The following is a 72,089-nucleotide window of genomic DNA, read 5'->3' on the forward strand; positions in this document are numbered from 1 at the left end:
CCGAATCGTAAGTACACCTGGGGAGTGTCCAAGACACCTAATTTCTGTACTTACTTAGAATTGGAGTCTCCTATTCACCCCATAAACTGTCTTATTTAGCCATGCCATCTGAAAGACTGGGAAATGCAGGTGCATTTTAAAATCCATGGCCAAGGCAAGAAGAACCTGAATGGAGATGGGATGGCTATTTGGTACACCAAAGAACGGATGCAGAAAGGTAGACCTTTGTGTTGTTTGAGCTGCTGCTGTGACTTATACAATACCAAATGTATTGCAAAGAAAATACATACTGCTCCTTCTCTAGGTCCTGTCTTTGGAAATAAAGATAACTTCACTGGCCTGGGTGTGTTTGTGGATACTTATCCAAACGAAGAGAAGCAGCTGGAGGTACGTAGCAATAGGATGATGAACATTGGATTTATAAAACAGCCTGGTGAGATATTACTTACGGCTACTTAAGAATGGGGTTTCATCTCTTTCTATTTGCATGGAGTTTGGGTCAGAGTGGACTCAATTAGATAATATACCATTTCTGTGCGTTAAATTAACATTCTTATTAACGTTCTGCTCTTTTCTTGATGCTGGATTTTTAAATAAACATCTGCCTAATTCAGATATTTGATCCCAGTGAGATATTGTGAAAAGGCATCAATGTTCTCTCAGTGAGATGTAAAGGGTCCTCTCTTTGTGATTTCCTTTGTGCCCCTCACCTCCATGGAGACAGGCACAGAAGAAGAGATACAGTCCTCGCACACAGGTGATTTATTTTCCAATATAACATGTTCACTGTATTCATATCAAAGCCCGATATATATATATATATATATATATATATATATTCTTTATTCTTTATTTCAAGGATAGCCCCTTGAGATGTATATATATGTGTATATATATATACACATATATATATATGTATATATATATGTATATATATATGTATATATAACCCTCCAAACTTCTTTCGAATGTATGACCCTTGAACTCTGACCCCAAGAGGATCTTTCCCTTCGTGCTGGCCATGGTCGGGAATGGCAGTGTGGGCTACGACCATGAGAGGGACGGTCGGCCCACTGAGCTGGGGGGCTGCAACGCCATGGTGCGGAACCTCAAACATGACACCTTCCTTTTCATCCGCTACATCCGCCGCAGACTCACGGTAAGAGATCGCAGTAAGAGATCGCAGTAAGAGGTCACAGTAAGATATCACGGTAAGAGATCACGGTAAGAGGTCACAGTTAAAGGTCACGCTAAGAGATCACGCTAAGAGATCACGCTAAGAGATCACGCTAAGAGATCACGCTTAGAGGTCACACTTAGAGGTCACGCTAAGAGGTCACGTGTCAGAGGTCACGTGTCAGAGGCCAGTTGTAAAATGTGATCACAAACGTGATCACTCAAGCTCGTTGAGTAGCATTTCATAATGTGTTGTTCCTGTTGTGACATCCCAGGTGTGAGTGTCCATTGACTGGAAGGAGGTATAGTAGGGGGACTGGAGCTGAGCTCCCACATGTGAAGTCACAAAGGTCTTTGAGACACCCTGGGGTTAAAATAGGGTCCTTTTTTAAATGTAACACCTTCATAAGAAGTTTGAAATTGTAACTGATGACTTTTATTGTTTGATTTGGTTTTATTTGATAAAACTAACCGAAATATCAGAGATGTTAGCAATTGAAACTCACAGCTCACAACCATAACCAAAATTAAACTCAACCAACAACAGAAATAAGAACTAGGAAGTTCTCAAACTGGACAATTGAACAACATAAAGAACCTGTTGTACTTAATACTCAACAGAACAGCTGGAGTACTCGTGGTGGAGCTGGTTGAAACGATCCATAGAGGTGTGTAACGCTCCTCTGATCCCCAGGTCATGATAGACATCGATGGGCAGCATGAGTGGAGGGACTGCCTGGACGTCCCGGGGGTCAAACTTCCTAAAGGCTACTACTTCGGAGCCTCATCTATCACCGGAGACCTCTCAGGTAAAAATAGAGCCTCAAATGATAGGGGAAGGAACCCGGCCTGAAACTCATTTTTGTTTTCTTCAAATGTCCATAGGCAGGTTTTTTAACATGTAGAGGGGAAACCCTCATCAAAATATAACACCTTACACCTTTTCTCGAAGCCCGGTCCCGGAAGCCCTTCTGCTTGTGCAGGAATATTCATGTGATTCATACAAAGCATATAGGGTTGCTGATTTTGAAGCTCGAATGCTCGAATGTTCCAATAACATCTCTAATGAACAGTCCATAGCCGGGTGTCTGAAGTTTCTAGTGAACAGTCCATAGTCGGATGGCTGAACTCACTAATGAACAGTCCATAGCCGGGTGGCCGGAATCTCTAGTAAACAGTCCATTGCCGGGTGGCTGACGTCTCTAGTGAACAGTCCATAGCCACGTGGCTGAAGTCTCTAGTGAACAGCCCGTAGCCGGGTGGCTGAAGTCTTTAGTGAACAGTACATAGCCGGGTGGCTGAAGTCTCTAGTGAACAGCCCGTAGCCGGGTGGCTGAAGTCTTTAGTGAACAGTCCATAGCCACGTGGCTGAAGTCTCTAGTGAACAGCCCGTAGCCGGGTGGCTGAAGTCTTTAGTGAACAGTCCATAGCCGGGTGGCTGAAGTCTCTAGTGAACAGTCAATAGCCGGGTGGCTGAAGTCTCTAGTAAATTGTCCATAGCTGGTTGACTGAAGTCTCTAGTGAACAGTCCATAGGGGTGGCTGAAGTCTCTAGTGAACAGTCCATTTGGGGATGGCCAAAGTCTTTAATGATTTCCAATGCTTGGCTTGCACATCATTTCAAGTCACCCATTTGTTTTGATGCATCCTGTTTCGGCAGACCTGTGGTGTCAACATGGGGACTTTGTCATCATGCTATTGATCACCTATCAAATGTTATGACTGACTGACTGACTGACTGACTGACTGACTGACTGACTGACTGACTGACTGACTGACAGTGTTACTTGGCTTCACACAACATATTAAACAACAGGCACTAAACACAACGGCATGTACTAAAACCAGTAGAATTAACAGTTGCTGCATTAATAAAACCATTACTAGTTCAAGGCCCTTATGACACCCAGTGTATCAATGTGGTGTCTCGTCAGACAATCACGACGTGTTGTCACTGAAACTCTACCAACTGACGGTGTTGCGGAGTAAAAAGGAGGAGGAGGAAGAGGCGGAGGAGATCACCATACCCAGTGTGGACAACCTGGAGCAGATCCTGAGTAAGCAAACCCGACTTAAGAACTACTTGGAGAAATCAACGAAATGCAAACAGCAATTTGCAGCATTGGCCTCCTTATAATAATGTCACCTTCGCATCCGTCGTTGAGTCACTCTGGTGCTTCTGACGTCTGCTGTCTTCTTTGCTCTTTACGCTTCTCTCTTCTTTTTGCTCTTTACGCTTCTCTACTCTTCTCTTTACTGTTTTGTGCATTGATGCATTGATCCAAAGCGAAGATCTGGGATATTTAGATTTGATTTTAAATACCTCATAAATCAGCAGGTAGAAGGTGTTAGGACATCTTTCTCAAGGAGGCCTCCAGGTCAATTTTAGGCATTGGTGGTTCAAACCCCAAACTTTTGGGCTTGTTTTCATCAGACTGCCCTACACCCATGTCCCCTAACGCTCTGGCCTTTCCTTCCTTCTCCGTCTCCCTCTGTCCCCTGGTCTCCCTCCTGTCCTCAGGGGGGGAGATGGAGGAAGGGATGAGCGGGGTGGCCATCTTCTTCACGGTGCTGTTCTGTATGCTGGGCTTCTTCATGCTGGTCGTGGTGGGCCTGGTGGTCTACAGCCACTGGAACGAGAACCGGCGCAAGCGCTTCTACTGAGATGAGGGTCAGACGACAAGCGCTTCTACTGAGAGGAGGGTCAGACGACAGGCGCTTCTACTGAGAGGAGGCTCCACATGACGACAGGCGCTTCTGTTTGCTACTGTTCACCCAAGCGATAACCTGGACATTGCAAACTTGATGACACTAAGACGTTTCTTTTTTGCCCCGTTTGAAATATTTTAATATGTTTGCTATCCCAAGGAAACACTCTGGTTGACAGATGAGATGAAACGGTTGCAGCACAACGTTCAATAATCCCCCTTCAGGCATCATGTTAGTTACATAATTGTGTAAGAGGCCTGAATACCCTCTGTTGTTTCATGTATGCACCATTTAGGCCTTACAATTTCTAATACTGGCCATACAATTTATAGAATATTTATTTATGCAAGTTTATAAGAACCTGTATTTATTTCCATATGTGAACAGCTGTTTTTTTTTTATTTTGCTGATATTTGTTTGAGCAAATGCATAGAGAGAGGAATAATGGAACAAGGGAGTATTGAGTTCAAAATTCTTGAACATATGTACTTAGAGATGTTTCATGTATTGAGTATGATCAGTGGTCGCCTTGTTGCAGAGCACATGGAAACGGAATTGTGTTTTATGTTAAGTTGCTGGAGTTTTTATTTAATTTATTGTGTTATTTATTTATTCAACCACAAATGATCACAAGCACTGAAGGAAAATTTCAAATTACCAGAACCACTATAACTTCTGATGAGCCCCCAAGCCCTGAGAGGTAACTTGTTCATTTTGAGGATGTCTTAAGATTCGGTTATTGGTCTGGTTCGGACTGAAGCCCAATGCAGGGTAGCGTCCTTATCTTGTTAACACATTCAATACCCAAACGAACTTCATGACAATTACTTTATTACACAGTTTAGTCTTTTCTTTATTTTTCACATGCATCTTATCTACTGTGGTTGAGTACACTGGATTCTGCCTTCGATGCATTATGTGATTCAATGGATTCCGGGTTATTTATGCTATTATGCAATAAATACAGAAAGGCTTGGGTTCATGGAATTTAATATTTTGCGAATGGACTTGTCAAAACTAGGCGTGAGCTGTCAGTCAAAGGTTTGGGCTGAACAACGGGCAGCCAATTGTTGACCCAATATAACGGTCCACAACACAGTGTTCTACGAGTGGTTGCCCCAGTTATGTTTGGTTTCCTCTCGTGCGAGAAGAGTGTTGCTCTGAGTTTGTGGTTTTCTTGCAGACAATTCTTCCATCCTGAAGCTGCGTTTCGTCTGTTGCCTTTTCTCTTTTCGTTCTTTTATTCTGAATCATTGGAATGGAATCCGTTTGCCTTGGGTGTCTTTTATTTTTTCAGTTTAACACAACTATGTTGTTCTATAACATTGCCGGTTAATTTCCATGTGTGATGGAAATGTTCAAAATCCATTCAAAAGTCAAAGTCAAAGTCAGCTTTATTGTCAACACTTCACATGTACAAGACATGTGAGGGAATCGAGAAAACGTTTCCCCCTATCCCGCGGTGAACATATAAAAAGTGCACAGGCACAAACACAAATATACGAGACAACACTAAAAAATAGACAAGATAGACAATGACATATAAAATATAGTTCTGTATGAATAAAATAAGTAAAAATAATTGTGCAAAGAGGCAGTCAATACTGGCAGCAAAAAGTCATGTAGTAGTGCATTTTTTAAATAGATAAATAAATAATAGCAGCAATTTCAGTCTGTATGGTGTGTATTTAAACTAGTAATAGTAATAGTGCAAAGACAGTTAGTCCACAGTGTAGCAAGGCAGAAAGCAGTGGGGGGGGGGGGTATTTCAGCTTACTGACAGCCCTGTTGATGTGGCTGAGGGGAGAGAATTTAGTTTCTTTACAGCCTGGTGGATGAAGCTGTTTTTGAGTCTGGTGGTGCGGGCATGCAGGCTCCGATACCTTCTTCCAGAGGGCAGGAGGGTGAACAGACTGTGAGCGGGATGGCTGGCCTCGCTCACAATCCTGGTCGCTTTGCGGGTGAGGCGAGTGCTGTATGTGTGTTGCATGGAGGGGAGTGGGGCACCGATGATCTTTGCAGCCGTGTTAACCACGCGCTGCAGGGCTTTCCTGCTGTATTCAGCGCAGCTCCCGCCCCACACGGTGATGCAGCTGAACAGGATGCTCTCAATGGTGCCTCGGTAGAATGTGCACATGATTGATGGGGGGGCTCGTGCTTGCTTCAATTTTCGGAGGAAGTAGAGGCGCTGATGGGCTTTCTTCGCCAGTGATGCAGTGTTGGTGGTCCAGGAGAGGTCGTCGCTGATGTACACCCCCAGGAATTTTGTGCCACTCACTCGCTCCACTGCCGCACCATCGATGGTCAGTGGTGGGTGCTCAGTGTGGCGTCTCCTGAAGTCAACAACAATCTCCTTAGTTTTGCTGACATTCAGCAGGAGGTTGTTGTTGCTGCACCACATGGTCAGAAGGTTGACCTCCTTCTTATAGCTGGTCTCATCGTTCTTAGTGATGAGACCCACCAGAGCGGTATCATCCGCAAACTTCACCATGTGATTGGTGCTGTAGGTTGGTGTGCAGTCGTGAGTCAGCAGGGTGAAGAGCAGGGGCGAGAGCACACAGCCTTGGGGGGCCCCAGTGCTGAGTGTGATGCTGCTCGAGGTGTTATTGCCGACCCATACTGTCTGTGGCCTCTCGCTGAGGAAGTCCAGCACCCAGTTGCAAAGCGAGGTGCTGAGCCCCAGCTGGACCAGTTGTGTCCAGGTGGGTGAGGGCAGGGTGGAGAGCAGAGCAGATCGCATCCTCGGTGGACCGTTTGGCTCGATAAGCAAACTGGTAGGGGTCTAGGGTGGCTGGGAGGGAGGACTTGATGTGTGACATAACTAGCCGTTCAAAACACTTCATCAAGATGGGGGTCAGTGCAACGGGTCGGTAGTCATTGAAGCAGGATGGAGCAGGTTTCTTTGGCACAGGTATGATGATAGTGGCCTTGAAATGTGACGGAACTACAGCTTGCCTCAAAGAAATGTTAAAGACGTCAGTGAAGACATTCTTTAACTCCTCAGCGCAGTCCTTCAACACCCGGCCTGGAATGTTGTCTGGGCCTGTTGCTTTCCGTGGATTGATAGTGGCGAATATCCTCTTCACACTGGCAGCGGACAGGCACAGAGCCTGATCGTGGGGAGGGGGTGGAGTTTTCTTTGGGCTTGTGTTGTTAGTTGCTTCGAACCGTGCAAAGAAGCTGTTGAGGTTGTTGAGCAGAGAGATGTTGTCATCGCAGATCTGTGGCGCGGGCTTGTAGTCCGTGATGGTCCGAATGCCCTTCCACAGGTTCCGCGTGTCTCTGCTGTCTTTAAAGTGGCAGGTTAACTTTTTTGTATAGTCCTGTTTTGCTTTCCTGATGCCACGGGACAGGTTGGCTCTTGCTGTTCTCAGGCCAGTTTCCTCCCCAGCTTTTAAGGCGTTGTCTCTGGCCCTCATCAGCCATGGCTTCTGGTTAGCCCGAGTGACGATGGTCTTTGTGTGGGTCACATCATCAATGCACTTACTGATGTAAGCGGTAACAGTGTCTGTGTATTCATTAATGTCAGTGTGGCTGTTGTATGTGGCTGCTTGTTTAAACATTTCCCAGTCTGTTGTTGCAAAACAGTCCTGAAGAGCAGAGGTGGCCCCCTCTGGCCACACACGTACCTGTTTCCGGACCGGTTTAGTGATTTTTACTCTCGGTCTGTATGCTGGGATTAGCATCACAGTGATGTGATCAGAGAGTCCGATGTGGGGGAGAGGGGAGGCCTTGTATGCTCCCTTGTGTGAAGTGAAAACTTGGTCCAAAGAGTTTTCTCCTCTTGTAGGGAAATTGACATGCTGGTAGAGTTTTGGAAGGACAGTTTTTGGATTTGCATGGTTAAAATCTCCAGCGAGAATGGTGAATCCATCTGGGTGTGCTGTCTGTTGTTCACTGATGGCTTGATATAATTCACAAAGTGCCGCGTACCTGTCACTGGTGTTGGAGGTTGGGGGGATGTATACCGCAACCAGCAGAATCGCAGTAAACTCCCTCGGTAGGTAATAAGGACTGCACTTAATTATCATAACCTCCGCCAGTGGTGAACAGTGTTTACATACCACTACAGCATCACGGCACCACGCATCACGGATGTAAACACAGACCCCGCCCCCGCGGGTCTTGCCTCCGTGTACGAGGGCTCTGTCAGCTCTATAGCATGTCAGCTGTTCCAGTTGTACAGCGGAGTCGGGGATGTTGTCATTGATCCATGTTTCAGTGAAAACAAGCATACAGCAGTTACTCACTGTCCGATTCGTTGACCGCAGCAGTCTGATATGATCCATTTTATTGTCCAAGGAGCGTACGTTTGCTAGGATGATGGATGGTATGGCTTGGCGAGTTGGGCTAGCCGCTAGCCTAGCCCGGATACCTCCGCGCTTGCCCCTCTTCTGCTTCCTCGCACACCGCTTCCGAGGCTTCCTTTCCGGGGGAGGGGTAGCAGTCGAGTCCGGTGTAGTCTCAGTCCGGCGGAGTATTCCGAACTCCCTAATTAGTGCCAATGCAGTAATGTCCACAACTTTGTGGATCTTGCTCTTGCAGATGTCTAGCAGAGCCTGTCGACTGTATTTGTTATTCTCCAATATAGACATACGAGACGAACACGGAAAACTTTCGGACAAACACTTATTTAACGAACAAAACACCGCATGGTTGGGACAGAGAGAGGTCGCTGCATCTATGTGCGCCGCCATCCCCATGGGAACCATGGGGATGACATTGGGGATGGGGATGACATAATGACATTCCATTCCAGAACAACAATACAGTGAATCCATAGTCATTTAAATCCTTGGTGTCAGCTAAAGGGTAAAGGTTTAGAGGACACTTTGCAGGAAATACTCCATCTCCGGTAGTCGCTTTTTAGGGAAGGCCAATGCTACCTTTCACTCAAATGAATACAGAAGAAAAAACAACCCTTGGGGCCCTTGGCCCCTAAATCCATATCATTCCTCATTAATACAGGGTTAGGGTTACTTAAATAACCTTAACCCTAACCCTCTCATATTTCTACAGGGTTTAGTTGGCTAATAAAACTAACCCTGTCTAATTATTAATTTACACAGGGTTAAAGGGGGTTAATAACACTTACCCTGTCTCAGTTATAATTTTTGACAGGGTTAGATAAGATAGTCCTTTATTAATCCCCCTTGGGAGAAATTCACAGGTGGCCAGCAGTACAGTGGGAAAAGAGAAGTGCGAAAACAGTATATACAATAAATTGAATAATTTAAAAGTAAATTCTAGTACAAAACTATTTGAATAAGATAAAATAAACATACTATGTAATTGTCTGTTTGTAGGTGACCTGTGTGTTAAGTAAATAAATGAATAAATATGATGAAATGTGATGTATAATATAAATATAAGTATAAATATAAATGTGCCAAATGTGCAGGGTTCCTGAGGTAATGGAAAAAAATATTAAATAAATGACAAATTACAAGGTTAACAACAGTCAGTCCTGAGGTGTTGGTTTTAGTCCTTAATCAGGTCGGGAAAAAAGATTAAGTTGGTTAATAACACTAACCATTTCTAATTAATAATTTACAGGGTGGTTAATAACACTAGTCCTGTCTCAGTTATCATTTCTACACTGGGAAATATACCATTCACATCTATGTCAAATTGAAACTATCGAAACGCTATCGAAACCTAATAATCATTTGTTAAAATGTCACTCTGATGACCAAATGATACACACTTGTATCATATGAATACACTTTCAGATCAATAGCAATGGACTAGTCTACTTTATACAAAACACTGCAGTCTTTCATATTCACTGTTTTCACAACAACCAAAAAGTCAAATACTCAATGCTGTACATTGCGGTATGGTAGCCTACTTTACAGTTCAGCAAATTCAGTTTAAGCAAAAATAAAACAAAAATACACTACTGTACTGTAAACACAGGAAAACAAGGCAATTGTGCATGGGTGGGCTTAGGGATCCTCAAATTGTGTGCCGAATCCATCCATGGATTGACCCTACCTCAATGTCTCCGCAGGCCCGTTCCATTACCTGCAGAAGACAAGAGGCATGCGGGCATGTGGTTGGCGGTCATATACGCGCCATCTCCAAGACGATAAAGATTATTCTATAGGTTTTAGAAATGGCGAGTAAGGGCTTCAAATTGTTTATGGTTGGTGAACCAGTTCCGGACCAGAACAACCCAATGGAAACTAACCTGGGCTCATGAAGTGCATCTAGAAATGTGATGATATGTTGGGTATTGTAGGGAACTATTTTTGCATGATGGTGCAGTTACTCTCGAAGGCTTATGGTGGCACACATGATATATTTCCCCCGCGCTGAAATTATGGCACAATTGCGCTTTGGCCTTGTTTTCAGGTGTGTATCGAAGTATTTTCAATTACCCAATCTGTTTTGTATTGTGAATAGATGCGTTTTCCCAATGGTACGCTGAGATGAACTAAGTGTTTTATGTATGAAATTGTGTGTAGTGTCAACCCAGTCGCCAAGAAAAAACGTTGACGGTGTACGTTTCCATGAACACTGGATACGTAGCATTTCAACGTAAAAAAATAGCGTGTTATACCTACAGTATCCACGCGTGCCGCTGTGGAGGCGGGTTTCGGGGTTTGGGTTTCACGGCTTTCGCAGCAAATTGTGGACACGATTGTTTAGGGGGGGGGGGGGGAGGTAGACTGTTGTTGACCGGGGAGGGGGGGGGGGAGACACGTTTGTTGAGGGGGGGGGGGGGGGGGGAGACATGATTGTAGGGGGGGGGGGGGGAACACGTTAGTTGAAGGGGGGGGGGGACACGTTTGTTGAGGGGGGAGGGAGACATCCCGAACCCATTAACCCCACTTAATCCTAACAACAAAACAAGTTAACAAAAGCCCAATATTTTAGGACCGATTAACCGTTAAACGTGTTTCTAATAACATTTCTGTCATGATATGTATAAATGCAGATCATGTGTAAGCCACTGGTGGCGCTAGAGTTGAATAAACTACCACAAGATGGTTGCAACAGCTGGCTGAGTGGTGTGTCTGTTTACTTTAGATCAACAACATAACATGGTGTCAGAAGTAAAAGGAAAAACACTAACGAGGATTTGCAAGGTATTGCAAACATGGAAGGACTTAAGCCGCCCGCTGGACTTGATCTACTGCACGGTAACCTGTCAGAAAACTGGAGGAGATTTCGGCAGAGTTTTGAGCTGTATTTAACAGCTGCTGGGGGCGCGAGCAAGTCAGCTAAGGTACAGTCCTCACTATTTCTTCATATAGCCGGCGAAGAGGCGGTGGAAGTGTACAATACCTTCACATTTGACGAGGAGGATGATAGGCTTAAACTGGCGATAATTCTGGAAAAATTTGAAGAATACTGCAACCCCAGAAAGAATATAACCTATGAAAGGTACACATTTTTCACGTGTGTGCAAGGGGACATGTCATTTAACCAATACCTTACGGAGTTAAAACTAAAGGCAAAGTCATGTGAATTCGCACAGTTAAGAGAGTCCCTTATCAGAGATCGAGTTGTCTGTGGAATCACGTCTGATACGTTGAGAGAGCGATTGTTACGTGAAGTTGACATTTCTCTTGAAAAGGCAGCACAGCTGTGCCTCGCGGCAGAAACAACAAAAGTACAAATAAAACAAATGCATGAAGAGGATCACAATGCGCAATCCTTTGCAAGTGAAAGCAAGGACATAGATGCAGTGAGGCACAAGCAGACACGCGATAAAGAATACCGAAATAAAACCCAAGTAAGCATGCAAGACAAGGGTCGCACGTTTTATTGCACAAGATGTGGAACTGAGCATGTATCACGAAAATGCCCGGCTTTTGGCAAACAATGTAAGAACTGTGAGAAAATGAACCACTTTGCCAAGGTGTGTAGGTCGATGAAGACAGTGTACTCAGTAGATGATGACGACACAGATCAACAAGCAAGTCTGTTCCTTGGTGTTGTGAATGCAAAGACACAGAGACAGACAGATGAATGGACTGTTGAATTAAAATTGGATCACAAACAAGTCAAATTCAAACTTGATACTGGTGCACAGGCCAATGTAATTCCTTTCAGTCTCTTGCAAAGAATAGGGAAAAAGAACATACTACGACCAACAAATGTGAAACTTTCAACGTACACTGGAGACAAAATACCAGTGAAGGGAAAGTGCAAATGGAGCGTGAAATACAAAAAGAAAGCATTTAATCTGGAATTCATTGTTGTAAAATCAGATGCCAAACCAATACTTGGGATTCAGGCATGTGAAGAAATGGGGCTCATCAAGAGAGTTATGGCACTAATTAAAAGTGACAAAATGGATATCTTCAAGGAGTATGCTGATGTGTTTGAGGGACTAGGCTGCCTAGAGGGAGAACACACTATTCAAATTGATGAAGGCGTGACACCAAAAGTGCACCCACCTAGGAAAATTCCTGTCACTTTGAGAGAAAAACTAAAAACAGAATTGAACAGAATGGAAAAAATGAAAGTGATTGTAAAAATCGAAGAGCCAACTCAGTGGGTCAACCCTATTGTTATCGTTGAAAAGCCTAATGGAAAACTAAGAATTTGCTTAGATCCACGTGATCTTAACACAGCAGTAATGAGGGAACACTACCAGCTACCAACAGTTGAGGAAATAACCTGCAGACTCTCAGAAGCCAAATACTTCACAGTGCTGGATGCAAGCTCAGGGTTTTGGCAACTCAAACTAGACGAAGCCAGCACTCGCCTCTGTACATTCAACACTCCCTTTGGTCGTTATAGATTCCTCAGACTTCCATTTGGAATTAATTCGGCTCCTGAGGTGTTCCACAGGACAGTGAGACAGCTGTTTGAAGGAATTGAAGGTGTTGAAACATACATAGATGACTTCTTGGTTTGGGGTGAGACAAAAGAGCTGCATGACTGCAGATTGAGACAAGTGCTGGAGATAGCAAGAGCCAAGAATTTCAAGCTGAATAAAGAAAAATGCAAGGTGGGCCTAGAGGAAATCAAATACCTGGGTCATATCTTCACAAAAGACGGTTTGAAACCTGATCAGACCAAGATTGAGGCTATTCTGAAAATGCCAACTCCAGAATGCAAGAAAGATGTGGAACGATTTCTGGGCGTAGTCACATATCTCGCAAAGTTCATTCCAAACATGTCCAAGCATACTGAGCCATTGCGGGGATTGACCAGAGACGATGTTGAATGGCAGTGGAAAGCTGAACAGCAGCAGGCATTCAGCACAATGAAAACGATGCTCACTGAAGCTCCTGTGCTCAGATACTATGATGTCAAGCTCCCCGTAACGCTGTCAGTGGATGCATCAAAAAGTGGACTTGGAGCCGTTCTACTTCAAGAGCTCAAGCCAGTAGCTTATGCATCGCGCGCACTGACAGAGACTGAGCAGCGCTACGCGCAAATAGAAAAGGAGATGTTAGCAATTGTGTTCGGAGCAGAGCGTTTTCATCAGTACATTTACGGAAGAGAAGTGGATGTGCAGTCGGATCACAAACCACTTGAAGTGATGATGAAAAAACCACTGAGCAGTGCTCCAGCTAGAATACAGAGACTTTTAATGAGACTGCAGAAATACCAGGTGAATGTACAGTACAAGCCAGGAAAGGAGATGTACATTGCAGATGCATTATCCAGAGCTTACTTACCAGTGACCAGCTCTCCAGATAAAGACATTGAAGCGCAGGTGCACATGGTGATCTCCAATTTACCCGTGTCAAAAGAGAAATTGGAGGAATTCAGAAAGGAAACAACAAATGATGTGACACTGACTAAACTCGTTGAAACTGTTCTTAATGGATGGCCAGAAACCAGGAGCCAAGCTGCCCAAGAAATACGAGCGTATTGGAACTTCAGAGAAGAGATCTCAGTTGTGAATGGAGTTCTGTACAAGGGAGAACGACTCATCGTTCCGGCAGCAATGAGAGGAGAAATGTTAAAGCGCATCCATGAAAGTCACTTGGGCATTGAAAGCTGCAGGCGGAGAGCAAGAAAAGTCCTTTTTTGGCCTGGAATGTCGGAAAAAATCGCAGAGATGGTGAACAGGTGTGACGTGTGCAGGACATATCAGAAATGTCAAACTAAAGAGCCACTACAACCACACAGTGTTCCAGAAAGACCCTGGCAGAAGATAGGTGTTGACCTATTCACCTTTAGCCAGCAGGAGTATTTACTACTGGTGGATTACTATTCTAAGTTCATAGAGGTGGAGTGGTTGAAGTCAGACACAAGAAGTGCAACAATCATCACACATCTGAAGTCACAGTTCGCCAGACATGGCATTCCTGAAATAGTGATCTCAGATAACGGACCACAGTTCAGCTCTCGTGAGTTCCAAGCCTTTGCTAAAGAGTGGGAGTTCAGTCACCAAACTTCAAGCCCCTACCATGCGCAGTCTAATGGAATGGCAGAAAGAGGAATACAGACTATCAAACTCATGCTTAAAAAATCGAAAGCTGATGGAAAAGATCCATATCTGTCGTTGCTGAGTCTGAGGAGTACACCTCTAGAGGATGTCGGAGTGTCACCAGCCCAGCTGTTGATGGGTCGACGTTTGAGAACAAGACTTCCGACGACATCCCAGATGCTGAAACCTCAAATGGTCACAAGTACAGTACAACAGGTGTTTGAAACAAGACAACAGAAACAGAAAGAATATTTCGATCAAGGAGCCAGAACACTCCAGAAACTTGAGGTTGGCGACAATGTCAGAATCTGGCAGGAAGGATTATGGAATCCAGCCCAGGTAACGGGACTTTCTGACCAGCCAAGATCATATGTAGTCCAGACACCTGGGGGACAAGTATACAGAAGAAACAGAAAGTATCTGATGCAGTCCAAGGAACTGAGTAACACACTAAAGGACACCAACAAACAAGATGTGACTCAACAGGATGTGCATGACAGTACAGAGAAAAAGCATGAAATGGACATTCAAAAGAAAACATCAGGAAGTAATTCTAGTCCTACAAAGCTTTCAAGTCTACCTGTAACAACAGCAAGTGGACAAATTGTCTCAAAGCCAAGAAGATTCATCGAGGAGTACTAGGATTATTATTATTATTATTTTTTTTTTTTTCATGTTTGAGCAGTTGTTTAGCCTAATAATAATAATAAAAAAAAAAAAAAAAAAGGAAAATAAAGAGGATGTCATGATATGTATAAATGCAGATCATGTGTAAGCCACTGGTGGCGCTAGAGTTGAATAAACTACCACAAGATGGTTGCAACAGCTGGCTGAGTGGTGTGTCTGTTTACTTTAGATCAACAACATAACAATTTCTAGCGAGAAATATACTTTTTACTTGCATAATCTTCAGTCAGTGATTGTGTCTGATCTTTAGTTTTATCGTTATTAGGATTTGATCGGCTCGCTCGCATGTTTCAACGACGTCAGGTTGTTAGGGACGCTGCTTTCGCTAAACTAGCAGCTCACGTGCTTCCTGCGTTTGTGTTATTAAACTGTTACTTTATTTAACTTTTAATGATATCATCTTGTTAGAAACACGTATATCTGAGAGCCAACCCAGTCGCCAAAAGCATACGTTGACAGTGTACGTTTCGTGAACACTGGATTACGTCGCATTTCAACATAAAATAGCGTGTTATACACACACACACACGCACGCACACGCACGCACACACAAAGGTCAAAAGGAGCCGGCACCACGCCGCTTATGAGAGAACAAAAAGTTAATCTGTATTTCTCTCATAACATTTTGTCATTATTGAAGAGAGGCCTGATTCTCAGATATGCATGTTGGACTGTTAGGGTATAGGTCTGGGAAGAACTTCAGGCCAAAATCTTGCAAGCGAGCCGCTGGGTGCAGGTGCAACGAGATGGAGCACTTGCTGAGTCATTTCCTGTAGGGCTGGAGCCACAGGTTGAAGCGTATGCGTCCTTTGAAACCCCCTTTGATATATAAGAGACCCCAAGGTACAGTTTACTTAAATGTTCTCGCCTCAGTCACCTATTGCATCACTTCCTTTAGGGCTTCGGCCTCCTAATTGATCATTGTAGCATAATTGAATGCCCTCTTTCATATTATATGATACTTCCACCACTGGGACGTGGCAACAACTCTCCAAATCCATATGGGGAGGGGGGGGGGGATGCTTTTGGACAGTAGGGGTGTACACTAGACATAAATAGGAAGCAAACTCAGGAGAAGGAATGACCTCTCACAAATATTTATTGAATAAATTGTTTCAAATAACCCTGCCTCGTTAAATCAATGAACTTGGTGTTTTGCTTTCAAAAATAGGTTATAGAAGAAGTCTAAACTGCAGAAAATAAAAACATCCAAGCTGCCTTTTAAGGATACCTCGGAATATCTGTCTATTTTTTAACCGTCGGACCCCAGTTTACGACAAAAACAACACAATTTACGGCAGCTCCTTTGCCGCGTGGTTTTTAGAGCCATGTAAGGATTAGAGGGGGCGGTCGATAGCAACCACCATAGCAACCATGACGGTCAAGTGACTGGATGCAGCCCCGTTGAAAAAAATAGAATACCACCCAACACACTCAGGAGATTAATGATATTTAAATTATTATGACCATGAAGTCTTTATTTGCATGGGTTTACATTTCGTTCTGTGTAGCATGGAAAAATCGGAGAAACACTCCCATTCAGAATGCATTGGTTTACATTTCGTTCTTTGGAAAACGGTTCTTTTTATTGATTTATTTATTTTCAGTTTTTGAGGAGGTGCTTCAAAGATGCTAATTTTTCTGCAATAATCCAAAATCCAATGGAAAAACCCGTTGGCTTTTTGTCAAGGGAACCCAGGGCGACGCTAACTTCCGGGTTGGCCAACATACGTCATCCCTCCACCAATCTACTGTAAAAACAAATGTTCAAGTTTATTGATAATGCATGAATTTATTCTTTATTCTGCCATAGTATTTATTTAGGGGGGGGGGGGGGTGGTGGATCCAGATCTCGGGCAACAGCGCAGGGTTGCCAGGTCCTGCAAAAAACGTGCTGCCCACATACCGTTCAAAATCCACCCAAAATGTCCTAGAAGCATCCCAAATAAAAAATGATATTATTGGCCATTTTGGCCAACGTTTTGAAAGTAATAATATTTGAGGGAATATTTTTTTGTTGTTGTTTTAGCAGCGAAATGCACCATGTGCATGTGTGTGTGTGTGTGTGTGTGTGTCTGTGTGCGTCTGTGCGTGCGTGTGTGTGTGTGCGTGTGTCTGTGCGTGCGTGTGAGTGTGTGTGTGTCTGTGCGTGCGTGTGCGTGTTGTGGCAACCCGCTCCTTAAATGAGCCGGGTTACCAGTACAAACGACGCGTTTGTGAAGGTTAAAGCCATTGCGGGCATTTATTAACAGTCAACTTTAGTCAACCAAGGCACTCGCGGTCTCTAGGGCCTCCGTGGGCCTCTAGCTGCACGTGGACCCGAGCGCTTCCTTCTTCCTCCCGTGCTGAGGCGTGCTGTCCAAGTGTCAGCCCTTTTATATCTCCTCTGCCACCGGCCAGGTGTCCACCAATCACCCTGATTGGGGAGGCGAAAGGGCTGCTCTCGGTCGCCGTCTGGTGGGTGACGGCGGTACACGCCGTCCAAGACCAACCCTCGGGCTGGTCCGGGCCGAGGCTTACGGGGCGGGATGCCACACTCCTCCACCCTTTGTCCAAGCCCCGGGTAGCCAGGGCCTTGGTCTGCGTCGGCTGCGTCGTCTCCGGCTGCGTCGTCTCCGGCTGCGTCGTCTCCGGCTGCGTCGTCTCCGGCTGCGTCGTCTCCGGCAGCTTCGTCTCCGGCAGCTTCGTCTCCCGCCGCCTCGTCTCCCGCTGCGCCGGCGGCGGCTGCCTCTCCTGCCGCGGTGGCGACCACACCTCTCCTGCCCCGGGACTCCAGCGTCGAGTCCCAAAGCCGACGGACAATCGGGCAGTCCCTCCCAATTAGGAGCGGAACCGGGAGGTGGGGCACAATCCCCGCCCGTGCCGTAAACACCCCTTGTGGTGTCCGTACGACCACATGGCAGGTCTTATAGGACCGTATGTCCCCGTGCACGCAGGCCACCTCGATGGGTTTCCCCTCCCTCCAAGTCGGGGCGGAGGAGGGTGACCACGCTGCCGGTGTCCACCATGGCCTGCGTGTCCTGGTTCATAACCCTCGCCGGGATGGTCGGACTACCAGATGTCCCCTGCGCCCAGCAGGTCGCCAGCATACAGGGCCGACCCGTCCGCACGTCCGCGCCGGCCGGCGGCGCAGCCCCGTCCCGGCCTCGCGCTGCGGCCTTCTCTCCCGCGGCGTCCCTGGCGGCGGCGTCGGCGTCCCTGGCGGCGGCGTCCCTGGCGGCGGCGCCGGCGTCCCTCGCGGCGGCGGCGGCGTCCCTGGCGGCGGCGGCGACGTCTCTCGCGGCGCCGGCGGCAAGGCACTCGCGGTCTCTAGGGCCTCCGTGGGCCTCTAGCTGCACGTGGACCCGAGCGCTTCCTTCTTCCTCCCGTGCTGAGTCGTGCTGTCCAAGTGTCAGCCCTTTTATATCTCCTCTGCCACCGGCCAGGTGTCCACCAATCACCCTGATTGGGGAGGCGAAAGGGCTGCTCTTGGTCGCCGTCTGGTGGGCGACGGCGGTACACGCCGTCCAAGACCAACCCTCGGGCTGGTCCGGGCCGAGGCTTACGGGGCGGGATGCCACAGTGTGTGTGCTTGTGTGTGTGTGCGTGCGTGTGTTTGTGTGTATAACACGCTATTTTATGTTGAAATGCGACGTAATCCAGTGTTCACGAAACGTACACTGTCAACGTATGCTTTTGGCGACTGGGTTGGCTCTCGGATATACGTGTTTCTAACAAGATGATATCATTAAAAGTTACATAAAGTAACAGTTTAATAACACAAACGCAGGAAGCACGTGAGCTGCTAGTTTAGCGAAAGCAGCGTCCCTAACAACCTGACGTCGTTGAAACATGCGAGCGAGCCGATAAAATCCTAATATGCAAGTAAAAAGTATATTTCTCGCTAGAAATGTTATTAGAAACAAGTTTAACGGTGAATCGGTCCTAAAATATTGCATTTCCCATTCAGATAATAAAGATTAATAAAGATCATACACATTCACTGACTGAAGATTATGTAAGGAAAATGTACATTTCTCGCTAGAAATGTCATTAGAAACGCGTTTAATGGTGTATCTGTCCTAAAATATTGCATTTCCCATTCAGATAATAAAGATTAATATAGGGTACGCCGCGTTCCGGAGCCGCGGAGGATTCTGGGAATTGGGGTTGTCAGTTGACAAAAGGGGCTTTTGTTAACTTGTTTTGTTGTTAGGATTAAGTGGGGTTAATGGGTTCGGGATGTTATGTGGTTGTGTGTTCCCGTGTTCCCCTCCCCCCCCTACAATCGTGTTCCCCTCCCCCCCCTACAATCGTGTCCCCCCCCCCCTCAACAAACGTGTCTCCCCCCCCTCCCCGGTCAACAACAGCCTACCTCCCCCCCCCCCCCCCCCTAAACAATCGTGTCCACAATTTGCCGCGAAAGCCGTGAAACCCAAACCCCGAAACCCGCCTCCGCAGCGGCACGCGTGGATACTGTAGGTATAACACGCTATTTTTTACGTTGAAATGCTACGTATCCAGTGTTCATGGAAACGTACACCGTCAACGTTTTTTCTTGGCGACTGGGTTGGTAGTGTGCAGGAGGTGTGTTGCACAATTGCAGCTACAATGCAAAGCATAGCTTTTTTTTGGTTACATGTGTTTAAGGTGTAATAACACCAATTTCAAGCTGTGTTACTTTGGTCGAAGCATGTGTCTATAAGTGTTCATGCAATTGGCAAAAACTGTAATAATTTATAAAAGGGTTAGGGTTGGTTATTAACACTAAGCCGGTTTTGATGAGGATTCTTTCTTACCAAAAATGAACGTCAAATAAATAAATACAAATCCAGAGGCTGTGAGTTGAGCGCCAATATTTATGTTTTATTAAAAAAATAAAATACAAATGAGGACCCAAGAGTATATAAGCCTTTGACTAAAACAAAGCAATCTATATACCATACACTTTGAATGCTTATAATTGTTGCCTAACATTTAATTATTCTATTTTTATTATTTTTATATTTCTGCTTGATTTTGGTGTGCGAAAAAAAAATCCAAATATGAATAGTCTGCATCAACATTGGATACTTTTTTTTTGTTTTGGCAGAAGAAAAAATCTTACACAAATAAACACACACCAAAATGGCAGACATCAGTTTTACAACATTTGCTGTGTTTCGGTAAAGAGAAAGTATAGTTTACATGTTGGTTGACATTCTATTGTGGAAGGGGACGTTGTTCAATGCCTACAAAAGACCAGGGGCCAGGTTTAGCCACCACTATACCACGGCCCAGGACTTATGAGTGACATAAGAAAACAGACCAGCCCAAAGTAGTAACATTCCTAACCAAAAAATAAAGACAACCATTTCCTTTATTACATGTCTGTTAATTGTTTATATATTTCAACTTGTAAATGAATGGTGTTTTGTTTAAGAGGCAAACACGCTCTCTCGCCTGCTAAGCTGCAAACACACTTTTCCACAGGCAGCAGAACAGCATACCCTTTTTTTATTTGATCCGGAGAAACCAAATTAACTCAATCGTTTCTGATGTTCTCACCCGTGATTCATCCAACACCTTCACAACTCAAAAGCCTGTCTTTTTTTTTTTTTTCGTTCTTCTTTTGCATATTTTTCTTGAAAAAAGTTAATTTTGAAGTATAGTACAGTAGGGGAGACAGAGGATTGCTGGACATATTGCTTGTATATTACTATCTATGTATTGTAAATACATGACAAATACGATGGGGGAAAGAGATTGCAACAACAAATAGAAGGGGTTTATGTATTTTTGCATAGCCTTTTTTTTAAGTACAGTACAGTACAGAGGTATGTGATGCACGGGTGAAGATGAAAGGGTTACAGTGGTTGGGGGGAATGTTTGTGCCCAGACTAACAATGCGATCATAATGGGGTTTGGAATAATCTGAAAGCTCGTCTAGGACTTAAACCCTGAGAGTCGGACACACAAAACCGTTAACCTCATGATAAAGTTCATCAATGGATATTAGAACAGTGACTGGGGGGGGGGGGGGGGGGGCGCTAAACTGGTGTAAAATAAAAGATGATCGGGGCTCGAGTATGTATGTATGTATGTGAGAGAGAGAGAGAGGGGGGGGGGGGGGTTGGTCTCTGGAGCCTAGGTGGACACATCACACACCTCTGTGAACATTGACGAAAGACGAAACTCAATAACTCTCAACGCAGAAGGCAGATGTAGCTTGTTAATTGAATATACATTGTTGTATACAATCGCTTATTGTTGAATATAAACCATCACCGTGCTGGGAGGAACTCTTTATCCCCCACAACCTGAACACAGGAACCATGCGGGAGCATCCAACCCTTCTTAAGGGATGAGGAGGTGTGTGAATAACTTACCATATAGCCCTTCATCTAGGTAAACTGTGAGAAGCCTTTTTTCGGCAATTTTAAAAGTATAGCCCCCCCATTTGGTACCCCCGGAACACCTTTAAGCAATCATACAAACCAAACCTAAATTTATGAAAAAAGTTTCCAAAACAAAATTTAAATCATCGGTTTTGGATCCCAGGCCGATCTCAATACAGTCGTTATAAAATATCAAAACATCCCTAGGTCGCCCCATCTCATCGAAAGCATTGTCTTTTCTACACTTTATTTGACCAAACTAAAGCCCACCACCTCATACATGAATGTCCATATCTAGTGGTTCAGTTATAGTGGGTTGAGAACAGCCTAAAAGCCACTTCCTGTATCCAACAGGAAGACAGGAAGTGCTCTACAATAAACATGCTCTGCATGCCACACAAACAAACAAACATGACTTGTTTCTTGCCCGAAATACAACAACAAACACCAAGCCACCAATTACTCATCACAGAACTGATCAAAACCATAATTTAAATCAACAAATTAATAAGGCATTCCGACATAGGTAGCACAAGTATTCTTTTCCAGTCCAAAATAAAAACCTAATCTACTGTGCAACCTTATGACAAGAAAACGGTTGCCTAATTACATAGCAAGGCAGCTTAAGGTGTATACATAGGAAATGTATGAAAAGTTTATTTTACAAGTTTATGCGGCCACCGATTAAATGTAATCCACACTAAAATACAAGCGTATCACTTCATCAAGTGTGGATGTCAGACAGAAGGAGACTACTCTGTGTTTGGGAGGACATCATCGTGCTGGGGCTGCGGTGCTTACTCAATACAAAAGCTAGACATAGATGTAGTTCTTTTCTGTGAGTATTTGTGTCGCTTTCAGCCCAATAGAAGACGCCTACTGTCTGACCTCGTCATGGGTTAAAAAACAGGAAATGGGTCCACCGTCATCTTGTTTGATGAAACCCAGTGACCCAGAGAAAGAGTTAAAGGTGTTTTTTGGGAGTTGGGGTGCTTCTTTACAATTCTTCTGTGAAATCACCAAATTCCACCACCATGCTTCTAATGACGATGCGAGCAGCATGCAGTTACTATGTGCAGCTTAACTAACACTAGCTGACGCTACCATGTAGCATGGACATTTCCTCTGTCAGCCCGACCACTACTGAACAGAGTATACCACGGGAACCCTATGACGCGTCCTTATCTAGGCTGCAGCAGTCATCCACTGCTGGTGACCGCTACCCCGCAGGGATAGCTAACTCTAGCTCACTAGGTGCTCACTGCATAAGTACACACAGTTTCAAAAATATGGAAATATAGGACGCATGGATCTTAAACCTCGGTCGGAATTCAAGTGTTTTGTGTGTGTGTTTGTGTGTAACATTGAGGGAAAAGCGTTTGATCACGGTCACGTGTATTCAAACCTGACATCAGTTTCCCAACTCTAGAGAACCAAGCAGACACCCTAGCACTGTTCCTGTTGAATCAGAGCGCTGTCGGAGGGTTGAAGCCCATCTCCCGCTGCAGACACATCACTTTACATCGCACACACAACCGCAAGCAGGATCCTTATGGATGAACTTTGCAGCCCAACACAGCTCAGGAAGCCCTCTCATTGGGTGAGGGCTGCGCCTGTAGTTGATCCCGCTGTGATTTAAAGCAACAACAGTAACAACCACCAAAAAGACCACACACACCCTAAGATAACAAGTCCCATTAAAACCAATTGTTCAAATCCAATCGCTGTCAGATGAAGGGCCAACCACATGACTGAATCGGGTGTGAAGAGAATTAAACAGTTTGATATGACGGGTAAAAGGAACCAAAAGGGTTCCCATCAAAGACAGTATGATATAGAAACTAGAATCACAAGCAGAAAAGTCAAAGTCCAAACTCCTCTCCAAGCTCTCTCCTTTTGCTCTCGTCTGTCAAGCCACTCTAGACTCCATATCCAACCGGTCCGGCAAAGACATTCATGTTAAGATCCAAGATGGCGGGAATGCTCTAATGCTATGACCTCAGACATCAGCACACAGCTGATGTTATCACAGGGTCCACTCTTTGGTCTGGGGGGAGAATGTTATCAGAAGTCCTCCTGAACCCCCGCCGGGCCTCACTTGGGACTGATGCAATGAATCAGCCAATACCAGAGGGAGAGGAAAACCAGACAGGAGAGAAGGGAGGGAGGAGTTTAAGCCTAACACTACAGCTTTTGGTTACAATCAATCACTGAAATCACCCCCCATGTTTTATCTGGGGGCACAGATTTTCCTTTTCTTCTGAAAAGGAGGCATCACTCCTAATCTGGAAATACTTCATCCGTACAGTCATCCGTACATTTAGTTTTTTTCCCAATCATCTTTCTTTAAATTCCCATCTTCACGACCCTGACCGACGGTTGCCACGACGACTGCCAACGTTAGCTCGTGTTGTTGGAGCCTCTGTGAAGCAAGAAGACAGGCAGAGACATTATTTGAAACAAGACTCGGCAGCGGCAGTGGCCCAGGGCGGTCGGGTGCCCTAATCCTAGACCATATGGTCCCCCGGGCCGGCACCCGCGGTCTGGGGTCCCGGCCGGCTGGGATCCTGGTGTCTCAGGGCTCGCTTCTGGTGGTGCAGAGGCCCGGAGCAGCAGTCCCCCCCCGCGCTCCGGCACAGCCGCATCTCAGCGGCCCCCTGTGGCTCCTCCTCCTCCTCCTCTTCCTCATCCAGCTGGCACACACACACCTCGATCCCAGAGTCGCCCGTCACATGGCGCCGGCGGGTTGTCAGCTCTTCCTCCTCTTCCTCCGCCCGCCCCGACGGCGGATGTGACGGGCTGGAGGCTGCTGGTGCTGGTGGTGCTGGTGAGGCGGACCCAGCGGCCTGGGAAAGGGGCAGCACCAGGGCGGTGGCGGCTGCCGCAGGCTGACTGGCTGGCAGGGGGAGGGGGGGCGGGGCCTCGGAGTAGGGTGGAGGAGGAGTCGGGGGATGGCCCACAACCTCCTCATAGTCGGGGAGCTTACAGTCGTTCCAAAACCCTGTCAGAGCACATGGGACCAAATCAGAACTGGACCAGCATGTCAATGATAATATCCTGAGTTGAATTTAGGATATTTTAATTTAAAACACTCTGGTTATAAGTGTCCACCAAATGGCATATACTGTTTTTGTTAGATTGCGAGTTATAGCGCCTCCTGTCATCAAAGTGGTACTATAATTATTGGGACCTGCTTAAACACGCTCCAGAGAACACATCACACCTGTCCTCCGTGAACTCCATTGGCTTCCAATTAAACACAGAATCAACTACAAAATCGTACTCATCACCTACAAGGCCCTCACCAGCCTAGCCCCCCCCTACCTTGCCGACCTCCTCCATCAACACGCCCCCTCCCGATTCCTCAGGTCCAATTCTGCCAACCTGCTACAAGTTCCACGGACTGAGCGACGGACTTGGGGTGATCGGGCCTTCTCAGTTGCTGCCCCCACCCTTTGGAATTCACTCCCCTCCCACATCAAAGTCTCTCCAACCCTCTCTTCTTTCAAATCTGCCCTCAAAACATACCTTTTCACACTAGCCTTCCCCACCTAACTCCCACCTTATTCTTCATGTTTAACCTCTGTTTTTCTTTTATTCCTAGTCTGTCTTACATAGTTTTGATAGGGCAATATGTAAAGCGTCTTAGAGTACCATATTAAGCGCTATATAAATTTCATTTATTATTATTATTATTATTATTATTATTATTATTATAAGGTCGGGCATTAGTATCTGGAGCAGTAGGAGTATTTGGACCCAATTGTGGGTCACTTGGGCTTATGGGTCGGTCTTTATGGTCAGAGCGGTACTAAGCTTTTTGGGGACCTCATTACTTCCGGTGTACAAAAGCCTGTTTAGGATTTCCCAGGTGTTCAGGTTTGTTTGATTTGAGCTTTTCTGCCCTTTTCCCTTTCAGAAGTATTTAAATCATAGGAATGGCAAACTGTGCAACTCTTTGCACTGGGCTTGGTTTTTATACCTGCAACATTGTAGAAGGTGATAATTAAAAAAAAAGAGGTGGAATAATAATAATAAGACGCATGATTACAATAGTGTGGCTTGCTTTAAAACCACACAAATTTAAAATAAAATGAGCTGCTGGTGATGTAGAAAGTATGACATTGTCTAGCCTACAGTGCTGTGGCTCCGAAATGCAATTTGCCAAATTCGACAAGTCTTGCTCGGTTTTAATACTTATGGCCTATAGAATAATGAATAGAGAGGACATAAGCGCCATTCATTGAAAATCTCAACGAGCAGGACCTACTTGTGCACTATTTTTTAATGTTACGTCAGCGATAGTAGGTTTAATCTTGATTATATATTGTCTGTGTGCGTTACACCCACACCGGAGTGCCACTGGCCAAGCTATATTTTGCCTGTGTTTAGTCTTGTAAGGAATTTTCCTTACGAGGCTTTTGTCGAGATAAAAAGTTTCCTGAAAAATAAAGAATACGTTGGCATTTTTGCACTTGTAAATATTTAATGTAGTCTATTCATTATTGCATGTGAGTGGCTTGAATAAAAAAGATAAACATTCGGAGTATGCACATTCTTCTAGAGGTCTCCGTGCGTAGCTCCGCCTGCTCCCATTTACCGAGGTCCTTGACGAAGGGGGAATATACCCCCACCACTTTACACAGGCAAGACAGTGAAGTTGAAACATCTGCCTAGAAGCGAATTTCACACTTGGCAATCTAAAAATGCCTACAGATATAGTAATAAATCATCGCAATTCTTCATGCGATACGAGAAACGATACACTGGCGCAAAATATTGATTATTTATATTAAAAGTTGTTGTTTTTAAAGCATTTATAGGCTTTATTCATTAAGAGTTAGACAGAAATGTATTGGAGAGAGAGAGAGGGAAAGGATCACGGGCAGGAATCAAACCCGGGTCACTGCGGTAAGGACCGAGCATTAATAATACGCGCTGTACCCGGTTAGTCACTGGGGCGGCCCTAATAACGATAGTTTAAATAATAAAATAAGGCACTCTCAACAGATTTCCCTGCTCCTAGAAGTAGTGCTCAACACATGAACGAAGGAAACTTGAACGGAAGTTAACTAACTAAAGACGAGGAATGGAACTGAAAAACAATTATTGACCATGAATAAAGACAGAAATCCAGCACTTTACCTTTTCACAGTCATTTTGTATTCATAGTTAGACATAAATCGTGATGTATCGTTATGGGATCGTCTAACGCAGAATATATCACAGAATTATATATTATCGTATTGTGGGCCATGTATTGCACATCGTATCGAATTGTGAGGTACCCTGTGATTCCCACCTCTACTTTGTAATTCCCCTCGTTTAGAAATATTGAAGAAACGAATGCTCTATAGGGAGGTGTGCCGCTGCCCGACCGTCTCCTTGGCAGATAAACATTGCTTAACACAATGGACTCCTACCGTCTTAGTCCTAGTACCCCGCGTCAGATAGCTGTAATTCACCAATATCTGTTGAAAACCCAATATATTTCTACTAGTGCTGTCAGTTAAACGCGTTATTAACGACGTTAGCTCAAACCAATTTTAACGGCGTTAATTTTTTTATCGAACGATTAACGCAATTCTTTTATTTTTTTAAAAATAAATATATTTTTTTTTTCTTCCTTTGGCTCAAAACAAAGAAGCAGTAGCCTGACTGCTATGTTCAAGGCAGTATCTTTGTATGTTCATCGTTTAATTGCACTATAGGCTTTTTTTTTGTATCGTCCTGTTTTGATCAGTATATGCCAATGTTGTTATCAATAAAAAAGCATTTGCACAAGGCAAGCCGATGCACTTCTCCATGTTGATAAGAGCATTAAAATGAGAAAAATTAATGGGACAAAGAAATGAAGGGATATTTAGCATAGAAAAAATAATTGCGATTAATCGCGATTGCTCACGATTAATCCTGAGTTAACTATGACATTAATGCGATTAATCACGATTAAATATTGTAATCGCTTGACAGCACTAATTTCTACATAAACGACTGCATACTTCCAAACTTGAGATGTGTGTTTTGATATACCACCACCGCAGCAGTATGTTGCTATAAATATCGCTTTCAGATTTGATTGGGGATGGCCCGGCCTGGCGAGTTACTAGTTATAGCTGTTGATATAGTTGCACACATGTTTATAGCTTTATAGCTAGTTTTTTAATATATATATATATATATATATATATTAGTGGTGGGCCGTTATCGGCGTTAACGTCTGCGTTAACGCGAAACTTTCATCAGGCGATAAAAAAAATATCGCCGTTAATCTATTTTCAAAGTTGGGTTGGGAGCTGGGCACTTAGGCCCCGTCCACACGAAGCCGAAACGGGCGAAACCGTTACGGTTTCGATCTATCCGGTTTCGAAGTATCTCCGTAAAGACGAAGCCAAGCGAAACCGGATAGATCTGTAGAAACGCTGTAGTAAACATTCCAGGCCCATAAGGGGCGCTGCTTCTGGTACACAAATCCAGAAGAAGAAGAGGCGAGCATGCGCATAAAGGCTGCCCCCCGAACCACTAACAACACAAACAAACAGCTCTTCTACGATGGCGAACTAGATTCTCAATAAATAATGGCTTAGCAACCCAACAAGGGACATGATATGCTGCAGAACGATTACAAGCTTGTAGTCCGCCATCATCTTTTTTGTTGTGATTTCTGAGACTCCGCGGGCTTAAGAGCCATTGGCTAGGAGGTCGAGGGGTGGGGCGATGATGTCATGGTTTGCGGTTTCAGTCGGTTTCAGGCGTCCACACGAAACCAAAACGAAACCGGATAGATTTGAAACCACCTCCGAGGGTGGTTTCAGAAGTTTGCGGTTTCGGTCAGCGGATTCGCCGGCTTCGTGTGGACGGAAGGCCGAACCGTACAAGACCTTTGCGGTTTCGCCATGAAATCGGCTTCGTGTGGACGGGGCCTTAGGCTGGACGCTCCCCCACCAGTTTTCGTCAGGAATCATTTTGTACCCACCACTTAAAACAAAACTCGAGTTTAATTATTGTAACGTGAGGGTTCGATATGTGGTGGTGGATCACTCTTTATGAGAATAAACAGCAGGGAGACGGTCGGATGACTTTCTCAAGCGGTACTTTACTTTACTTTTCAACTCACAACAACCACAACACTTCCTTGTTCGGACCCATCACGGGACTGAACTAACCAATCAGAAGCTAGAATTTAGACTGAGGTAAACGTGAGGGAATCAGAGAGGCAGATTCAACAGAATATCCTGACTGTGTTAATGTGAACATGTAAATATGTAAGTAAAAATTGTGTAACATAAATATGTAAATGATTAACTGACTAAACATTGTAAATACATTTCTAGCAAATTAACTCCTATATAAATTATATTAATTTATTCTACAACTTTCAAATATTTAACTTCTAAACCTTACGTTATTATGGATTATTACTCGGCTCTTCTCAATGCTGTAGACTGCTCCATTCACTTGCATGGGCCTTCCCAACGTACAGCTGTCAATTATTTTTGTTTATGCTCCGTTCACTTACATGGGCACTTCACAACTTCCGGCGCTGAATTATATTTGCTAATTCACCATTGCCAAGTATAATTGACCGCTGTCAAGGTAAACAAACAGATTTTTTGCCGCTTGCCATTTTAATCTAGATTAATCTAGATTAATTTTGGAATTAATCTAGATTAAAAAAAAAAATCTATGCCCACCACTAATATATATATATAGTTCTATATATTTTAACAAAGTGTGTCAGGCCTGGCCGGGCCGGGCTCGGAAGGAACGTGCACGGGCTCGGGTCGGGCTTTCTGGGCCCGATCTAAGCTCTGATCTGACCCCCAAGCTTTACATGGACTTCCTCCCTCTAACAAGGCAAGCTTGAGGATCGTTACCCAGAGAGAGAGAGAGAGAGCATGGAAGCGTTGGTGCGACAACTGGCGGAGGCAAACATGGCTGGTGGGAGCGCTGACAGCCAGCCATGTCGGCAGGGTTACAGGCGCTGCAGCTTCCCGTCCTGGCCCCCAGCAGGTTTGTCTCGGCAAAGACGGAGACAACGCAGACAGAGAGGCGGCAAGAGACGGGGCCGCGGGAGTGGCGTATCTGACAACCTGCTGGCTCCACCCCCAAGCCTTACATGGACTTCCTCCCTGTAACGAGGCAAGCCTGAGGATCGTTATCCAGGCACAAAGCAAATGAAATGTATCAAATTTCTGTGTGGCGCGTGCCGTGCCGTGTGCAGGCACGCCAGAATTCAAAAAGTTAAGAGATGGCGGTTAAAGCAAAGCGCAGCGAAGAATTGAAATAGGAGATCATAAGGTGAAATGTAAAATATGCCAAGCGAAATCGAGCTACCAGAGTACTACAAGTACTATGCGGCAACATATGCTCCTGAAACACAACGGTGAGTTGAGTTCGGGAAAGCAGACCCGCAGCAACCAAGTGTGTCGGCTTTTTTCACCGCCGCAAGATGAGCTGTAATCCCGGCCGTGTAGAGAAGATCACAACGCTGAGTATTTCCATAGTCCATTTGCTGCCATTTTATTTGCAGCTTTAAATTATTTGCAATGGTTAGGCTACTTGTTTCGTTTTAGTTTTTTTTAAACCGTTACAGGCCTTGGTTTGACGTGATTTAAATTGTGAGACGCATATTTATTTTTGTACAGAAAATGTGTTTTGAACGTTTGCAAAAATAAATAATGAATACTCTGATAACTCTGACTGTTTTGATTGAGAATAAGCATTACATGTTTGGTTGGTAATATTGCCGTTCATCATTAGGCCTATTCCTGCTGCAGATGCGTTGCATTCTAAAAATAGATTCGACTAAACGAGTACTCGATTGATACTCGAGGAATTCCTTCGATCACTCGAGTTTGGAATTTACTACTCGTGCCCATCCCTAATACATATACATACTAGGGATGGGCGTGAGGAATCGATTTCTCGAGTACTCCTCGTTACAAATGAACTGGGTAGGTGGACAGGCAAACTCGAGTTTGCACTTTGCATATACACACACAGACAAGTTTTCTGAAGAAAATGTATCAATTTTCTGTGTTGCGCCACTGGCGCGTGCACGAAGCAAATTAAATGTATCAAATTTCTGTGTGGCGCGTGCCGTGTGCACAACGCCAGAATAAAAAGGTTAAGAGATGGCATTTAGAGCAAAGCGTAGCGAAGTATTGAAATACTTTACAGAAATAGGAGATGAAGGTGAATGAGGTGAAATGTAAAATATGCCAAGCTAAATTGAGCTACCAGAGTACTACAAGTACTATGCGGCAACATATGCTCCGTCCTGAAACACAACGGTGAGTTCAGGAAAGCAGACCCGCAGCAACCAAGTGTGTCGGCTATTTTCACCTCCGCAAGACACAGCTGTAATCCCGGCCGTGTATAGAAGATCACAACGCTGAGTATTTTTTTAGTTCATTAGCTGCCGTTTTATTTGCAGCTTTAAATTATTTGCAATGGTTAGGCTACTTGTTTCTTTTCTTTTTTTTAACCGTTACAGGCCTTTTTTCGACGTGATTTAAATTGTGAGACGCACATTTATTTTTGTAAGGAAAATTTGTTTTGAACGTTTGAAAAAATATATAATGAATACTCTGAAAACTCTGACTGTTTTGATTGAGAATGAGCATTACATGTTTGATTGGTAATATTGCTGTTCATCATCAGGACTATTCCTGCTGCAGATGCGTTGCATTCTAAAAAAAGATTTGTTTTAAACGAGTACTCGATTGATCCGAGAGGAATTCCTTCGATCACTCGAGTTTGGAATTTACTACTCGTGCCCATCCCTACATACATATATATATTAGGGATATAACGGTATACAAAACTCACGGTTCGGTACGTACCACGGTTTTGAAGTCACGGTACGGTACAGGACGGGACGGTTCATCGTTAAGGGTGAAATTAAAAAAACTGCTTGTTTGTCAAAAACGGAGAATGGCCGTAGATCAGCAGCAGTGAAAATATCCATTCAATATTTATATCCATTCAATTTTTTTTAACAATCCGTCTACGCCATGGACCTATTGGTCGACGCAACGGAGACGACAAGGGCTGTGATTGGTCCTCTAGCAAAATAATTTCCGGAATCACTTCTCCGGTTTGACTTTGCACCTTAATTACTTTGTACATTGTTTACTGCACCTTAAGGTCCAATAAAACACCAAATATGATTTGAAAAGCTTTGGAAGTTTATTTACAACACTGCTTACATGATTTGTAGTCAACATCTAAGATCGATCGGGCGGCGAATTGCGTTGCGTATCCGACATCCCGACAGAGAGCTTCTGAGGGGTCTCAGTAGTTACGGAGTCGGAGTAGTATACTTTGGCTAAACGGTCCGGGGGGTACTCCGACTTCAAGTTTTAAATTCTGCATCGCAAAACAAGCCTTTACATTCGCCATATTAACGCTATGTACACCACATTTACGCACCGCGGCCCACCTCTGTAACCGCACTGAAGTGCCTGTACCGTGATGGTTCGGTACAAATACGTGCATTGTTACACCCCTAATATATATGTATATATATATATATAGAGTGCTGCATGCAGCCCTCAACTATTGTTCTGCTTAGGTTTTATTCATTCTTTCTTTCTTTCTTTCTTTCTTTCTTATTCTTTACAAACTTTTGGACCTTACTCCTTCTACCAATTGGAGCCCATTCCAATTTTCCAATGTTCAGATTAGCTTGGAATCGCAGGATTCCATTCAAATTGAAGTGGAGGATGGCAAAGCCGCCCTCCACTTCAACTGCTTCAGACTTTGTAACTTGGTCCATTTCAACCATTAACCTTCTTTCAAACATTTTACAAATCAACACAATTGTATCTTCAATTAAATCAAAACAGACTTTCGATATAATTTAGACATTTTTCAGAATCAGTTTAATTTCATACCCGCTTTGCATATTTTCAGTTGTCTTCCATTGAGGCTAGAGAGTGTGACGTCACATGCTCTAGCTTGGGCTAGAGTGGATCACGTTATCGCCAAAAGCATGGCTATCACAAAGCCAACCATTGCGGACGACGCGGAGCACAACAATGGCAATATTGAACCTAGAGACACAATGCTCAGTTTAAACGGTCAAGGTATTTCTTGTTTAATTGGCGCTAAAATTATTGAGCAATTGGAAATATGATTGTTATATATCAGCCGTTCGTGTGCCGGGACCCCCGTTTATATGGCTAAAATAGATGCTAGGGGATTGCTACATATCTAGGTTTTCTCCTGGCTAAATGCTAAAAACAATGCTTGAAAACAATCTTTATAACATCCTGCTATCTACACAAACGATGTGTCAGATGAAAGCTGAAAGAATGAAAAGCTCCAAGGAGTCCAAAGATATAAGCCTCATCATTTTGTGAGCTTATTTTGATCAACTAGATATGAAAGAATATGGTGAATAACTTACTTTCCACGCACACACACTATCAGAACAGCTCAGCTATTCTACATTTTATCTCAAATGTATTCATACTTTATCACTTTATTTGTTTAGCTTTTCACTGTATTTGATTAAATGGTGTGCATGTTTACATTGTTTACTCCATTTAGACTGTTCAAATCCCTTCACTTGATTTAAGCCATTTTACATTTCTTTATGTCTTAAACTGGCGTTACTAAAATATATTTCAACCTCACTTTTCACTACAGCACTCACTGCATTTTCTGCGTGAAATGAGTTCCACATATAGTTCTATATACTGTATATATATATAGTTCTATATATTGTTCCATATAGTTCTATACATATAGTTCCATCTATACAGTTCTTGTGGTACTATATGTAGTTCTATATATAGTTCTATATATATAGAATATATGTATTGTTCAATATAGTTCTATATATATAGTTATATTTAAAGGGGACTTATTATACCACCAGGTGTGAGTGTGATTAGCCTTACAAGCCGTTTCGAAAATCTGCCTAATATGACATCACTAGTGGGTGTGTCCACCTAGATCTGTGCTGGATAGATCTATCTACCAGCCTACCCAGTGGACTGAAGTAAACATTGCTCATCTATCCAGCACAGATCTAGGTGGACACACCCACTAGTGATGTCATATTAGGCAGATTTTCGAAACGGCTTGTAAGGCTAATCACACTCACACCTGGTGGTATAATAAGTCCCCTTTAACTATATATATAAAACTTTCGTTTTGCCATAATAGTAACCGTTGTATAAAAGCAATAGATCACTTCAGTGAAGTGATCTATTGCTAACGGTTCCTATTATGGCAAAACGAAAGTCATAGACACACTACATTTAAAAAGAAACCAAGAAAGTCAAAGTAGCCATTTTATCAAAGAATACAAAAAAGTAGTCCCTCCTGGCTGTCTTCCAAATGCACGACGGTCGCTATGCAACACACTTTAGCGTCCCTCCGAGAGAAGGCTCGGCTAGAGCGGTTCGCCAGCAATTTATCCTATGGAGCAGTTCACTCGCCGTGTGCCTAAGCTTTCGTTAGACTCTCCATCGCCTTGCTCACTCCCGGAGTAACAAGATTTACACCCTCTCCATCATCCAACATATGTTTTGCTTTGTAACTGTTTCTACTTCCAGGCGCGGAGTGATATCCAAACTTTCACAAAATGATCGGGCATCATAGCATTATGTATACGCTCATTATACAACAGTTATGAACCAATCAGATCGCTGGATTTAGGCCCCCCGTTGTATAATTATATACATATAGTTCTATATATATTGTTCAATATGTAGTTCTATATATTGACATATAGTTCTATTATGTAGTTCTCTCTGACTCACTCAGGCTGGGGGGCGGCGGGGAGATGAAGGAGCTGGACGCCCCCTGATACGCCATGAGGCTGATCTCCCTCTGCCGCTGCTCCTGCTGCAGACGCATCTTCACCCTGCGGTGGCGGTACGCACAGCAGCAGCTCAGCATGATGATCAGAGTCCACACCAACCAGAACCCTGCGGGGAGGGAGGGAAGGAGGGAGGGAGAGGGAGAAAGAAGAGGGGGGAGAGAGAGAGGGAGAGACAGGTTTAAAGAGACAGGTTTAGATTGTGGATTACTTGTTGCATGTAAACATGTATACATGCATAATGTGCAGTGGGAAAAATAACCAAGTGTAAACAAGGTTTGGATGGGACTCATGGTTCAACAATTTTTCCTGTTTCTGTGCCAATACACCAAAATAAATTCCTTCAATCTGAAAGCTAACTTTGCCATAGAACTGATTCTCTAGCTTTGCTTAAGTACCACGTGTCTTTGAAAAAGATGGCAAGAGTAGCTGCCTAAATTGTTTGTATTAATTATTTTATATTGTCATCTTGGTTACCATCTATGTTCTGTTGACCCTCCGTCTCTTACGTAGCTGTAATACTCAAATATTCCTTTGGGGGAATCACTTTGGCCTTCTCTGATTTCAGATTACATAAGATTGTGAGTTAGTTTAGTTATCTGAAAATAGCGTCCAACTCAAAACATACCTTTACTATGCTATGCTGAGCAGGGACACTGCCAGGGATGCCACTAGGCAATCATCTTGCCCTAAATTGCTATGTTGATTTTCCAACCTTTCTAAGACATGTTGGCAAGAGGGTGTTTTTGGTTTTGTTTCGTTTTTAGCTTCTACAATTCTGCCTATACTGCATATACGTTTTCTGAAAATTGTTTTAGATGAAAGCATAAACATTTTTCAGAACTTCTATCAGACCCTTATCAGAATTTTTGAGATATTGATCTTAAGACCATCAATTACCAATTCAAGTCACACATTGCAGGTAATATGATATACATAAATAGATTTGAAAAGAATAAAGAGGTATGGGTTATGCAAATGTTTATTTTCCATAGTCAAATAAAAGAAAGCTTGAGAAGCTCGAACACTGATTCAAAGGTTCTCTAGATTATTTGAGTTGTGCACATCCCTCTGCTGCTATCACGATACAATTAAATTGTCTCATTATGCAGTTATAATTCATCCCTGACGTTCTTTCCAAATGGGAATTCCTTTTCCAGTGAATGGTGACCTCAGTTCAGACGTGCCTCAAAGAACATAGAGCGTGTCTGTGTAACTTAATATAACGTTTACATGACTTACACCACAGCTCGTAGTAGTAGGTGCAACACTTGGTTTCACCGCAACAGTAGCCCATCTCGCAGCGGTATTGCTCATTGTTTACACCAAAACAGAACTCCTTTCCCTACAAACACACACACACACACACACACACACACACACACACACACACACACACACACACACACACACACACACACACACACACACACACACACACACACACACACACACACTTGTAATAGTTAATATCATCAGAATACAAACAAATAAATTACTTGCTGATCACATCTTGCATCGCTGATCCAATGCAAGCCTTGGTTTGAATTCGTTTTTTGCTTACACATTGTATACATTACAATAGAATAGAACACAACAGATTCCAAACGATAGGACAGGAACATGTATGGTGGAGTTTATTGCTTGACTATGCACGAGGCCAAAATGTCAAAAATTGTGTTATAACTGAAAGATTACACGGTAAATACAAACCCAATTGAGTTATCATCCAAAAAAAGTAATGTTTCCATCATAAGGTTGGCCTTGTTCGGCTAAATAACCAACAAGTCAGAACGACACATTGCCGGTTATCAGTAGGAACAGCATCTCTGGTAGGTACTGACACGGTGAATCAAAAGTTAACATTGTGTGACAATGTATTGCATTTCGTCTTACAAAATATATATATGACGTTTTTACGGACGCCACTGTCGGGTCTTACGTCCCAATAAGTTTAGAAAGCGAACCTGGTTCCCTTTGAGGTGGAGACAAAACGCACAATAGAAGGCCTGTTTCCAGCTGCAAACCACGGCCCACAGTGAAAGCTCCTACCGCCCAATGAGAGCGAGCTCCGGCTTACCTGAACCAGACAGGCCCCGGCACACAGAAGAGCTACAAGGGATCCCAGTGCTTTCTGAGACATCTCTCTGGCTCTTCTGCCGCTGACACGACGGGAATCATACAGCAGTGGAAGGCAACTTGTGAAGAAAAACAAAGACAATGCTTCTTGTCACGCTGGAAGCGAGAAGCCGCCTTTAGATCCCGAACCGTTACGTACAAGACATGTTTTGCTCAAAGTCTTTGAGAGATTGTTTTGTGCTGCCTGAGATGAGCATAGTCGGTAACGGTAGCCCACTAGAGGGCGCTTTGGAGTACTCAACTGGCCTCTGGAACAATGAGGTTAATGCAGGTTAAAGTTAAAGTCATTCACAATCATAATAAAGAATGCATTAGCACAAGTGAGTATAGCTAACGAAACGATACAGGCCTAGAGGGGTGTATAAAATATTAGTGATCGAATTAATGTTCAACAAGTAATAGGCTATACGCTATGGCTTGGCCAATTGTCATTTATTTATTTAATACAATACATAAATAGCCAACGTATTTGAATGGTCCCAGTTAAGGTGACTGAACAACCTCCCCAACCTACGATCAACTGGGTTGCCTCAGTTCACGAATGAATGACGACTTTGTCATGTAATCACTCTGGTATCGATTTTATTATTGACAAAAAATATATATATATTGTGTGCCCGGATATATTTTTAATTTAAAAATATCCTGGCACATAATATAGGCCTATATCTATTTATTTATTTTTTACACACAATCACAAAATCCATGACAGCGAATGTAACCAAGGCATATAATATGCCTTGGTTACATTCGCTGTCATGGAGTTTGTGATTATGATTGTTGTCAGCGAAATGGGGAATTCAATGGTTGGTAATCAATTGTTTTGATGATGTAACCAACGTTTATGGGCCTACTGTGAATTTTGACTTTGGTGTCTTTAACATTGGGAGCCAACTTCTTATTATTTTTCTGATTACCTCCAGTGATTAAGTTAATTTGAATAACTAGGTTATGTAAGGGATAATGTGTAGAACGGTGGTCATTATCGGGAAAATAAGTTTCAGCCTTATTTTCGATAATGACCGGCGACGTTCATTAGCCCGCTTATTACACGGCTACTTCACTTGCCAAAAAAAAGAAAAACTTCACACGGTGTGTCTTTTTACAATTTATTTGTTACCAGCATTCGTAGTGTCAGCAGCGAAATAGTACGCCAAAGACGTTGACATCGCTTAGCAACCGAGTATGTTGGGATTGATAAATTACCGGACTGTGTTACGAAAGTGTTACGAAAGTGTTACGAAAGACAGCAAAAAATTGACTTTCCTTGACAGCAATCATTATATGCTTAGCAACTGTGAATTAATGATCAAATATAATTCACCGCCTGAAGGGTTGTGAAGGGCCTATGCAAGTGAACGGAGCGTTCCACGGCATTAAGAAGAGCCGTGTAATAAATAATCCAAGTATATTGTTGACCATTCCCTAAATGCATGAAACACAATGTAATGGAATGGAATTGCTCTGCATTACGGCCTAGCAACAATGTTTCTCTGGTCCTTGTGTAATGCTTGTGTGGCATTAACCAAAGCTTCCCTCACACACTACTTTAGCATTAGCCCAGCACGAGGCTAAGCTGGGATGACCCAAGTCCACCATTGGCTCTATATATGTAGGCCATGGCAGCATGCCTGGCTGCTAAATCTGTGCTCTGATGGGTGTGCTGTTATGTCCTAACTACTCCAATGAACACTCCCTCTCCAGATCAATCTGCTGACATCAATGCCCAGGCTTACCTGGTACCTGATGGGTTAGTTTAAGGCTAAAATGATAGGGCTTGTGTCTGGAGCTCAGGTACGTTGCTGTAACGACATGTGTCGGTGTGCTGACCTCAGAGATCCATTCTGGACACTTGTCTGGCCCACATTTGGTGGGCGACATTGAGTATGCTTGCGTCACGTATCAACCTGCTTTTCCTTCTACTGCGTTTCTTTCTAACCCTCTGTGTGTGTGTGTGTGTGTGTGTGTGTGTGTGTGTGTGTGTGTGTGTGTGTGTGTGTGTGTGTGTGTGTGTGTGTGCGTGCGTGCGTGCGTGCGTGCGTGCGTGCGTGCGTGCGTGCGTGCGTGCGTGCGTGCGTGCGTGCGTGTGTGTGTGCGTTACTGTTTTTTAACCACAACTGGCTGCCCTCAGGGCGTTTCTTTCTAACCCTGTGTGTGTGATTAAGTGTGTTGTGTGTGTTTGTATGTGTGTGTGTGTGTGGGTGTGTGTGTGTGTGTGTGTGTGTGTGTGTGGACGTGTGTTTGTTTGCAAGTACATATAATAATAAATAATAATAATAAATGAAATTTATATAGCCCTTAATATGGTACTCTAAGTCGCTTTACATATTGCCCTATCAAAACTATGTAAAACAGACTAGGAATAAAAGAAAAACAGAGGTTAAACATGAAGAATAAGGTGGGAGTTAGGTGGGGAAGGCTAGTGTGAAAAGGTATGTTTTGAGGGCAGATTTGAAAGAAGAGAGGGTTGGAGAGACTTTGATGTGGGAGGGGAGTGAATTCCAAAGGGTGGGGGCAGCAACTGAGAAGGCCCGATCACCCCAAGTCCGTCGCTCAGTCCGTGGAACTTGTAGCAGGTTGGTGTCATGTCAAGTTTGTTAATTCTGTTGAGCCAAGTTTAAATCACTCATGTCTTGTCATTTACTTTCTGTTTTATTTTGTAGTTCCCTTTTCCCTCTCGTTTCAGGCACTTGACTTTCTGAACTGTGATTGCCTCCCCGGTCTCTGATTCGTCTCACCTGTGTTCCCCTCCTTCATGTATAAATAGCCCTTGTTTTCCTTTGTCTAATGTCAGTTCGTCTTGCGTCCCCAGGGTATTGTCAAGCCTCAGGATTTGTTAGTTTTTGACACTTGCAGATACTACTGTATTTAATTGTGTTTTGTATCCTCCTAAGCGAGCATCTTTTGGTTATAGTTTTGTATCCTCCATGAGAGCATTTTTTGTTACCTTTTTCTAGTAAAGCGTTTTTGATTCAAACATACTGCCGTCTTTTGAGTTTTGCTTCTGAGTCCTTGTCCCTGAGTCAAGTCGTGACAGAACGAACTGACCAAAAATATGGACTCAGCAGACTAGGAAGTGGTGAAGCTAGCCATGCGAGTTCTCACCGAGCAACAGGGGAATTTCCAGTCCTCTGTCACCGAACAAGTAAACCTCCTGACAGATCAACTCAGTTTTCTCATTGGACACGTTAAGGCTGATCCCTCAGCTTCACTCCTTGCCATGATGCCTATGCTTGCTGCCGAGAACACTGCTGCTTTGGACCATGCCCGGTTCCCGTCTACTGGACTTCGGCTGGCTGCTCCAGATAAGTTTTCCGGGGACTCAGGAGACTGTAGGCCATTTTTGGTGCTCTGTGTCTTACATTTTAAACACAACCCGGCTGCATTTGTGTCCGACCAGGCTAGAATAGCTTTTATTATGTCCCATTTGACGGGTAGAGCAGCAGCATGGGCCACGGCAGAATGGTCCAGAGACTCAATTGTTTGCCAAACACTCTCCAGGTTCACTGACACCATGAGCCGAGTTTTTTATCACTCCTCCCCAGCTAGGGAGGCATCAGGGTGCTAATGCAAATTAAACAGCACAATCGGCCAGTCACAGACTATGCCATTGAATTCAGGACTTCTGGCTGCAGACAGTGGGTGGAACGATCCTGCCTCAATTGATGCCTTCATGAACGGACTCACAGACTCCATCAAAGACCAGTTGGCACCCCTAGAGCTTCCCACCGATCTGGATATAATAATCTCCATGGCCACTCGCATAGACAACCGTCTTCAAGAGAGGCGCAGAGAGAGACTGCGCACTTCTGCTCCCTTTCCCAGGACGGCCTGGACGCCACAGCTCCAGCCTCAACCTTCTCCGGTGAGACCAGCGCTCACTAATGTTCCTGAGGAGCCCATGCAGTTGGGCAGGGCTAAGGTCACACCCGAGGAGCGACAGCGTCGTAAACATGAGGGCTGCTGTTTCTACTGCGGCCAACCAGGCCATCAGTGGTCATCATGCCCAGCAAAAGGGCAGGCTCGTCGGTGAGGAGGAGAGCGCTGGCGAGCCGACCCCCTGTCTTCAACTTCCCTTCTCGTCCCCTGACTCAAGTCCAGGTATCTGCTCATGACAAGACTCTCACTCGGGGGGTGCTGGTAGACTCTGGAGCGGATGCAGATCTCTTGGACTGGGGTATGGTTAAAAGGCTTAACATTAATACTGAGATCTTGCCTCGACCCATCACAGCCAGGGCTCTAGATGGTAAAATCTTATTCAATGTCACCCATGTCACAGAACCCATCACACTTACGTTCGCCGATAAACACACAGAAGACATAAGGTTCCATTTATTCAACTCAGCACTGTACCCACTCATATTAGGCTTCCCATGGCTGACCAGACATAACCCCCTGTTACGGCCACATTGGCCTTTCGGTTGTCGTGGTATGTGTGCTACGTGTTTTGTCTGCCTTTGCTCTAATAGGCCTGGACCCGCATGTTCCAGGATGGGGGTGTGCCCGCGTACGGGGTGTGTCCCCGTGTACGCGATAAAAGGGGGCCTGGCCTGGAGAGACGGGGAGCGGGAGCGGGAGATTTGATTTGTGCTTTGCACCATGAATGTCCTTATCTGTTGTTTGATTCATTGCTTTTGAGTCAATTAAATTAAGAAACATTGACTTTCCGCGCTGTCTCCTGCCCCGTTTCTTTGTTGCGTCTGAGCCGCGTAACAAATGGGGGCTCGTTCCAAACTCGCAATTCTGCCGTGAGACAGGTGTGTGTTACCTGCAGGCTGCAGCTGCGTTGCATTAGGCTGCGTGCTACGTTGTTCGGCTCAGGAATGTCGGACAATGAGAGAGGGTAAGTTCAGCGATCTATTTGCGGGGCCATTAACTATTCCTTTCGGGCTTGCGTATTTTGTGGGACGTGTGTTTTTTTTATTTTTGAACAGATCCTGTGGCTAGAGCATTTGTCTCGGGGGCACTCCGAGGCATTGGTGGAATCGCCAGTTTTCTGGTTGTTTTGCGATACCTCCGGGCTTGGTGCTTAATTCATCCCACCACGGGCCTGTTTGAAGATCCGCGTTTAGTTACAATTTGGTTAAAATTTGAATGGTCTTTTGCTTATTTTATCGCTGGGCTTCCCTGTTTAGTTTTCATTGTTTGGTGGCGTGGAGATTTGGCTGATTCCGTTGATCAGCAGGTGTGACGCGTTAATCACTAAAAGGATGACGTCACTTGTTGCACAGTTTGTTGAGGAACCCTCCAGGGCTGTCTTCAATGCGTTAACTAAGGATCAGTTAATGCAGTTGGCTGCCCATTATAACATTGAACTTCCTTCCACTCGGCTTAAAAGTTACGTCAAACTTTCGGTGAAGTTGGCGTTGTGCGCGAAGGGTCTGATTAACGCGCCCGACTTTAGACCCGAGTCTGACGAAGAGGATGAGGAACCTCTCGATGATTTAGTTGAGGACCTTGGAAACCCTTCGTTTGCAGACGAAGAGGAAGGTCCGTCTCGTAAACCTGCGGCAATGCTGTCTTTTGAGCAGCAGAAAGAGTTGCTTCAGATGCAGCTGGATAACAGTAAAGTTTTGCAGCAGTTGCAGTTCGAAAGGCTCCGCTTCACTGAGGAGAATGAACGCGCACGGAGGTCGTTGGAACACAAAAAGCTGGAGATTGAGGCTCAGCGTTTGGATCTCATTCGGCAGGGGAAAATAACGTCACCTGGTGCAGCAGGTCATAAGCTCGATATAGCAACTAGTCTACACTTGCTTCCTCGCTTTGATGAGAAAGACGTCGATACATTTTTTCTTCTGTTTGAGCGTGTGGTTGATACACAGACTGACCAAGGTTCTAATTTTATGTCTCGTGTGTTTTCTCAGGTCATGCGTCAGCTTTTTATCAAGCATCACACTTCCTCTGCTTATCACCCTCAGTGCCAGGGAGCCCTTGAGCGTTTCCACCAGACGTTAAAGTCTCTGCTTCGTGCTTACTGTATGGAGTTGGGACGGGGCTGGGAAGAAGGCCTTCCTTGGTTGCTGCTGGCCTCTAGGGAGGTAGTACAGGAGAGCACAGGGTTTAGCCCTAATGAGCTTGTCGTTGGCCATTCAGTGCGTGGTCCTTTGGCTGTGCTTAAGGATGGTGCAGGCCTCCAGGAGCCACCACTTACCTTAAGTGATTATGCTAATGGCTTTAAAAGACGTCTGTACGAGGCAGTTCGTCTAGCTCGGGAAAATCTGACAGCCACTCAGGCTAAGATGAAGCAGCGCTACAATCAGAAAGCTAAGCGTCGTGTGTTTGAAGTGGGGGATAAAGTCCTTGCTCTTTTCCCGGTCCTGTCCTCCCCATTTCAGGCAGTTTGCTGGTCCGTATACAGTGACCAAAAAGGTGTCGGATCTTAATTATCTGCTGGCTACTCCTGACAGGAGAAAGAGCTCGCAGCTATGTCATGCCAACTTGCTTAAGCGTATCATGAATGTACGAACGTGCCTGCAGGAGGTGCTGTTAGTGCTGTGGCTCTGAGTGAGGGTGTTCTAGCGCCTACTTCTCCTGTAAATCCTTCGGTGGAAGCACAGGAACAGGATGGGATCAGGGCTCCTGACGATGGCGTCTTGCGTGCCCGCTTAGATAAATCTGAGACCTTGAAGCAGCTTCCCCAGTTGCTGCAGCACCTGTCTGGGGACAAGCGTGCAGAGTTAATTTGTCTTATTCAAGAGTTTCTCATCTGTTGTTGCGCCGTTGACAGATCTTTTTGAAGTCCTCTGTGAAGTTCGACAAGACTCCGGTATGCCAGTCTGCTTTTGAGAAAGTAAAAGTTCTCCTAATAACTTCTTCTGTTTAGGCTGCGCCGCATTTGGACAGGCCGTTCAAGCTGCATGTGGACGCGAGCCAGAACCCAGATGACAAAGTTTTGGACAAAGTGGAAAACACCTACCAGGAAAAGGGGTTTTAGTTGGAGATAAGTTCGGAAATTTAGTTGTTTTGTAATTGTGGGGACTTTTGATACTCTGCAAGCTCCTTCTTAAGGGGGGGGGGTGTTACGGCCACATTGGCCTTTCGGTTGTCGTGGTATGTGTGCTACGTGTTTTGTCTGCCTTTGCTCTAATAGGCCTGGACCCGCATGTTCCAGGATGGGGGTGTGCCCGCGTACGGGGTGTGTCCCCGTGTACGGGATAAAAGGGGGCCTGGCCTGGAGAGACGGGGAGCGGGAGCGGGAGATTTGATTTGTGCTTTGCACCATGAATGTCCTTATCTGTTGTTTGATTCATTGCTTTTGAGTCAATTAAATTAAGAAACATTGACTTTCCGCGCTGTCTCCTGCCCCGTTTCTTTGTTGCGTCTGAGCCGCGTAACACCCCCATATAGACTGGAGATCGGGCAGGATCAAGGAGTGGGGATTCGATTGCCGCGAGTTGTGCTTTAGAGACAATACTGGTAAGATAGACCAGGTTCACGAGACCGACACTAGTCTATCTGTCAATCATGTCCAGACCAAGACTGAACCAATCGAGCACGATTGTGACTCTGACTTCCCAGATTTCACCAAGGTGCCGCCATGTTATCTCGATCTTAAAGAGGCGTTCAACAAGGCTAAGGCCACATCACTTCCCCCACATAGGCCCTATGACTGTGCTATAGACTTGTTCCCGGGGGCTCCCATCCCCAAGGGCAGACTGTACTCTCTCTCAGGTCCTGAGAAGGAGGCCATGACTGAATACATCAAATCCTCGGTGAAGGCTGGGTTGATTCGGCCTTCCTCCTCACCGGCGGGAGCCGGATTCTTCTTTGTAGGGAAGAAAGATGGGTCTCTCAGGCCCTGTATCGACTATGCTCCATTGAATGAAATCACTGTTAAAAACAGGTACCCCCTCCCACTCATCTCCTCTGCTTTTGAACTTTTACAGGACGCCAAAATATTCACTAAGCTAGATCTCCGTAATGCTTACCATTTGGTTCGAATCAGGGAGGGGGACGAATGGAAAACAGGTTTCAACACACCTCATGGACATTATGAGTATCTTGTGATGCCTTTCGGCTTAACTAATGCACCTGGTGTTTTCCAAGCTTTTGTAAATGATGTGCTTAGAGATTATTTGAACAGATTTGTTTTTGTGTATCTGGATGACATTTTGATATTCTCCCCTGATGAAGAGGCTCATGTCCAGCACGTCCGACAGGTCCTCCAGAAGCTTCTGGAAAATCAATTGTTTGTGAAAGCTGAGAAGTGTGAATTTCATGTGAACACTACCTCATTCCTAGGGTTTATCATCTCAGAGAACAAGGTCCAGATGGACCCTAGCAAGGTCAGTGCTGTGGTCAATTGGCCTACTCCAACCAGCTGCAAAAAGCTGCAACAGTTCTTAGGGTTCGCTAACTTTTACCGGAGGTTTGTTAGGAATTTCGGTGCCATTGCGTCCCCTTTGCATGCTCTCACCTCTTCCAAGGTTCCGTTTGAGTGGAATCCTCAGGCGGAGCGAGCCTTCCAACAGCTGAAGGAAAGGTTCACCACGGCTCCCATACTCACGGTTCCGGACCCGCGTCGGCAGTTTGTGGTGGAGGTGGATGCCTCAAATGTCGGCATTGGAGCCATTCTGTCACAGAAGTCGGCCGAGGACAACAAACTCCACCCTTGTGCCTTCTTTTCACGTAAATTGACTCCAGCTGAGAAGAACTACGACATAGGCAACAAGGAACTTTTAGCAGTCAAAGTTGCATTAGAGGAATGGAGGCACTGGTTGGAGGGGGCGGAGCAGCCTTTTTTGGTCTGGACGGACCATACAAATCTTGAGTACTTAAAGAATGCCAAGAGACTTAACTCTTGCCAGGCCAGGTGGTCCCTCTTTTTCAATCGCTTTAACTTCTCACTTTCTTACAGACCTGGGTCCCAAAATACCAAGCCTGATGCTCTGTCCCGTCTGTATGATCCTGAGCCTGCTGCCAAGGAACCTGAACATATCCTACCACTTAACAGTGTGGTAGGAGGGGTTACATGGCAAATAGAATCAGAGGTGAAGAGTGCTAACGGGGTGAGCCCGGCACCTAGTGGTTGTCCTCAAGACCGGTTGTTTGTCCCAGTGTCCCTCCGTCCACAGGTCATCCACTGGGCTCACACGTCGGGGGTAAGAAGAACTGTGTTTTTCATTAAGCAGAGGTTCTGGTGGCCGGCCATGGAAAGAGCAGTCAAGGAGTACGTGGGGGCTTGTCCGATCTGTGCACAAAACAAATTCTCTTCCAGAGCACCGATGGGACTGCTTCAGCCTCTCCCTGTCCCACACCGCCCCATGTCAGATATCTCCATGGACTTCGTCACCGGTCTCCCCTACTCGGAAGGTAACACCACTGTGCTGACGGTGGTAGACAGGTTTTCTAAAATGGCTCATTTCATTGCTCTACCCAAGCTCCCCTCAGCCAAAGAAACGGCAGACGTTATGATGAACCATGTTTTCAGGCTCCATGGGTTCCCCAGAGACATTGTATCGGATCGTGGACCGCAGTTTATTTCCAAGTTTTGGAAGGAGTTCTGCCATCTCCTCGGTGCCACCGTCAGTCTCACTTCCGGTTATCATCCTCAGTCTAATGGTCAGACTGAGAGGATTAACCAGGAGCTGGAGACCTGCCTCCGCTACTTAGTCTCCCAGAACCAGGCCTCCTGGAGTAAGCACCTCACATGGGTAGAATATGCCCACAACACACTTCCTACCTCTGCTACAGGGCTCTCACCCTTTCAGTGTGCTTATGGATATCAGCCTCCTTTGTTTCAAGAGACAGAGGGTGAGGTCACGGTCCCCTCCGCCAATGCCATGGTACGTCGCTGCCACCGCATCTGGGCTGCGGCTCGCAGGGTCCTGCTGCGTAGCGCCACAAGGATGAAGAGTGTTGCAGATCGGCAACGTCGGCCTGCTCCATGCTACAGGCCAGGTCAGAAAGTCTGGCTGGCCACCAAGGACTTGCCTCTCCATGTCATGTCACGTAAGCTAGCTCCCAAGTTTATTGGTCCATTCCCAGTGTCCAATGTGGTTAATCCTGTGTCTGTGAGGTTAAAACTCCCCAGGTCTCTGAAAGTACATCCCACATTCCATGTCAGCAAGGTCAAACCACTCACCGAGAGCACCTTGGTTCCCGCCTCCAAGCCCCCACCCCCACCCCGGATTGTGGATGGCGGTCCAACATACACTGTCAAAAGGCTTTTGGCTGTCCGTAAGAGAGGACGAGGGAGGCAGTTCCTGGTAGATTGGGAGGGTTATGGCCCAGAAGAGAGGTCTTGGATCCCATCCAGTTTCGTGGTGGATCGGTCCTTAATAGAGGACTTTGATAGGCAATATCCTCAGCTGCCTGGGCCGTCAGGAGCCGTCCTTAGAAAGGGGGGTACTGTCATGTCACGCAAAGTTTGTTAATTCTGTTGAGCCAAGTTTAAATCACTCATGTCTTGTCATTTACTTTCTGTTTTATTTTGTAGTTCCCTTTTCCCTCTCGTTTCAGGCACTTGACTTTCTGAACTGTGATTGCCTCCCCGGTCTCTGATTCGTCTCACCTTCCCCTCCCTCATGTATAAATAGCCCTTGTTTTCCTTTGTCTAATGTCAGTTCGTCTTGCGTCCCCAGGGTATTGTCAAGCCTCAGGATTTGTTAGTTTTTGACACTTGCAGATACTACTGTATTTAATTGTGTTTTGTATCCTCCTAAGCGAGCATCTTTTGGTTATAGTTTTGTATCCTCCATGAGAGCGTTTTTTGTTACCTTTTTCTAGTAAAGCGTTTTTGATTCAAACATACTGCCGTCTTTTGAGTTTTGCTTCTGAGTCCTTGTCCCTGAGTCAAGTTGTGACAGTTGGCAGAATTGGACCTGAGGAATCGGGAGGGGGCGTGGTGATGGAGGAGGTCGGCAAGGTAGGGGGGGGCTAGGCTGTGTGTGTGTGTTTATGTGTTTCTGCATATGTGTGTGTGTGTATGTGCGCGCGTGTATTTGTGTGGTTTTTTTGTGAGTACTGTCCCCCCGAAATAAGCTAGGGACTGGTAGGTATTCTCCGCAAGCAGAAGAATACTCCTGAACAGGAGGTGTAGTTATTACTACTATTGCTCGGGCTGGACAGTACAAGGAAGACCACTCAGGGCTGAGGGCATAAAGCCTTATCACCCCTACACAAGTGAACACACACACACACACACACACACACATACACACACACACACACAACCTACTATACTCCTCTAGACACACTACCCCACACACATACAACTGGATGTGGTTGTAGGTGGGCTACTATGTTAAACCCAGGGCCGTGTCTAACGAATGGGCTGACCGGGCTGTAGCCCCAGGCCTCGCCGCTAGGGGGGCCTCCGGTCGCTGAAGGTCAAATGACAAATTCATAAAAAAATAAATAAAAAAAACGAGTGAAAATGCCGGGCCAAAGGAAACACGAGAGCGGAGCAAAAAAACGAAAATTAGATGAAATAAAAAAGGAAAGAGCGAAAGAATTATTACAGAAAACACCCAAATTAACGAACATGTGGAGGAGTAATCAGCCCGCTGTAGCAGCTACCACCAACAAAGATACAACTGTCAGTGACGGAGAGCAGCCAACCACCGCTAGCCAACTAACCAGCCCAACTAGCCAGTCTGCTAGCAATAGTGCTACAATCTCTGAGGAAACAAGTGATGGAGAAGAAGCAGTGGGTAATGTAGCAGATGAGCCTGTTGATTCTGAGGCTGGGGCGAAAACAGATATATCAACAGACATTGCCTGCTGGGGAGAAGTTAATGAGGAGACGCGAAGCTATTGGGTCGGAAAGGGAATTGAAGCACCCACACAATGTCAACATAAAGATGTCGATTTTTCGGCTTCTGAAAGGAGCTATAAAAATCAGAAGCGATGTCTGAGCAAAACATTGTTCTGTCGCTCGCTCAGAAATGGAGAGAAGGTGGCAAGAGAATGGTTGTCTTACTCCCCATCTACTGGAAATGTGTTTTGTTTTTTTTGCAAACTATTCAGTAACGATTCGTCCGCTTTCACTCACGGATTCTCTGATTGGAAACACTCAGTTGACCGAGTCGAGATGCACGAAGCGGGTCAGCCCCACAGAAAGGCTGTGCTTACTTGGCTTGCGCGCACCCAGGTGCGTGGGATCGACGCGGGCCATTAGCATAATCCCCTGTAGCCATACATACCTAGTATGTATGGCAAGTACTTCCGCTCAATTTGAATTTCCCTTCAGTACTAGGTCTGGACCTGCTGTATGTAATTTGGTTTTCTGGTGCCGCCACAGCGGCCGCCAATCAGCGAACAGAGGGCGTGTCTGAGAACAATGACGATAAAGTCGTACACCAGTTTGAGTTGTTGTTGTAGGTCGGTAGTTGATTTACAATGTGCAATTTTTCCCTGATAAATTAAATTCGACAAACAAAACCTGCAGCTGTTGTTGACGGACATTTTCGTGCAGACGTGCAAGGTGTTTGGTTCTTGGTTTGTGTACAACCTGCGCGTGATTCCCGGCGCATGACATACGTCACAACCAAACGTTAGCGATTGGTTATGGCAGATCCAGAGTGGCACTGGGCAGATCCAATCATTTTAAACTTCAACAGACACCCGCCTTCAAGTGAGTTAACGTTTGTCAATTGATTAGGTCCAGACTCTCTGTACAAATTAAATGAAATGAAGTGAAGTACGAGAGTCTGGTAGAACCAGACTAATACATACCGGGGAGTATAGGACCCTTTTTGGGAAAAGCGGGGAACATAGGACCCTTTTCTGGGAAAAGGGTCCTATGTTCCCCGCAATCTATCAATCTTCAAAAATATTTAAACTTTGACGCGACATTCGCGTGATGACAGCCAATCGGCGTTCAACAGCGTGGCCACTGAGGGACATGTGTAACGTAACAGCCAATCAGCGTTCAACCGGCCAACTCAGTGCAGTGCAGTCCGGGGTGAACTGCAGCATGGAAGATAAAGTGATTGTTGCCGTTTTGGACTCCCGGAGCTCTTTATATAAGTAAGGGATAATGTATAGAACGCCGGTCATTATCGAGAAAATAAGCCCAGACAGGGCGAACAGGCCACCGACGCGCAGCGGAGGTGTCTTGCTTCGCCATGAAGGGACTTATTTTACGATAATGACCGGCAAAGTTCTATACATTATCCCGCTTATTAAATGGCTACTTCCCAAAATGAAACAATTTATTTACAATGTATTTGTTACCAGCCTTCATAGTGTTGATCAGCAGAGAAATAGTCTGCCCAAGACGTTGACGTCGTCGCTTAGCAACCGACAGCGCTTGGGTTGATACATATCCCGCTTATTACATTGGCTGAATCCGAATACTTAGTACATACTATTTCTGTTCAGTGTCTACTACTTGACGTTACTACACTTGACAGTGTAGTACGGTCTACAGCTATGCGTAGAACGCTTCCGAACATCGCCGAAACTCCACCGGATGTTTGGAGATGACGTATCTCCCCTCAGATGCCGGCAAAATTACCTTGATAAGTTACCTGTTTTCCGTCTTGTCATCGTTGCTATTAAATTAAAAATGTCTCTTTTTACTTAATTATTTACTTTACTATTTTACTCTTTTTAATGTCTCTTTTTTTCGCCGCTTTCTACGACGTCTTTCTGGTGGTGTCGGGTCAGCCATCTCTTCTTCGTTCGTTACCAGACTCCGGTTCCATTGTGGGATAGCGTAGTGAAGTCCGTGGTTTACTTTGGCGGTATTACGCATTCGGAAACGTCTTCCGTACTACACAATGCGTACTGAGTATTCGGACGAGCTATATTTTTCGCGTACTACAAAATGCATACTACATAGTAGTCAAGTATGAGTATTCGGATTCAGCCATTGACAAGTTACCGGACTACGTGCGGAGTGATACCAAAGGCAAAAAGTCCTTTTGTTTACCTTGACAGCGGTCATTATTTATCCGTTGCCAATGAATTATCAAAAAATAATTCACCGCCGGAAGTGAAGTGCCCATGCAATATAATTGCCCATCCATCCATATAATTGCATAATAATATCACGGCCAAAAGCTCTGTGCGCCTCCGGATTGCCGCGGGAAGCTCTCGTAGGGATTGGGCTTCTCTGGGTTTGATTACCGGTGTTGTGCCGAATTTCGACCACCCCGCATATTACGACCCCCCTTCGCGTGAACGCGCATTCACTTATTGTCAACGCCCCATACTTTCATTTAGTTCGAGGCGCTCTTCCTTCCGACAATATTAGTCTAAATTAGTGTTTATATTCTATCACAACATCACAAGTTGAGCAACTTATCACAGAAAGCGATGGCATATTTTAGATTGTAAGTTTGAAGACGAACACATCGCAATGGAACCTCCGACGACCCATGTACGCTACAACATTCACGATAATGAACTACGAGAGCACTTAAATACGTAATAGTTAAAAGTAATACATTTATGCATCATGTTATTTACTCATATTAATTTTGACAACCTCTTGGTAGCCTACCCTGGAAAGCACATTTAACTGTGACTGATCCAAAACTAAGGAAATCCTTTACTAGGTAGGCGCCTCGAACTAAATGAAAGTATGGGGCGTTGACAATAAGCGAATGCGCGTTCACGCGAAGGGGGGTCGTAATATGCGGGGGGGTCGAAATTCGGCACAACACCGGCGTATGAATAGACTGCGTCAGGTTCTCCGACGTCTCTCCCTCTTCCACAAAAGGTAAAGACATGAAATGGTAGTTATCTCGGCCGGAATTTGGCAGTAATGGTGAGAAAAAGTAACGGACCAGGGAACATAGAACCCTTTTTTTTAAAAAGGGTCCTATGTTCCCCGGTCACATACATATCGGGGAACATAGGACCCTTTTTGGGAAAAGCGGGGAACATAGGACCCTTTTTTAAAAAAAGGGTCCTATGTTCCCCAGTCTCATACAAAGAGGGGAACATAGGACCCGGGGAACATAGGACCTGGGGAACTTAGGACCCGGGGAACATAGGACCCGGGGAACATAGGACCCGGGGAACATAGGACCCGGGGAACATAGGACCGGGGGAACATAGACACGCTCCCTAGTGTGAAACATGGGCCTGTTTCGATGAACACAAAATGGATATCCTGGCAGGAATGGTAGAAAGACACAAACGAAGCTCTTCCTCAACAGCTTTGTGTGTGTCTGTACAATAGCACACAGGGAATTTGTACAATAAATCCATAACAAATACCGAATATTGATTGTCTTATGTGTCCATATTCTATCCATTATATTGACCGGGTATTCCCAAGACGCTCACGCTCTGCAGCAGGCCAGTGTTGCACACTTGAAAATAAACTGAAGCGTGACTTGAAGAGTAGTTTCTTTAATGAGTTCTGTAAACATACACAGGCAAAGTACACATTTGGTTACGACACGTTCTGTCCGCCATGTTTCAATAATGCTCTACAAAATGTGTAGCACTCGGTCTGTTTACATCCTAATCTAAGTGACTAGGGTTGCCAACTTTGGGACTTTGGCTGGAGTGAGACTCTAAAATATTAGTGTGAGCGGCTAATTTTTTGGACAACCCTTAACCCTAAAAAAAATTGTTATACAAAATAGTCCTCGTTTACTAAGTATAAACCCTCATCTATGAAAAAAAGTTAAAGAATGGAAACGCTTTTTCAAAATGTACAATTAATTTATTGATTGCAGTATTACAAAATAAAGACAGGCATCTCAAATAAAGACAGAAAAAAAAAAAAAAAAAAGGGAAAATAGTTACCCCAGCTCCCCAGAGCTGGCTGGCTGGCTGTGGTGGGCTGTGTGTGTGTGTGTGTGTGTGTGTGTGTGTGTGTGTGTGTGTGTGTGTGTGTGTGTGTGTGTGTGTGTGTGTGTGTGTGTGTGTGTGTGTGTGTGTGTGTGTGTGTGTGTGTGTGCGTGTACACTCCGCAGCAGAGGCAGAACATAGAAGTTACATATTAGGCCTGTTGTATGCCACAGGGGCAGTTTTGGCCTGCTTCACAACCTCTGCAGGAGGTTTGTATCTGAAGCAGGGTTCAAGGCTGCTCATTTTCATGGTCATAATTGACGACAGGGTGCCTTCAAGGTTTCTGGTGTCAGTCTTGTTTAGGCCAATCAATGAAAAAGTTCGCTCAGCATTCAAGTGAGGCATGCTCAACACAATCTGGGCCGATTTGAATAATTTGGGGAATATGAAAGTGCTACTTGCCCGATTCTTAAAATTCCAAGACATACCCAGGGCTAGGCTCTACCCCCCATGAAAATCGACAAGATATACTATATAGCAGGGGTCGGCAACCTTTGTGACATGGAGTGCCAGTTTGAAATTTTCTTCTCATCTTGTGTGTCATTATCAACAATAACGCAAAGTTAAATTATGTCACAATTTTTTTATTTTTTCCAATATACCTGGAATTTTATTCTCAACAATAACAGTATCTGTATTCTTAACAAAATAGCCACATCAATATTTCAAAGACTGAAAAACAGCTACACATTTAAACTAAAACTAGTGTAGGCTGAGGCAACATCAAATTATCAGATGCCTACCAGACAGTCAGTGTGATCCCTGGCCCTGCTTTGCTTGACTGAGCTCTGTGATCTGTGGCTTGTAGTTAGTTAGGCCTACTTTGAGTTTGCAAACATGCCTCAGAGTGCTCTGTTGTTATCCTCCTTAATAAATTCGCCATCTGTAAACGGCTTCCCATGCTTTGCAATGCAATGCGCAATGCGCTTGCTTCTGTCCCGTGATCTTTAGCAGTGGTAAAAACCTTGAAGGAGCAAGCTTGTTTTTCATATCTGGACACAGCACGTTTGATTGACTCTAATTAGTCTGCTTGGTCTTTGAAGGTCTTCTCGTGCTTCGTCTCAAAATGACGCTTAACACTTGACGTTCTGCACACAACATTCTCACAGCATAAAATGCACACAGCACGGTCCTTCACAAATACATTACCAAACTCTTGTGTCCAGCAGCACTGGAATGGCCTAGTTTTAGCTGCAGCGGGTGTGGCCATTGTTCACAATATCACGCTCTGTCATTAATTTATGTCAGCACGAAGACAGCGGACAGTGCGCTTGAATTTCAGACAATTTGATCTGAAATTCTTCCGCTGCAACCTGACCAATGGCCACACTCTAACATCAAATCCAGTGGTGTCCTCCGGGTCCTAGTGCCGGCAGACAAAAGCCGGCTTTTTTTTCTTTCTTTTTTTTAGACGGGACAGATAAAGTGAGTATCGTAGTAACACTGAGGTGCCGTGCCAGTGTTTATTCTGCGGCGTGCCAACCGTGGCACGCGTGCCAACACGCGTGCCAACACGCGTGCCATAGGTTGCCGACCCCTGCTATGTAGTATAACCAAACGTCCCACCAATATTTATACCACTTGCTTACTCTCTATATGTCATTCATGGTTTTATATTTATAATTTTTATTTTACTCTACATTTAATTCTTCATAATTCAGGCATTACAGAACTTTCATGGTCATAAATAAAAAATACGAACTGCAGTTTAATTTCTTTGTTTGTTCTTGAATTGATGTAGAATGGAGCAAAGGCTCCATTCTACATCAGTCTATTTTCGGAAATGTAGGGGGATATATTAGTGGCCCCACGCAGTGGTGTAGTCTACGTGATACGCAGGTATACGACGTATACCCACTAGGAACGCACCAGGATTTGCGTATACCCACTTAAAAATGTGCACGGATACGTATCAATCGTCTTGTGACAGATCTTTCACTTCTGTGTTTATTTTTCGGAAATATCGGTTGCAAATAACTGCAATAAAATACTTTAATCAGGGGAAGTTATCTCCTACATTCACCATTCATAAAATTCCCGCTGCGCGCTCGCGCTCTGCCCTGTCTCTGTTACGAAGCGCGAAGCTGCCCCTGCATCTCTGCACGTTAGTTGGCGGGCCGAGCCCCTCCTTCTCGCGAGCGTGTGTGTGTGTGTGTGTGTGTGTGTGTGTGTGTGTGTGTGTGTGTGTGTGTGTGTGTGTGTGTGTGTGTGTGTGTGTGTCCATTCCTACCATATTAATGTGTAAACCACATAATAAGTAGTCAACAGAAGACAATGTTTTAATCCCACTTTATATCTCCTTGTTACTTTTAGATGAGAACCCCTGGCCAGCCTTTCAGACTGGGTGTCAGGCTAGGGAATTTAAAAACAGGCATCCTTGGTTAGAGTGGAAAAAAGTTATAGGTAAATGTCAGCCAACATACAGTTGGTATACACAATTGAAATTCATAATGTTAATCGCTATGCAAATGAGAGTATAGCTAATTCATGGTCATTTTTAAGGTGCAGTAATTTCACACTTTTACACAATTCAATTACTGTATGGTATGTTAGACAACGACAGTAAGAGCTCAAATTAGAGCAATTGAAAGAGTGAAACATTAGTCTCCTGTCATCTCCTTCTCATGCACTGGTTAGCCATGGATGTAAACAGTTCATTAAATTATTTTGGGTAGATTTTGTCCTTGTTTAGCATGTGCTATTGCTACTATAGATATACAAAGGACAACTTGTCATTTTTTGCTCTATTTGTTCATACTGTTATTAAAACTGATAAACCTACTCAGCTTTCCATGATTGTTGATAATCGTTATACTCTTAAATCAGCGGGTTGTAGACCCCTGCGTTGGTGAGTGTGGTGCGACACCCCATAAGCGCCACACACGTACACGTACCGGTCGGACGGGTTTGTACGAGGCTGGGAGGGAATCATCACAGTATACCCACTACAATAAAATAGACTACACCACTGGCCCCACGTCGAATGGTATGACCCAAGATACGTCAGACAGAGAAAGCGCGCAAATTCGACGGTACCGCTTTGTCATTTGTTTACCCAGGTGCCATGGCAACACCATTGCTACCTCTCATTGGCTGAATCTTTGAGAACGTTGTAGACTCAATCGATATAAGGTCGCGGGGAGACGAAGCTCTGTTCGTTTGTATATTTTATTTACGTGACCATATTTTTGTTTTATGTTAAAAAAAAAAAGAATCAAAGAACCAGTTCTTCTTGTTTTAGGGAACAAGTTCTTGTCGTTCACGTTCGGGATTCGTTCGTTGTGAACGAATCGGTCGCGACCGACCCATCCCCAAACGCGCATCAGTGGGCTCCGACTCCGGCTCTGAACTCTCTCTGACCTTTTCAAACGCAACTTAGTATCAGGTGCGTTTTCAGCGAATCAACGATCAGAGAATACTGCCGTGATCACGTTGTAGGTAGGTAGATGTTACAGTAACAGCTGTTAGTCTGCTCCCGCAGAAAATGAACGGGAGGATTTTTTATTTTGGCGTGACATTTCTTGCGTGTGCGTGACAGCGTGAGATTGATGGTGAAAGCGTGAGAGTCACGCCAGGGGCGTGACTGTTGGCAACCCACCATTTGCAAAAATACATATTAATAGACATAGTAATCGGCAATGGAAATACACAAAATAAAAGCACATTGGGGCTCCTGATATTATTCCCAGTTCTTAACCTTGGTATACAAAGTAAACAAACACCATCTACATAAATGTACCGCGACCGGACCCTAATGGCGACGCAAGAAGATTAGCTTAGCTGCTAGTAGAAGTTGCTTATGACCGCATTACAACCTTTTAATACAACATTCACGGATGAGTTAACTTGCCAACTCTTCCCCACATCTCTAACCCTTGCCCAGCTCATCTTATGTACATTCATGACTCTTATATTGTTTGCTTACCTGTAAACATACACAGGCAAAGTACACATTTGGTTACGACACGTTCTGTCCGCCATGTTTCAATACTGCTCTACAAAATGTGTAGCTTTCACAGGACAGAGTTCACCAATAGATCAACGCCACCTTGTGGCGGAAATTAGGTGCTACATGCATTACATTATATTCCTGATTGGCGCTGCGCTGTACAGCGAAGGTAAACAAACAACTAAGGTTAGCATTTTGTCAAGTAGGCCTATTACTTTTCCTCCCGAGATCCCGCTAATGTTGTGTTATAAAGTAAAGGGAAACAATATATCTATTCTTCCTCCACCTCTCTCGCTTCTCTGCTTGGTGTCGCTGACGCTTATAGTTTGCCTCCCTCGCACTTGTAACGTCACGTACGTGGAAAAAAAACAACGAAGCTCTGAATACGGATTTAAGCTTCGAATACTAATTTTCCGAGTAGCGGTTTGCTGTAAAAATCCATAGATTAGCCGCACCGTTATATGAGCCGCAAAATTGAAAAATGGGGAAAAAAGGCACGGCTTATTGTCCGAAAATTACGGTACATCATCTGCGACACTTTATTACAGCACAGACACCCGACCATGGTTAATTAGGTGATATTAGAAAATTTTCCACGGCACACCTGACGATCTCTCGCGGCACACTAGTGTGACGCGGCACACTGGTTGAAAATCACAATCATCAAAAAATCATAAATTATCCAACGTCTCAGAAACTCCAACCCCTCCTGGAAATGATTTAGTTTATTGAATATGTTGCAGGGAAATGTGAAAGAACAAAGACGGTGATAATATAATGGATAATGGATAACTACTGTTGGAGTTATGTCACATAAATAAAGCATTGCACCAGCGCGTCACTCGCACGCCCCCTTCCTTAAAGGGGACCCGCACCAATAGTGAATTACGATCAACTAGACGCCCGCTACAGGCACCCCTCCCCCAGAATTCACACCCCCGAAGAGTCAAGGCGGATGGGGAGGAGCCTTGAGCACCCGCCCGAAACGGCTCTGTAGAACTGGAGCGTGGGCAGTGGGGGCCGCAGGAGGCACCGCAGGGGCCATGAGGTGGTGTGGCTTGAATGCCGGAGGATGACCCCTTGTCGGAGGCTGAGGCAACCCCACGGGCCGGTCCAGATCCAGGTGGGCCGGCTTGAGGAGATCCACCAAAATGTAGTCAGGCCTGCCCCCAAAATCCACTAGGAAAGCCTTGTCCCCAGCCTCCAGGAAGTGAAACGGACCGTCGTAGGGAGGCGGGAAAGGGCCCCGGTTGGCATCATGGCGGATGAAGACGTACTTCGCCGTCCGCAGGCTGGGCGGCACACAAGGCTTCGGGAGACCGTGCTGCGAGATGGGCACAGGCCCTGTCATGGAGTGAGGCCCGCTTCTGGGCTGCCGACAAGGGAGCTGTGGCGGTGGGGAAGAAATCCCCAGGAACCCGGAGCGGCTGCCCGTGAACCAGCTCGTTGGACGAAACCCGCAGGTCCTCCTTAGGGGCAGTCCGGAGAACCAACATGACCCAACCGTCATCTGTAAGGCTGGTCCAAAGTGCAGCTTTCAATGAGCGATGAAACCGCTCACACAACCCATTAGCCTGTGGGTGATAAGCGGTAGTATGATGGAGTCGCACCCCCAGGCCCCCAGCGAACGCATTCCAAAGCTCGAGGGGGAACTAAGGTCCCCTGTCACAGGAGATGTCAGAAGGGGGGCCCAACCGGGCGACCCAGGTGCCTATGAACGCCCGCGGGGATCCTGTCAACCATCGTCAGGAGGTAGTTGAAGCTTTGAGAGGGCGGCAGGGGCTCTACCATGTCCACATGAATGTGGTCAAACCGCTGCTCTGACACCGAAAAAAGCGGCAGTAGAGCAGTCGCATGCCGATGCACCTTGGAGCGCTGGCAAACCACACAGTTCTGAACCCGATCCCAAATGTCCTAGTTGAGACCGTGCCAGATGAACTTCCCGGCCACCAGCTGCTGCGACAGCCTCTGCCCAGGGTGGGAAAGGCCGTGCATGGCATCGAAAACCTGCACAGCCAGCTACCGGGCATGACAGGCCTTGGATGCCCCATGGAAAAGTCACACAGGAGTGTGGCACCGACGCTGTTGAACTTGACGACTTCCAACCGAAGTCCTGTGACAGCTGTCCTCAGAGCCTGGACCTCAGAGTCGGAGGCCTGATCGCCTGCCACGCGGGCGTAGTGGATACCCAGGTGGACAGCTTCTGCGATGGCCCTGGAGAGGCGGGTAAGCCACATGGTTGTCCTTACCTGCCACGTGATGGATGTCCATGAAATGATGGAAGTCCACGAATACTGATAACGGCCAGGCCTCCAACAGGAAAGGGAAATGTCTAATGGCGAGGTAGAGGCCGAGGAGCTCTCGATCAAAAGTGCTTTATGCCCGTTCGCAAGGGCGGATCTGCCGGCTGAAGAACGTGAGCGGCTGCCAGTCGCCGTCCACCAACTGCGGTCCGGTCAAGGATGTGTTTAGCGGCCGGCAGAGCCGGGCAGCAAGGGGAACAAAACCCTCCCCCAAAACTCCTGCAGGGCCCGAACCGTGAGAGAACGCTGGAAATCCGCCAATGCGGCCACCTTCGATGGCAAAGGAACAGCCCCATCCTTGGTGATGCAGTGGCCAAGGAAGTCAATGGAGATCCGGCTGAACTGGCACTTGGCCGGATTGACGATTAGGCAATGCTGGCTGAGCCGTTGAAAGAGGGTTTGCAGAAGCGTCAAGTGCTCCGCCGTGGAGGTGCTCACGATGAAAATGTAATCCAAATAAACGAACAGGATTGGTAGGTCCCACAGCACGCTGAATGGCCTAGGCCGCGTTCTTCAGGCCGAGCAGCATGCATAAGAACTCAAACAGGCCAAACGGAGTGATCATCGCCGTCCTCGGGAAGTCCTGCGGCTGGACGGGCACCTGGTGATATTCATGAACGAGGTCCACATTGGAGAAAACTACTGCACGTAGGGAATCAGGTAGCAGTCAGTTACCGTAATGTCATTGAGACGGAGGTAATCTCCACAGGGACTCCGCGATGTGGAGTGGGGACGCCCAGGGGCTGTACGAACTGCAGACCGAGAGTGGCTCGACAGAGACCCACACCAATAGTGAATTACGATTAAACAGACGCCTGCTACAATGTATTATAATTCAGACATATAACTACCTTTACAGAAAGAGAAAAACAACACTATTTTATGTGTTTAGAAGTAAAACAATAATCTTTCATGCTGTGTAACATAAAGTGTTGCACCAGCTGTTGATGAGCCATTACAAGCCATTTCCAAATCTACCCTTTAGTGATATCACAGGTGGAAGTGACCTCCCAGTCCAGTCGACAGCCCTACCCCACTGGGCAGATGATAGACCATCCCTACTCATTGGTACAGTCCAATGGGCAGATGATAGACCAGCCCATCCATGGTTCAATCCATCCAGAGAATTATTCTCTGTAAATCATTGTTTTATTCTAACCAGTCAGTATCCCTTGTAGTATTTATAATTGTGATACACATCAGCCACATATTTATTGTTATTTCTTAAACGATCAAAGCCTTAAAGGACCCCTATTTCACCAAGCACGTGACGTTGACGTTGATTGGTGGTTGAGTCATTTCAAGATATTTTCGGATAGGTTTAAGGGCCCCCTTAATCCGTAAGTGGAATGGTTAGCACAGAACGGTCTCACGTGTCTGTTGCATGAATTGGCTTTGATTTGTCATTTATCACAACATATCAGAGTAGACCCACCTGTTGTGTGCTCCCAGGGCACCAACGTGTGCAGGCACATAGAGGAGGGTGCTCCGTGGATTGCCTTGGGATTGTTTTCCACATTAAAGATGAACTGAACTGAAATAATCAACATCGATAACATTTTAGTTATGACCATTATAAAAAAATTACACTAAAAATTACACAAAAAAAAATATATAGCTTTTTTTTTAGCAACAAAAGAAAATGCGTCTTTTAGTATTAGAGCGCTGATGACGTCACTGGCATGGTAGGACTAGGTCGTTGCTGCAGACACGCGAACGTCTTCTCCACTCCACGGCGGAAAATAGTGATTTTAATATGGCTGGTTACGCCTTTGAGCCTTTGAGGGACATGCCTGTACTGTCCGACTGCCACCCGGTGGAGAGGGATCAATTTCAGGCTCCAGCTCCACCTTCGGATCATGTGGGTGTGACCAGTGTGCGACCTGGGTGCTGCCGAAGCATTGACACTGCCATTGAATCTGTAACAGGATCTAGGCAAGGCAAGGCAAGGCAACTTTATTTATATAGCACTTTTCATACACAAGGCAGACTCAAAGTGCTTCACATATAAACATTGTCATACAATAAAATAAAATAATAGATAAGTAAAAGAAAACATATGCAAGAAATGAGTAAAATAGAAAGTGCAATGTATTTAAGAGAAAATTAAATTGAAAGTTAAAAAGGCTTTTTAGCAAGTAAAATTGAAAGTGCAATGTATTTAAGATCAGATCAACAGTCTCTCTGGAACCCAAGTCGGGACTACAACCCGACCTAAAGGAACTTGGTCCTTTCTCTGGAACTCCAATCCAGATTCTAGGACTCTAACCCAGACAGAACTTGGACACAAACTCAGGACTCTAACCCTTATACAAACAAACTCAGGACTCTAACCCTTATACAAACAAACTCAGGACTCTAAACCTTATACAAATACAAACTCAAGACTCTAACCCTTACACAAATGCAAACTCAGGACTCTAACCCTTATACAAACTAACAAACTCAGGACTCTAACCCTTATACAACCTTTCTCTCTGGTATCAGATCATGTATTTTTCTGGTAAAAATAGAAAATAAAGGGAAAGTTAAAAAGGCATTTTAGTAAAATAAAGGTAAAGTATTTAAGATTTAGCAGAAAGCTAAAGCAAACATAAAAGTCTTCAATCTTGTTTTAAAGGTGCTCAGAGTTGGGGCAAGTCTTAAATCCTCTGGGAGTTTATTCCAGCTATTTGTTGCATAGTAACTAAATCCTGCTTTCCCATGTTTCGTGTTTACTCAGGGGATAATTAACAGATTGGTCTCAGAAGATCTTAGTGTTCTAGAAGGCTTATGTAGTGGAAGCATATCAGTTAAATATTTTGGGCCTAAACCATGTAGGGATTTATAGATTAGCAACATGATTTTAAAATCAATTCTCTGACCTACAGGAAGCCAATTTAACGATTTAAGAATTGGTGCAATATGTTCAAATTTTTTGGTCTTCGTTAAAACTCTAGCAGCAGCATTCTGAACAAGCTGAAGCATCCTGAGAGTTTGTTTTGGGAGACCTGTAAGGAGACCATTGCAGTAATCAAGCTTACTAGTGATAAAGGCATGTACAAGTTTTTGTAAGTCTTCGGTGGACATGAGCCCTCTAAGTCTTGCTACATTTTTAAGGTGATAATATGCAGATTTTGTAACTGATTTGATGTGACTTTCGAAATGTAAATCAGAATCCATGATAACCCCTAGATTTCTGGCTTTGATTGAGGTTTTCAGGGACAGAGAGTGAAGGTGTTGGGTTACTTTAAGCCTTTCCGTTTTGTCCTCATTTAGCTGAAGGAAATTTCGGCACATTCTGTCTTTCACTTGCTCAATGCACTGGCACAGCAGATCTATGGGCCGATAGTCATTTGGTGATAGCGATACATAGATTTGCGTGTCATCAGCATAGCAATGATGGTCAATATTGTTATTATGCATGATTTGCCCTAGTGGGAGCATGTAGATGTTGAATAAAGAGGGTCCTAAGATCGAACCTTGTGGGACTCCACACATCACGTTGGTTGATTCTGATACAAAGTCGCCAATGGAAACAAAGTAGTTCCTATTTTGTAGGTAGGATCTGAACCAATTTAAGACTGTGCCTGAAAGCCCCACCCAGTTTTCTAACCTGTCCAAAAGTATTGTATGGTCTACAGTGTCGAATGCAGCACTGAGGTCTAGTAGCAGTAGTATTGAGGTTTTGCCAGAGTCTGTGTTAAGACGGATGTCGTTTACAACTTTAATGAGGGCGGTCTCAGTGCTGTGCAGGGGTCGAAATCCTGATTGGAAGGTGTCATAACAACCAGTTGATGCCAGGAAGTGATTAAGTTGCTGGAGGACAAGTTTCTCAATGATTTTACTTATGAAGGGTAGATTTGATATTGGTCTGTAGTTGTTAATAATAGAGGTATCTATGCTCCGCTTTTTTAAAAGGGGTTTAATAACTGCAGTTTTCAGGGCTTTTGGGAAGTTGCCTGACTGGAGAGAGTTGTTAACTATCTGCAATATGTCTATTGCTAGGCAGTCAAAAACATTCTTAAAGAGGTTGGTAGGTAAAGAATCAAGGCAACAGGTGGATGGCTTTAGTTGTGTAACAGTTTCCACAAGAGTTTTAGAGTCAATAACATTAAAGCATGCCATCCCTGGCACGTTACTTTTGCCTGAACAGGGTGGTAGTCCAACATTTTTGTTTGAAGTGGAGATATTGATGGCGCGTCTGATGCCTTCAATTTTATCAGTATAAAAAGCTGCAAACTCATTGCATTTCTGCGTGGAATGGAGATCAGGTGGAATTTGTGTTGGGCGGTTGGTCAGTCTGTCAACAGTTGCAAATAGGGTTTTTGCATTATTAGTATTGGTTTTAATGATATTGGAGAAAAATGTTTCTCTAGCACTTTTTAAGTCTGAATTGTAGGCACGGAGGCTCTCTTTGTAGATATCATGGTGAATATGAAGTTTTGTTTTACGCCAGATGCGTTCGACCTTCCTGCATTCTTTTTTCTGTGCTGTTACAGAAGCAGCTTTTCTCCAGGGTGCCTTTTGCTTTCCAGAAATCGTTTTAACCTTATAAGGTGCAATGACATCCATGACTTTCAAAATTTTCAAATTAAAGTTTTCTACAAGATCATCAGCAGAACATGGGTTGAGAGGTGGTAGTAAGGAGATGGCCTTTCTAAAAAGTACATACGATTTTTCATTGATATACCGTTTTTTGACAGCATTTGATTTTGTCTGTATGTCGGGAATAAAATATATATTAAAGAAAACACAAAGGTGGTCAGACAAGGAAGGATCAGTCACAGAGAGATCAGAAACATTGAGGCCCTTTGTGATAACCAGGTCTAGAGTGTGCCCCTTACAATGAGTAGTCTCTTTCACATGTTGGGACAGTTCAAATGTGTCCAAAATGGTAAAAAGTTTTTTTGCACACTTGTCATTCAAATCATCAGTATGAAAATTGAAGTCACCAGATATAACTAGACAGTCAAAGTCTGTGGAGATGCTACACAATAATTCTGTGAATTCATCGAAAAAAATTGCAGAGTATGTGGGTGGCCTGTAAATAATTAATATGAGAACTCTGGGGGAGCATTTCAATACAGCACAAAGGTATTCGAATGATGGAAAATCACCAAATAACATCTGTTTCCCCAGAAAAACATTTTTAAATATAACAGCAACCCCTCCACCTCTTTTTCCAGATCTACATGCATCAAAAAAGTTATAGTTGGGAGGAGCTGTCTCTATCAGAACGGTTGCACTGTTATTTTGTTCCAGCCATGTTTCAGTTAAAAACATACAATCCAGTTTAGAGGTGGTAATAAAATCATTAACTAAAAATGATTTGTTATTAAGAGACCTAACATTAAGTAGACCCATCCTGATGGTGTTGTTGATAGGCTTTAAGGTTGTCTTTGGTTTGGAGGCAATATGTATGAGATTTGTGAGGTTAGCAGTGTGTCTAAGTTTCCCTTTGTTTACTCTTAGTGGTTACAGCAGGAATGCAAAAGTTGCCATGTTTTGACATAGGCAACCTTGGGTTCAGCAGATTATGCGAAACGTCCTTTATACTTTGTCTACGGCTGAACCCTTTTTTGTCTCAGTAATACTCAGGACTACTATCAGTACAGGGGGCGGGGGGCTGGGGCTCCCTCCGCTTTGGTGTTATCAGCCTGTGGGCATGACCTGGCGATGCTATCATTGACACAGATGCAAGTTTGATGCCAACATATTCCAGTTTCTTAAATTCAGCTGGAAAATCGCAAAGGGAGGAGACAGTGGAGCTGTTGTTGAGTTGTTGTTGTTGTGGCTATGGGAGAGATGAGGCTGGAGGTCATTGTCGATGGGGGAGTGCAGAGGAGGGGGGTGGCCGTTCCTCGCCAAGCCAGCATCAGCGATGGGGGAAGGCACGGTGTCCATGGTGTCGGGCAGGCTGTTGTCTCTCTTCAAGGTCTTTGGTCAGTAATGCATGTCTGCAAAAGACTCAAAAACATGGTGCAGACAGAATGGCCAAACAGAAAGGCTCTCCCACCAGAACTTCAACAGTACTGGCAGTATCGCCAGGATCTGCTCGTAGCAGACGGACTGCCAATGAAGGGCGAAAGACTCGTCATCCCAGTATATCTATGATATAATGTGCAGGTTTAATAGACGGAGACACTTGTGTTGCCGGTGTTGCCTTGGGTACTTTATTACATGCTTGTTTACATTACAGGTGTTCACCCCTCAACCTTCCCCAACCTCCTTACAGGTTCCTACGCATATCACTACATCTCCCCCTTTTAGTGAAGTACCAGTATTTATTTTGTTTTCTTTGAGTATTAATAATTAACAATAAACATACTCTTAATTAACAATAAACATACTCTCCAGTATAACATTTATCTTCAACACTATAAACCTGAGACAAACCCACTTGTGTGCCGTGTTATATCCTTTAACCAAAACCAAGAACACAGAACATCTAATTATTATTATTATCATTCTGTCTAGGGGTCAGGGTGGACTACCTGATACCCCGGAGCCGTGCAGGGATTATTCTGCACTGTGTAACCACTCTCCCTAACTGTATAAGACTGGTGATTACAAGTCCATCCTAGTTGGGTTTCTTCTACCCGCCCTGATCTTGTCACGGTAGGGGTCTCTGGAATGACCCTGATGTGGAGTCTGTTTCTTAGTAGACTTCCAGAGGGTAGGTCAACGTTGTAAGATCTTGGTGTTGGAGCTGGGCCACTGACAGTTCCAGACTGGCTTGTGCTTTTCACCCAGAATCTTTGTCCTGGTCAGAGGTCTTGTCTTTCTTTTGTACAGTGTCTTTTATTGAACCAGAAGGTTTGTTTCTCCTTCATGTCTTGATCCTTCTTTTTGAAAGCCTGGAGGTCAGGCCATTTAGGCTGTAGTTTGTCCTGGCTAACGGGGCAAAGGTGTTTTGATAAGCCGACCCATCAACAGCTGTGCTGGGGATGATCCATGTGACAATGGGGTAGCCCTGTAAGCCATGTGTGGATCCTCTCCCTTCCCCAGGAGAGATTTCACCGTCCGCACAGCTCTTTCAGCTTCCCCGTTGCTCTGCGGATAACAGGAGGTTGCTGGTCACATGGCTGAAGCCATATTCTTTGGCGAAGTCTGTGAACTCAGTTGCTGAGAATTGGGGGCAGTTGTCTGTGACGACAGTCTCCGGGACTCCATGGCGTGCGAATATGGCCTTCAACTTCTCCTTTACATGGCCTGTGGTGGTGGAGGTGAGGTTGGCTACTTCAATGTAGCGTGAGAAGTAGTCAATTACCACAAGGTACATCGTGCTCTTCCACATAAAGATCTGCTGCAACGCGCTGCCATGGTCTAGCAGGTAATGGCGTCGTCAGCAGTGGTTCTGGTGCATTGTGAACTTCTTTTGCACAGATTACACAGTTTTCCACTCTGCTTTATGTGTTTGGTCAGACCTGGCCACCATACAGACTGCTGTGCTCTGGCGATGCATTTTGTCATGCCCTGGTGACCTTCATGAATTTTATAGAGCATCTCCTCTTGCATAGTAACTGGGATGACGAGTCTTTCGCCCTTCATTGGCAGTCCGTCTGCTACTAGCAGATCCTGGCGATACTGCCAGTACTGTTGAAGTTCTGGTGGGAGAGCCTTTCTGTTTGGCCATTCTGTCTGCACCATGTTTTTGAGTCTAGTTGCAGTATGAATCTCAGAACGCTTGGGGGCAAATCAGCAAGGCCTCTGCTGCTCAGTAGGGAGATGAGGGGTTTGTGGTCTGTCTGTATGAGAAAGTCCACCCCCACTAGATAAGACTGAAAGCGCTCACACGCCCATGTCAACGCCAGCGCCTCTTTTTCAATCTGGGCGTACCTACGCTCTGCCTCTGTCATGCTGCGTGAGATGAAGGCAACTGGACGCCAGTCCCCTGACGGTTGCTTCTGAGACAGAACCCCTCCGAGCCCAAATGAGGAAGCATCTGCTGCAACTTTTGTGTCTCTGTTCGGGTACTGTGCCTGTGGTTATGTTGTTCACGAGGCGTCCCAAAGACAAGGATGTCATCTGCATGACAGACGGTCCCTTCCAGTCCTGCCAGCATCTGTGTCAGCCGCTTTTGGAAGTGCTCCGGTGCCGATGAGATTCCAAATGGCAATCTGTGGAAACAGTACCTCCAAAAGGTGTGATGAATGTGGTCAGCGGAGCTGAGTCTGGGTGCAGGGGCACCTGCGAGAATCCTGCCGCAGCATCGAGTTTTTTGAACACTGATGCACCTGAAAGCTTCGCCAAGGTTTCATCAACAGCAGGCAGGATGAGTCTCTCACGGCAGATGTACTCATTTAGGTGGGTTAGATCAACACAGATTCTGATTTTTTCGTTGGGCTTTGGTGCCACCACCATCCCTGCGCACCAATCTGTGGGCTCGTCGATGGGTGCAATTACTCCCATTTTCTCCATTCTTTGGAGTTCCTCTTTAACTTTGTCCACCAATGGTAGTGGTACCCGACGTGGCAGTGACAAAGCAAAAGGCTTGGCGTCCTCCTTCAGCTTAATTTTGTACTCCCCTTGCAGGCGTCCCAAGCCTGTAAAAACGTTGGGGTACTGGCACTTGAAGTCTGCTGACAGCTCCTGAACGCAGTCAACTGGTCGCAGTTACTGCAGTGCTTTGATATCTGGAAGGCCAAGCAGAGGTGTGGCCAACCTGTCTATTACATAAACAGGTTGAGTTGTGGTCCGGTCTTTGAATGTTATTGTGCCATTAAACTGACCTCTCACTTTAAGTGGGTTGTTGCTAGGTCCACATAGTGGCATCGCCGCTCTTGATAGTATGCCATGCTGTTTTTCTGAGTAGACTGTAGGTGAAATGGCTGTCAACTCCGCACCAGTGTCCAGCTCAAAGGTGGTTTGTTGCCCATTTAACATCAGCTTCTTTTTCCATGATTGCTGCTCACCTGCCGACACTGCTCCCAGGAAAACAGCTTCCACATCTGGCTCATGAATTGCATCCACTCTGCCTGATCTGCATACAACTGCATAATGGCCTTTCTTATGGCATTTTCTGCACTCTGCCTCCCGTGCAGAACAGTTATTGAGGGAATGTGCAGGTGTTTTTCCAACCCGGCCCCTGCTCTTCTCTCCTTTTTGAAACTCCTTTTGAGTCTTGCTGTATGTGCATTTTCCTGTCTGACTTTGTCTGTGAAACTTTGATTTGAATTCCACCATGTCAACGTTTGCTTCTCTCTGGTCATTGTTAGTTGTGTCACATACAGTTGGTTGCTGTTTTTTTATTTCTTCATGTCTGTCTGATTTTTAGGACAGTTTTTGTTGTGTTAGTTCACAGTCCATGTGCAGCTTCTCTGACAGTCCATTTTGTCTCAAGCCTACCACTAATCTGTCCCGAATCATTTCATCATGTAGTGTGCCATATTGACAGTGTTCTGCTAGTTTATAAACTGCAGAGATGAAAGATTCATCCGTTTCCCCCGGCTCTTGGCATCGTTTGTTAAACTGAGCCCGTTGGTATATTACATTGTGTTTGCAAATGAAGTATTTTTCAAAAGCATTTCTTACCACAATGTATTTCTTCTGGTCTGCTCCATTTAAACCCAGTGTGCACAAAATGTCATCTGCTTTCTCACCCATGGTGTTGACCAGTGAATTAACTTGATTTTCTTCGTCCTTTTCATTCAGTCCTGCCGCGATCCGGAACCGTTCAAAACGGCGAATCCAGTTGGGCCAATTATCGAAGTCCGAGAAGTCAAAGTTATCCGGTGGGCTTATTGAGAACAGGGACTCCATCTTTCCGTTTGCAGGCTCGCACAACGCTGTCTCTCACCGTCTCGCTGGCTCTCCGCTTTTATTTTCCAAACCATCTTTCAGGAACTCCGACGTCGCTTGTGACAGGATTCAGCACTTCTTACACCATGTAACAGGATCTATGATATACTGTGCAGGTTTAATAGACGGAGACACTTGTGTTGCCGGTGTAGCCTTGGGTACTTTATTACATGCTTGTTTACATTACAGGTGTTCACCCCTAACCCTTCCCCAACCTCCTTACAGGTTCCTACGCATATCACTACAGAATCGGTCTGCTGCCGAGAGGTCCCGGTCAACCTTGACCATCTAATGGTGGGATTAGGTTGCATAACCATGCATAGAGCATTTTGGATGCTGTGCGGTTAGAGAGAGAGGTTTTGGAAGCGGCCATGCTCTCTCTAAGGGACGTCCGAGCGGAGACACTGGAGCGCCCCATAAATAGCAACCAATTAACAAGGCGAAAACGATCATTCCTCCTCCGTTTTCCTTTGATGCGTTTCAGGAATATCTCCGTAAAGAAGGACTCATTGCGGAAACGCAACGAGCTGTACAAACAGTAGTACCTACATATTCAAGGTGCTGGTTCTCCGCAGTGCGCATCCAGCCTGCGCGCTGTATAAAAACATTCAAGTCGAGGAGGAGATAGTAGTTGTTTAACCTTTTATTGAGTTGAAATACTTTTTAATGTACAGTTAGTAATTAAATTGACCAAGGGGCTGTATTTAAAGCTACAGAAATGATACCAAAAAACTTAACTTTCAACGCAACTCTAACGTCGCTTCAGGCGTCCACACGAATCCTAACACGAAACCGCATGGGTCTGGTTTTATTTGAAACAACCCTGGGACCATGGACCTATTTAAGAACCTGGTTTATTATCTGCCTTATAACATGGTTATTAAAGAAAAAAATCGGCTCCGGGTGGACGGTATCTGAAAGACATGTTATGATTCCCTTTGGGAGATACACCCGCAGATGAGCATAGATGCGAGGCGGCTTCATGAGTGTCACGTTTACTTTAGGTGGATGTTGGAGGTTTACTTTCTGGTGGATGTTGATGGATATTGCACAGATGGATATTGCACAGATACATCATACTATGAAACTAATTCTTCGAGTTTAACTCCCTCTGCATCAGCAATCGGCTAGTCGGCGAACATCAAGGTGAGTAATAAGGGACATTTGTGGAACTTCTGTTTACAGTCCCGCCGTGGTTTAATTAGCAGCTTGGAAACAGATCTGTGATATCGGCGGAGTAATAGTTTATACATTTTATGGTGGGAGTGCTAGCTTGTGGAGATTGACATGACAGGGGCTATCGGATGGTTAGTCAGAGGATTTTAAGGCTGCCAGCCATGTATCAAGGGCTGGTTTCCTATTCAAAGGTAGCCTGTGGAAATGTATCATTACCCCAGCTGCCTTGGCCCTATGTAATTCATTACTGCAGCCAGGGGCAATGCAATAAGATGATCCTCCAGTAGACCTGGTTGTTTGCTTTTCCGTAGCCATTTCAGCGAGCCTCAGAGCCTGACACATTACCTGCTATGGCTGCTAGAGCCACAGAGTAGGAGTAGGTTACCATGCCAGTGACGTAGCTGATTGTTGAAATCAAACATGGCAGCGCCCTGTAACACTTTCACCGTACAATTTAATCCTTTTTAGCAAGTTCAGCCATTTATAGTTATTGTACCAATGAGAAGGCAGACAATACATCTGTTATATCAAATAAACTTCAAATTTCAGTTCAGTTCATCTTTAAGCAAACTGTTTCTGTAATTTCATTACTATTATTATTAATAATATATTTTATATGCATATATCAATGTTATAGTAGGGCTGTATGTTTAATTAGGCGAGTGCATGCAGCGTTTAACTATGGTTCTTCTTAAGTTGTATTCTTTCTTTCGTTCATTCTTATCATTCTCTACAAACTTTGGGACCCTACTCACCTAGAGACTCCATTTCAATTTTAAAATGTTCAAATTAACTTGGAATTGCTTAATTACTTGGAATTGCTTAATTGCTTAATAAATATTATTTATTACATTGGGTGGACAGCGGAGCCGGCCGCCCATTACACCTCAACTACTTCAGACTTAGGGCTCTATTTTAACGGTCTGAAACGCAAGTGGGAAGCGCAAAGCGCAAGTAGCTTTGTGGGCGGTTCTACGGCGCTATCGCTATTTTACAGGCGGATAAATGACACTTGCGTCGCGGCGCAAGTGTCAAAAGGGTTGGTCTGAAGCAGCCTATAGGCTGCTTCAGACCAACCCTGGGGGGTAACTACCAGGTAGTTACCAACCTGCTGGGGGGTAAAGGTGTGGTTTGGGCGTAACGTCCAACAAACCAATGAGAGTGCCAGCTCCCATCCCCTTTAAGAGCCATGAGCGCGAATCGGACGAGTTGATATTTTGACAGCGTCTGCAGTCTCCGATGAGACAGATGCACATGAATTTCAAACTGCAAATGGCTCAGTTTATTGCCAAATAATATGGCCTAATTCACACATGGAATAAGGGGTTTTCTTCCACAACGGTAACTGTGGTTCTATTTAATGATATACGCAATACATTATAAACATTGTTTCTTATCAGTATTGTATGCTATCCTAATATGCATGTGTCCCCGCGGTAATAGACATTGCCATTGATTGTATTATGCGTTACGTGTTTAGTTTGCATGTGTTTAAACAGAGCACACACGCGCGCGCGCATTCATTCATTCTTTTTAACACTCACTCGCGGTAAAACAATGTTTTTCACGATCAAATACTCATCAATCCTAAAAGTTATGGGCATGTAGGCCTACACGATGTCTCTGTCAAGAAAATATGTGTTTGCTGTACGGTGTTTGCAGATGCATTGATTTAAAAGTACAACTTATTACCGCTGCATCACCTGTTCTTTCCCAAATAATTTACCAAGAATGTGCGGCTAGGTAGATGGGAGAAGCAAAGTGTATGCGCGAGGTGCACAAGCAATCCGTATGCATCGCATGCGCATGTATGCATTCGCCCTTAAAATAGCATCTGAACAATGCGCCACTGACTTTAAACCAGGTATTTCCTGGTCAGTAGCGCAATGGTATTCAGAAACGGCAAAATACTGTTTGCGCCAGAACACGCCTCCTCCTTCCGCCGAACCGCCCCTTGGGGCGCATGATCAATCCCTAATTTACCGGCGAGTGGCGGTGGTGGGAAAAGAACGCTCTGCGCCAGTTGTAAACTAGCAACGACACATGCGCCAGTGACTAAGTCACTTGCGCCGGATGCAAGATAGGGCCCTTACTGTCCGTCCACACCAGAAGCGAATTGAGCGACCAAATCGCCGGAAGTCATTCACTTTCTATGGGCAAGAGCGACCAAAGCGACCAAAGCGACCAACGCTACCAGCGGCCAAAGTTGAGCGACCAGAGCGTCAAAAAGAAGTTGAAAACTTTTTAACTTTATGCAAATGACTATTATTCGCTTCAGCGACCAAACACTGACAGCCAATCGGAATGTAGACGCTCTTCGCTTGCGTGGATCCCAGGGAACATCGGCAGGCACTTTGGTTCCTACCTACCTTTATTCACTCACTGAACAAAATGTCGGCTGAAGTATTAATCGCGGCTGTAACTGGGCACCCGGTGTTGTACGAACCCACCCTTTTTCAGTTCAGAGATCGAAACGCCATAGTGGTTTGGATATCAAGTGATGATAAGCGGGAGTATTTATAGGCTACATCTAGAACGTTCGTATTTAAGCGGGAATCATTATAATTTGCTCTACATGCCACCAATCTAACCAACCAATCGCGTGTAGCATGCTTTAAACAAAACCGTCACATAAACAAACTAATCGACTAATGACAAGGGATATATCTCTTGTCTTTTATCCCTCTATTCCCCACTATTCACGGAGCCTGAGGTGAATAGATAGTCAAGTCTTTATTAATACCAAACGACACAAATCGTCGGGAATCCATTTAGGTGGTTCGTCCCACACAGGACAGTAGCCTACAAGACCACAC

General features: G+C 44.9%; 2 protein-coding genes across 3 annotated transcripts in view; one reads left to right on the forward strand and one right to left on the reverse strand.

Annotated features, from left to right (window-relative positions):
• lman2la (lectin, mannose-binding 2-like a) overlaps nucleotides 1-4,861 on the forward strand; it is a 5,681-nt gene extending 820 nt beyond the window's left edge. The window contains exons 2-9 of the mRNA XM_060050621.1: nucleotides 1-7; nucleotides 100-217; nucleotides 305-387; nucleotides 725-757; nucleotides 998-1,159; nucleotides 1,871-1,985; nucleotides 3,110-3,232; nucleotides 3,697-4,861. The exon at nucleotides 1-7 is cut by the window's left edge and continues 112 nt beyond it. Of these exons, the coding sequence (XP_059906604.1) occupies nucleotides 1-7; nucleotides 100-217; nucleotides 305-387; nucleotides 725-757; nucleotides 998-1,159; nucleotides 1,871-1,985; nucleotides 3,110-3,232; nucleotides 3,697-3,839 (784 nt within the window). The 3' untranslated portion in view covers nucleotides 3,840-4,861. The remainder of the gene's footprint in view (nucleotides 8-99; nucleotides 218-304; nucleotides 388-724; nucleotides 758-997; nucleotides 1,160-1,870; nucleotides 1,986-3,109; nucleotides 3,233-3,696) is intronic.
• A 14,936-nt stretch (nucleotides 4,862-19,797) lies between these two features.
• Nucleotides 19,798-36,541, reverse strand: wbp1 (WW domain binding protein 1). 2 transcript variants are annotated; one of them, XM_060048853.1, is made up of 4 exons: nucleotides 36,254-36,541; nucleotides 35,410-35,512; nucleotides 34,109-34,276; nucleotides 19,798-24,330 (listed from the first exon to the last, which is right to left on the reverse strand). In XM_060048853.1, the coding sequence occupies exons 1-4, from the start codon at nucleotides 36,308-36,310 to the stop codon at nucleotides 23,837-23,839; spliced, it is 822 nt and encodes a 273-aa protein (XP_059904836.1). In that variant the 5' UTR covers nucleotides 36,311-36,541; the 3' UTR covers nucleotides 19,798-23,836. The 2 variants fall into 2 exon arrangements, with proteins under 2 accessions (XP_059904836.1, XP_059904835.1); XM_060048852.1 differs by having other exon boundaries at nucleotides 36,248-36,539.
• Between the last annotated feature and the right edge of the window lie 35,548 nt (nucleotides 36,542-72,089).

The sequence above is a fragment of the Gadus macrocephalus genome, chromosome 4 (genome assembly GCF_031168955.1).
Source record: "Gadus macrocephalus chromosome 4, ASM3116895v1".
Classification (NCBI taxonomy): Eukaryota; Metazoa; Chordata; class Actinopteri; order Gadiformes; family Gadidae; genus Gadus; species Gadus macrocephalus.

Bases quoted from the DNA above. Each gene is read 5' to 3' on its own strand.
- wbp1 (XM_060048852.1), bottom strand. From the start codon at position 36,310: ATGTCTCAGAAAGCACTGGGATCCCTTGTAGCTCTTCTGTGTGCCGGG. The intron at 35,513-36,247 runs GTAAGCCGGAGC...GTGTGTTTGTAG, and splicing joins CCGGGGCCTGTCTGGTTCAG to GGAAAGGAGTTCTGTTTTGG. The intron at 24,331-34,108 runs GTGAGTCAGAGA...GTGCTCTGACAG, and splicing joins CCCGCCGCCCCCCAGCCTGA to GGTTTTGGAACGACTGTAAG.